Genomic DNA, 67,851 nt, shown 5'->3' with positions numbered 1-67,851 from the left:
AACGGTGGAGATCGGATTTGGAGGATCTTAGCATCTGATTTCGAGCCTCGAACAGCAGCTTCGTTTTGTGGATTATACTCTTTCTTCAATTGATTAGTTGTTGCTCTTGTTGCTATTGTTGCTCCGTGTTTGGCCCTTGTTGTGTAGCCAATTTGGAGAACTTTTGTAATCCTCTTATTGTTATAGTGGAGCTTTTTGGATCTTTGTGATCACGTGGTTTTTACCTTCGATTTGAAGGGTTTTCCACGTTAAAATTTGGTGTTCTTTATCTTCTTTATTTTCGGGTTTGCCTCTTCCTCGACATATCAGTGGTATCAGAGCCTTGGTTATTTATCCAGGTAATTACGGAATGGAGGCGAATATGAGCAAGATGGTATGTTTAAATGGGAGAAATTATAATGTTTGGAGAAGCAAGATGAAATACTTGTTGTTCGTGAAGAAGATGCATCTACCCGTTTTTTCAGCTCATAAACCCGAGTCTATATCCGATGAAGATTGGGATTTCGAGCACCAACAAGTATGTGGATATATACGGCAATGGGTTGAAGATAATGTTCGCAACCATATTGTGAACGAGATACATGCGAGATCATTGTGGTAAAAGCTAGAGACTCTCTATGCTTCAAAAACCGGGAACAACAAATTGTTTCTGCTAAAGCAATTGATGACCTTTAAATACAAGGAAGGCAACCCTATCCTTGATCACATAAATGATTTTTAGGGCGTCCTTGATCAGCTATCTGGAATGGGGGTTAATTTTGATGATGAGATACAAGGACTTTGGCTTCTTAATACTCTTCCAGACTCTTGGGAAACTCTTCGTGTTTCTTTGACAAATTCAGCTCCTGGAGGTAAGGTGAACATGGAATATGCCAAGAGTGGTGTGTTGAACGAGGAAGTAAGGAGAAAATCGCAGGGTTCATCCTCACAAGCAGATATCTTGGTTACAGAAGACCGGGGGAGAGATAGAACAAGAGGCTCAAGGAATAGAGGTAAAAGTAGAAGTAAGTCAAGGTCCAAATACTATAATGTTACATGCAACCACTGTGGCAAGAAAGGACACATCAAAAGGTTTTGCCGCAAGTTGAATCAAGACACTAGAGAAGGAAAGAAAGTTGAAAATAACGAGAACAATGTTGCTGCTATTGTTCAAGATGACCTTCTTTTTGCTTATGATGAAAACGTCATCAATTTGGTATCCCATGAGACGAGCTGGATAGTAGATTCTGGAGCTACCTCACATGTCACACCAAGAAAAGATTTTTTCTCATCTTATACTCATGTTGATTCTGGAGTGTTAAAGATGGGCAATGCCAGTGAAGTTAAGGTGTTTGGTGTTGGCACAGTTTGTTTGAAAACTAATAATGGTTCAACGTTAGTTCTTCAAGATGTGAAGCATGCTCCAGACTTTCCTTTCAATTTGATCTCCGCAGGAAGATTAGACGATGAAGGTTACCATAATGCTCTCTTTAACGGCCAATGGAAGCTCACCAAGGGCTCGTTAGTAGTGGCTCGAGGAGTCAAGTCTGGTCAATTATATGTGACACAAGGCTCTATTCTTAATGACTCAATAAATCTGGTGGAAAGTGATAGTTTGTCAGAATTGTGGCATCGAAGATTGAGTCATATGAGTGAGAGAGGGATTACGTGTTTGGCTAAGAAAAGTTTGCTTTCTGGAGTAAAACAAGCAAAGCTGCAAAGGTGCATACATTGTTTAGCTGGCAAACAGAAAAGGGTTTCCTTTCATAGCCATCCTCCCTCAAGAAAGCCCGATTTATTAGAGCTAGTACACTCTGATTTGTGTGGTCCTTTTAAAGTAAAGTCAAAAGGTGGTGCACTTTACTTTGTGACCTTCATTGATGATCATTCTCGTAAGCTCTGGGTGTATCCTTTGAAATCTAAAGATCAAGCACTTGGCGTGTTTAAGGAATTTCAGGCCTTAGCTGAGAGACAGACGGGGAAGAAATTAAAATGTATTCGCACTGACAATGGTGGTGAATATTGTGGTCCCTTTGATAACTATTGCAAGGAACAAGGAATTCGTCATCAGAAAACTCCGCCCAAGACGCCTCAATTGAACGGTTTGGCAGAGAGGATGAATAGAACTCTAGTTGAGAGAGTTAGATGCTTACTTTCAGAGGCTAAACTTCCAAATACATTTTGGGCGGAAGCACTTAACACTGTTGCCTATGTTATCAATTTGTCTCCTGCTGTTGCTTTGGATGGTGATGTCCCAGACAGAGTTTGGTTTGCCAAAGATGTTTCTTATGATCACCTGAGAGTTTTTGGGTGTAAAGCTTGTGTGCATATTCCTAAAGATGAGAGATCGAAACTGGATGTCAAAACTAAGCAGTGCATCTTTATCGGTTATGGTCAAGATGAGTTTGGGTATCGTTTTTATGATCCAATTGATAATAAACTTATTAGAAGTCGTGATGCAATATTCTTTGAAGACCAAACTATTGAAGATATTGACAAAGCTGAGAAGATAGATTCTCAGAGTAATGAGAGCTTAGTTGATATTGATCCAGTTTCAATTGCTAAGGCACCTATTGCACATGAAGGAACCCAAGACAATGATGGAGATAGTGATCAAGATCAAAATGATCATCATGGTGTAGATGTTATGGATGCTCCAGTTGATGAAGTTGTGGTTGATCAGCAACCAATTCCTGCACAGGTAACTACTACGAATGCTCCTGAAACCTCTCTTAGAAGATCTACAAGGGAGAAGCAAAAATCCATGCGCTATCCTCCTGATGAGTATGTACTTTTGACTGACATGGGAGAACCTGAGAATTATGATGAAGCCATGCAAGATAATCACAAAGATCATTGGATCGAAGCGATGGAAGATGAGATGAAGTCACTCCATGAGAATGGCACATATGAGTTAGTGAAATTGCCGAAAGGTAAGAGAGCTTTATCTAACAAATGGATATTCAGAATAAAGCAAGATAACCATACCTCTGCGCCTAGATACAAGGCGAGGTTAGTTGTTAAAGGTTTTGGCCAGAAGAAGGGAGTTGACTTTGATGAAATTTTCTCCCCTGTTGTGAAGATGTCTTCTATTCGTGTGGTTCTAGGCTTAGCCGCAAGTCTAGATTTAGAGGTTGAGCAGATGGATGTCAAGACTGCTTTTCTTCATGGTGATTTAGATGAGGAGATTTATATGGAGCAACCTGAGGGTTTTGTAACTAAGGGAAAAGAAAATTATGTCTGCAAATTGAAAAAGAGCCTGTATGGATTGAAACAAGCTCCAAGGCAATGGTATTTGAAGTTTGAATCTGTCATTGAAGAACAAGGGTACAAGAAAACTTCTTCAGACCACTGTGTATTTTTCCAGAAGTTCTCTGATGATGATTTTATTATTTTATTGCTTTATGTGGATGACATGCTTATTGTTGGAAAGAATAAATCCAGAATTGCAGTCCTTAAGAAGCAGTTGAGCAAATCGTTTGCGATGAAGGACTTGGGGCCAGCAAAGAAAATCTTGGGCATTCAAATCCACCGACACAGAGATAGAAATGAGTTATTTCTGTCCCAAAAGCAATACATTGAGAAGGTACTCAAGAGGTTCAATATGACAGATGCAAAAGTGGTTAGTACTCCTCTTGCTAAACACTTCAAATTGAGTATTAGTCAGAGTCCATCTACTGATGAAGAGAAAAAGGAGATGTCTCGTATTCCTTACTCTTCTGCCGTTGGTAGCTTGATGTATGCTATGGTTTGCACTAGACCAGATATTGCACATGCCGTTGGCACTGTTAGCAGATTCATTTCCAATCCTGGAAAAGAACATTGGGATGCAGTAAAATGGATATTAAGGTATTTAAAAGGTACTGCAGATTTGAAGCTGTGCTTTGGCAATGGCAAGCCTGAACTTGTTTGTTACACAGACTCTGATTTAGGAGGCAATCTTGATAATTTAAGATCCACTTCCGGTTATTTGATCACTTTTGCAAGGGGAGCTGTTTCTTGGCAATCTAGACTACAGAAGTGCATAGCTCTATCCACCACAGAAGCCGAATATATTGCTGTCACAGAAGGTGCCAAAGAACTATTATGGATGAAGGAGTTTATTAATGATCTTGGCTTTGAGCAGCCACGGTACATCTTATTTTGTGATAATCAGAGTGTTATCTGTCTCACCAAGCACTCCACTTTTCATTCTAAGACCAAACATATAAATAGAAAGTATCGTTGGATAAGAATGGCCGTGGAAGAGAAATTATTTGAGGTTGAGAAGATACACACTGATGAAAATCCTTCGGATATGCTGACAAAGGCGGTGGTTGCAGATAAACATGAATTTTGTAGAAAATTGGCAGGCATGAAGCCTGTCAATAGTTCCTCTACTTGAAGATACATTTGGCCCCTTGGCTGGAGGGGGAGTTTGTTGGGCACATGCCCATGTTGTCCAGCCAAAGGCCCAATGGCCTAATCCTATTCTCTTTTGGTTTCCAATCCTATTTGGAATTGGATTCAGTTTATTCCTATTTTGAGTGGGTTTTGGCTTTAAGAGAAAGCACCACTCATGATCTATAAATAGGACAACCTTGGAGAATTATTCTATGCTCATTGATACAAGTCTTTGAAAGACTTAAGCACATAAGAGTGGGTTTTGAGAGAGCTTTCATCAAGAGAGAAGAGAGAAAAAAAGTATTTGTTTTGATGCAGATTTTTATTCCGACCAGCCAACTTCAAATCACGTTTTCTGATTCGTTAACCGTTGGATCGGGCTGAAATTTTGACTGAGTGTTCGTAATATCTTGGTCTTGAATTTGAACGGTGGAGATCGGATTTGAAGGCTCTTAGCATCTGATTTCGAGCCTCGAACAGCAGCTTCGTTTTGTGGATTATACTCTTTCTTCAATTGATTAGTTGTTGCTCTTGTTGCTATTGTTGCTCCGTGTTTGGCCCTTGTTGTGTAGCCAATTTGGAGAACTTTTATAACCCTCTTATTGTTATAGTGGAGATTTTTGGATCTTTGTGATCCCGTAGTTTTTACCTTCGATTTGAAGGGTTTTCCACGTTAAAATTTGGTGTTCTTTATCTTCTTTATTTTCGGGTTTGCCTCTTCCTCGACATATCATTTTTTCCCATGTCTTTTACATCTTTTTGCACGTGCACGCATTTTTCCTGACATCACATGAATAAAATATTGAAGGTGCAGTGAATTACGTTAACTACCCAAATGTTATTTAAACCAAGGTCAGAGTATTGCTGCTACAAGGATGCGAAAACAATGAATATGTGAACAAGGATGGTGAGCTTTTATTACTTTTGTCCAACTTCATTGGAGATAATTATGTGAAAAAAAATTGTTTATATTGGCTTAATATTTTTCTGTTTAAAAATCTTACCCATCTTTTTTGCTCTTGTACTTCCATTATTTTTCTTTATGTATATTGAAGTGTCTTCAACTAAAATAATTGCTCTGCAATTGCTTTAGGACTTTCATACCAAATCCATGCTTTACTCTTTCAACCCTGTTAGCAATCACAAGAATCAGTGAAACAACACATTAGGTTATTAGAAAATATAATTAAAACTATACAATTTTCTCAAAGATAATATGCAAACAGAATATGCAAAAGGTTACCATGCTGAAAATTTGTGAGAGATTTAGGAGGTATTTTTTCCTAAATAAATTTTAACTGAATTATATAGCACCTAAGAATTTCTCATGCATTTGTAGAAAAAGAGATGATATTGAGGCATAATTGTACTCTTCCCAATAAAGTGGTTGAGACGCTTTGGATACACATGCTTTCTTTTGGCTAATTTGAGCAAGTTCATCCCTTCAATTCGGATCTATATATGTTTGTTTGTTCGTTAGGCCTATGAGAAACTCTAATAAGAAAAACTTATTTATGTTCTCTATTGAGAGGGTAAATTGAGAAAGTTCCTTCAAGGTATGCAGATAATAATTAAGTGGATTTGATATTTATTATAGCATTACCAACTGTTTCTCCCTGTCAGTTCTATTATGCTTCACTGCAGCATTGGCGCTAGGATGACAAGTATAAATGGTTAAGTGTGATACCTAAAAATATCAGTGTTCAAATTTATTTTAAATGTAGGGCTAAATTTTCCAATTCCAGAGATAAACATTGGTTATGATGTAAATATATGATGTGTCTCGATTATACCTCTCTCTATCTTTAATCATTAATTGTTTGGTATGTCTTGGAAAGTTATACTTCAAAAAAAAAAATTGTTTGGTATGTCCATGAAAGTGTTAAATACTAAATTATTTCTAAAATGTGTTATGCGTTCTATATGTCTTTATGTTATGTTCTCATTCGATCAGCTTAAAAATCGAACAAATCTCTCTAAGAAAAAAAATGCTTCAAATGAGATTCAGTCTTTTATTTTTCCTCAAGTTTAAACGATTGGGATGCTCCACTTTTCATGTCATACTTATCATCACTAGATTAAAAGAAGTATTGCTATCATTTAAAGCGAGAGAAGTATTTGTTCTCTTTGAATTTCTGAAGTATATCGTGCTACTCTCTAGGTGACATGCACCCTAAAGTGTTTTTGCCCTTGCCTAGGTGCTGCTATCATTCACAGCGAGAGAAAGATGTATCTGTTCTCTTTGAACTTGTGAAGAAAATCTTGCTACTCTCTAGATGACATGCACCCTAAAGTATTTTTGCCCTTGCCTTTGATTTAATTGATAGCTGTTGTAGAGCATGTGCTTTTAATGAGTTGATATTGTTTTTCATTCTCCATGGTTCCAATTCACAATTTACTATGAATATAATCAACATCCATGTTTTTGACAAAGAATCAACTGAGGACAAGTGTGACAGAGTTGATTAATTTAGTACATTTCTTAACGTCTCAGAGTGAATATGAGTGTATTCCCCTTGGATCGCTACACTAACTGACAAAATTTTGAGATGCTATGTTAATCAATGTGCATGATGGTTGGTAAAGTTGGTTGTCTACTAAGAAGTGTCTTTTACTGTTCCTGTAACCTACTTTATCTTAACCTTAAGGTGCTTGCAAGTCCGTGTTTTGATAAATCGAGATCGAGGGAGAGAGATATAAACCTGCCTTTTACTTAACTTGCCTTCTTATACATAGACATCCACTATATATGAATGTGGAATCCATTCCAAGTAGAGATGGAATATATAGTTTAACTATATGTTATTTTAGGCAGAGTGAAGAGTGTACTGTTATGTTTATTTATGATAATTCATGGTTGAATTTAGTACGTATTTTATGCTTAAAATAGCGCACTCATAAATTTTTTCACAGATACCAAATGCAGGTTCTTCAAGAAAATCGTTCTTCTAAGTAACGATCGAGCAACCAAAACTCGATGGAGTGCATTTGGTGATGAAGTGGTTTGCTTAATTAAGAAAGTTGAGATCATTTTTATTGTACTTTCAGGGATGATTTACTTTCTTGTAAATGAAAATGGGATGAGCACCAATAGAGTTAAAAATGTTTGCTGCATTTTTTGTCAAGCTTTGCTCCTTGTAAAAAAAAAATTCATATGCATTTTTTAGAAGACAATTGACTTCGCTGATTTGTGTTTTTTCAAGCAATAGAAAAGATCATGGTTACAAGAACAAATATTCTTAAGAGTTGTGTGGGCCTCTACTAAATACTTGGTCATCCAACTGAGCTGCAATATATTAATCAGGTGTAATAAATAAGTAAACATTTAGTAAAAATTCACAAACATGAGAGATGTTCTTATGATTTGAGGTAATGCTCATAGCTATTGATGCATATAGAAATAAGCACGGCCCCAGTATGCTCTCAGCCCAAGCACGAGCCCCAGTATGCTCTCGGGCCTGTGCAGAGCACGGGAGCCTACATCTAGTTTAATATGCATAATGGTATTCCCGCTGATCAAATTGTTGATTCTGATTGGGATGAGATCAAAGAGCTTACTAAATTTTTAGAAAAATTTTATTATGCTACAAAACAATTTTCTGGTATATATTATTCTACTGTTGCACAAATATTATGGTATATTTGTGGAATTTCTGTTGTATTTGGTAAGTATAAAACAAATCCGACTTATACACCGACCATTAATGAAATAATTTTAAAATTTAAAAAGTATTTTTTCCCTATTCCTGAAGTTTATTTAATTTCTACTCTACTTAACCCATCGTTAAAATTGAGAGGTGCAAAGGGACTTGTTCGTAAAATTTATGAGAATTTAGAAATTCAAGAAAATGAACAACCATCTCTCGAAGACTGCCAAGCTAGCATATATTCTTATGCTAGATCAATGTTTGATAAATATAAATCTATGGATACAACAAGTTGTGAAACTGCTCCTTCTACTTCTAAATCTAGAGCAGAAGTTTTATGGGAAGATATGGATGATATAACAGGTTTTGATTCCTCTATTGATGATGAACTTGATTCTTATCTTAATCAAGGATTGAAAAGTATTAAAGACGAAGAAAGCAAGGAACAACTTTTGTTATGGTGGAGGGAGCGTGGCAAAGCTTTTCCAACACTTTCAATAATGGCCCGAGATATCCTGGCTATTCAAGAATCAAGCATCATCATCAGTAGTATCAGAGAGTGCTTTTAGCGCGACAAGATTTTAAATTGGAGATCATAGACATGCATTAGCGGAGGACACTCTAGAGATTTCCGTATTATTCAGAGATTGGATTAATTCAGAAAGAAGAAATCTTGGTTTTGAAAAATTAACCACTAGGGAAGAAGAAGAATACAATGAGATACTTACCACTGGGAGCGATGACGGCATGGAGCTCATGGAACATCAATCAACATTGCCAATTCCATTAGAATGTCCGAGAGATATTATTGATAAGTTACAAAGAAGCTATATAGGAGCTTACAAATATTAGTATGATAATTTGTAATTGGCTACTAAGAGGCCTAGTGCAAACAGAACCCTTCCTAGAAGGTGGCTGCGTAGATTAGGTGCTCTTCAAAAGAATTATATTTGTATTTGAGATTTGAAAGTTCTATTAATAAAATAAAAGGCTCTAAGCGTTGACTTTTTTTTTTTTATGAATTGTCTTAGTTACTTAATACTTTGAAATTATATTAAACAAATTATAACTCTATTATAAATTTATAATTTCTATAATATTTTATTACAAGTCTTTTATTTTAATATTTTATAATTCTTTACTTAGTTTTCTAATTTTTGTTTTAACATTTAATTTTATTAAATAAGTCAAAGATCTAGCCGCTGCAAACTTTAAAAACATAGTAATTTTCAAAAAACTAGACGTTTTTCTTTTAAAATTAAAAAAATACACTTAAGGCCCACGAACCCGTCCCGTCCCGTTCCGTCCCGTCCCATCCCGTTTGTTAGCGGGACGGGATGGGCCGACCGTTTCGTCCCGTTTGTCCCGTCCCGTCCTGCCACCGTCCCGCTTAAATGTCGTCCCATCCCATCCCGTCCCGTCCCGTCCCGTTAATTTTGTCCTCTCCCGTCCCATTGGACAACCCTAATTACGATAAGTAGCAACAGGATATTCAAGTCCAAAGAAAATAACACTTTGATGCAGAGATGCTAAAGAAGAATGTCACGTAGTCAAGTTATCGGATGGCAAAGGCCTTCAATCGGGTAGGAATGACACCAGGTAGCCACTCTAAAGGGTTTCTATTTAGAAATTAGTTAGTGTGTCCTGAATTTTAATTTATCAATCCAATTTTTCAGGACAAAAATATCCTGAATTGCCCTAAAGTTAAAAATTTTAGTTTATAATTTCAGGACAAAATAAATACTATATTGACTAATCTCTAAATAGCATCCCTGAGAATAGCTATCTGCGCACTTGCCCCTTTAATCTTTGATTGTGTACCTCGCCGGCCCATGTCTAAACTAAAATGATGGGTAGACTCTCATCCGATAAAGTGGGCTAACATATTGGGCCACAGTATGCAGATCTGAGCATTATCGAAATAGAAACATGAAGAATATCCAGCCACCCACTTTCGTGAAGAATTAAGACATGGCCATCCATTAAAACATGGGCCAATTATGGGGCGGATCATTTGCACAAAATTTTAAGCCCAACTGCCGCTGCCTCCTCCCTCCCAGCTCCTTATTTTTCAAATAAAAACATCAGTTCTAATTTTGCATTAACAAAATGCTCCATCTAGTTCTAGTTCTACAACGAAATCTATAGGTTAAGGGGTAATATTACGCAATAAAAGAATTAGGACTGAAAGATAGTCGGTAGATAAGTTAGGGGTGGAAAAGAAAGAGACTTTTTATGACAAGTTATTATTCTATTTTCTAGGTTATTTATGGCAGGTTATTAGTCTATTTTTTCATATTACCATATAAGACTTGGTATAAAAGTAATTTGTAACTCAACTTATTCTGATGGTGCAAAGTATAATGTTATTGTTGGTGCACAAAACTTAAACACATTATACATTTGTTTATACTAGTCTTAGGGTACGCGCGATGTGCGTGAATCCTGTCTTAATGAGTATAAAAAATTTTAAAAATAATTTTGAGTTATAAAATAAAAGTGTAAGTTCCTAAAGATGATCATGAATATTGGTTGTGTATAACTAACTCATTAATTAAAGAAACTATCTCATAAGTCCTCAATCATCAATAATGTAACTTAAGATTTGTTCCAAGTTTGTAATTTCATAATTCCAATTTCCAATTTCACAGCCAAGAACCTTGGAAATGTAAATAATTTTGAAGGATACAACTTATAACATATAAGTAGAGAACTAATAATTTACGAACTTTAGATAACACAAAATCAAAGTGCAATAATAAACAAAAAAAAGATATTTAAAAAAAATAAATAAAGCAAGCTAGTAAGAGAATCTATAATTGAAAGCTAGCTGATAAACCGGCTCATATTTAGCTAAATATATCATGGATTAATAATTAAGGAATCTTATAAATTATCTTGTTAATTTGTGCATTTAAAACTTTTGAAAGTTAAAGTATAATATTGAATAAAATTATCGGTGCATTAGTCCTGTATATTTTTATAAAGTGAAACTATTTACGTTATTGTCCAAGAACCTGTACTTCTTCTTTCTTAAATCTTTTTATTCTTCTTTTATCTATTTTTAAAAATTATTTATATCTAATTTACGTGCAAGACCTATACGAAGTGATATTTTAATAATCTCTATATATTATAATTTATAACTTTCTATATGGTTCGAATAAGAAAATAAATTGATACGCAAAATTTTAATTAATTTTAAGCTCTTAAATATTAAAATAATAATTAAATAACTATTAAATCAACAAAAGTAAATTGTAGAAATTTTCAACAAACGTAACCCACGAGCACGTTTTCTTATTTAATAAACATATTATGGTGAAAGCTAAAAATTAAGACTTTCTTACTTAGTTCAATAAGAAAATATTTAATAACCAAAATTTTAGGTGATTTAAATGTCCTAAACTTAAATTACAATTGTGTCCAATGTGAAATTTATTTTTAAAGAGTAAAAAGGCGAACGATATTTCGCTAAGGGGATTCGTGCTTTTAATATAGTATAGATATAGATAATATAAATCATGTATTAGTCCATGCAAAGAGTTAATCAAAAAGCCCTAAAAAGAACACCAAAACAAGTTCAACAACAATGGTTGGTGCCCATGAAGAGGTCCCCCATGTAGGGGAGCAATCAGGACAGCAATTTTACATCAGTTTTCTTCCCTTAGCTAGCCATCCTTTTTGACAAAGATATTCAAACCCCGTTTGACCATATATTTTGGCACAGTTTTTTTAAATCTTTTTTGAAAACATTGTTTGTTCATAGATTAATGATTTATTTTTGAAAAATTTTTGAAATTATTTTTCAAGTTCCCAAAATCTAGTTTAGGGTAGATTTTGGGTGAAACTTGTTCTCCCACTCACAAAACTTCAAATTTTTTTCAAATAAAATGCATGTCCAAACATAATTTGAACTTTCAAAAATTATTTTTTAAAACTACTTCAAAAATTATTTTTTTCAAGTTTCAACTAAATCTAAGTCCAAACGTTAGCTTAACACACTATCCTAGCTCAACCCTTTCTGTTGAGAGAGAGAGCGCGCTAGAGTATAACATAACATTTCTTACTTTAGTGCTTTCCACCCCTTTTTTCACATTAGAGTTTAGTGCAAGGTGCAAGTAACCTTGTTAATTTACATATCTAAATATCCCATTTTCATAAACTAAATCACAAAAAAATAAGATATTTTTTATCGTCAAAGAGAAGGAAAAAGGATCACATGGGAGCATGTGTGAATAATGACAAGGTCGTTGGTGAACTTTGTTGTACGGTGGATATAGTACGGTTGTGACCCACAAAGTCACACGTTCAATCTTTTTTTTTTTCTCTTTGTTTTAAACAATACAAATATTTTATAGGTACATGATTAGTAGGCACATCATGAAATTAAAGTCCATTATATGTGCACGGAGTCAATAACGTATCTGAGTTGCCCAATAAAATACTCCAACTTTGAGACTACTTTTCGTACTCAATTGATTTTGTTTTCTTAGGTATAAAACTTTTACTCAATATTGCAGCCATCCACGAACTTCTGTTTATCACATTATGCACGCACTTTCAAGTTACAGCAGTTGACTACAAACAATTTTCAAGGGAAAAGGTTGATAGTATAATTATCCGAAAAGGGTTCAAAATGCCTCAGCCTAAACTATTGGAAAAGGTTTAAAAATGCCCTTTATCCACCTATTGGATTAAAAATATCCCTTCATCCACCTTTTTGGTTTACTTATGCCCTTTGACCATTAGGTCAATGCTGAATTAAAAATAATTATTATTCTTTTTGTAAAACTTAAAAAATATATTTTACTAAATATTTTCGTTTTTCTAAATTAATGCACCAGTAGTCCACTAATTTAGTAATGTTCTTTTTTTCAGTTTTTACAAAAACTAATTCAGTTTTTACAAAAAAATAATTTTTTTCATTTTTTTCAGTTTTTTAAAGCATTTTTTTTTTGTAAAAATAGAAGAAAAAAAAGTTTTTAATAGAATATTTTCGTTTTTTGAAAACTGAAAAAAATATTTTCAACAAAATATTATCGTTTTTGAAGAATATTTTTTTTCATTTTTTTCTATTTTTTAAAAAAAAAACAAAAATATTTTTTTTTAAAAAAAAACTGAAAAACGAAAATAAAACGAAATGCTTTAAAAAAACTGAAAAAAAAGAAGGTCAAAAACGAAAATATTTTGTTGAAAATATTTTTTTCTGTTTTTAAAAAACGAAAATATTTTATTCAAACAAATTTTTTTTTCAGTTTTTACAAAAAAAATGTTTTGGAAAAACTGAAAGAAATATTAAAAAAATAATTTTTTTTGTAAAAACTGAAAAAATAAATTAGAAGGCTTTACTAAATTAGTGGACTATTGGTAGTTTAAAAAAACGGAAATATTTTGCAAAATATTTTTTTTAAGTTTTACAAAAAAGAACAATAATTATTTTTAATTTAGCATTGACCTAACGGTCAATTGGCATAAGTGAACCAAAAAATTGGATGGAGGGGTATTTTTAGACCAATAGGTGGATGAAGGGTATTTTTAAACCTTTTCCAATAGTTTAGGGGCATTTTGAACCTCTTTCCGTATAATTATTCGAAATAGAAAGGTGTCGAAAATTAGGGTGGTAGATTGATAGATAGTTGTCTTGTCTTACCGGTAGTTGTAGTACTAGTCGGGTATTTTTCTATTGCTAGTCCCTTGTTTTTATATGGTGTGACATTATTATCAATAGGATTGGCACTATTCTTGTAGTTTCGTACCCCTGGATCTCTATTATTACTCGTGGTATTATTTCTTTTCATTGTCTTATTACCTTGTTGTTGCTATTGTTTCTCTGTTGCTTCACTTTTACTGTTCTTGAGCCGAGGGTCTTTCGGAAATAGCCTCTCTACCTTCATAAGGTAGGGTAAGTCTGCGTACGCACTACCCTCCCCAGATCACACTTGTGAAATTTCATCGGTTTTATTGTTGTTGCAGTTATATTTGTATTCTTGTCAATTGCAAATCTCTGAATTTAAATTGTCTTCTATGAATGAAGCTTAAGAGCGATATACGTGGACTTACCGTATCCAAATTCTTCAACAAAAAAAAAATTAAAGTTGTCACTTAATGTTTAACTATAATATAAAATTATTCTCAAATTAAAGCTCCCTAAGGAGTCGACCAAAAAAATGAGATTTTTTACCAATGGCAGGGTACTGTTATGTCCAACATATAATAGAGGGCAAAACTGCTAAATTTTGAATTACACATGAACAGTTTTGACCCATTAGCCTATTTTTAAAGTGCCTCCATTCTGGTGCTCACATCTAGGATCATGCTTTGGATATTCAACTATTCGTTATGTAAATTTATTCCGTTTACTAATCTTGTGGAGGTGTGATAACCACATCATTTTATTTAATTCTTATCCCTTAAAAAAATAAAATCTCATCCCTGCTGTTCATTTTGACCTACAAAAGTTTATAAATTCAGTTCCACAATGACCATTATATTAAAAACAAATTTTATAGTCAGCCAATGTTGTTGCTACGAAGGAGGCATTTCCTTTGCTGCATATTCTTTTTAAAAAAAGAAAAAAATATCTAATAAAGTATTTTAACACTATTGGCCCATAGCTAGCTGTTATACCATCATTTTGTGAGAGTCCTACTGTTGACAAAAGAGAGTGAACTCTTCATAACAATAATGACAAAAAATAAATACTTAATTAAACAGTGGGATAGGAGACAGAAACCATCTCGAAGGAGGTGAAGTCAAATGAGGACGTCCTTGTACTAATGAATCAAATCCATATGTTATTTTAAAAGTTCTTTTGGTTACTTCACAAAATCTCCGGACATGAATGCGTCGAGATCTTGGAGGACAAAAAGGATTTGACCCAAAGTCCCAAACAAAGAAAAATGAAAGAAAAAGATATTGGGATAGCTTTAACTAGCACTGCCTTCATTTACCATATACTTGTAAGATGTTCAATTGACAAATGATTTACTTGTATATATTGACGGTGTAAAGAATTTTATGATTTAGGTTTGCAACAAAGACACTATTTTCTTAGAATTTATAGTTACACAATGCGATATAAAAGGACAGTTCGGTGCGCTAAGCTCCCGCTATGTGCGGTTCGGGGAAGGGACGAACCACAAGGATCTACAGTACGCAGCCTTACCCTGCATTTCTGCAAGAGACTGTTTCCACGACTTGAGCCCGTGACCTCCTGGTCACATGGCAACAACTTTACCAGTTACGCCAGGCTCCCCTTCGTTGCACAATGCGATAGTGGTAAAAGAAAACCAGTCTATTTAATTTAACTAGCTGTATCATGTCGTTTTATCTATTTTCAGGTTACCAATTGCCATATCAAGTTTGTTATGAAGATTTACATGATGTGAAGTGTAATCGGTCAAGTTAATATAATCGTGTAAAAAAAAATTATAGATCGTGAGTGCGCAAAAAAATTAATATTTTTTAAACTTTATCAAACATGTTCCAACTTCATTTATCTAACATAAGTTTGTAATTAACATGAGGGAATTATCGGTATTATTTCTTAGGTAGTGGAGATTGAATAACATGATGAATGACCAGAGAATCAAAAAGAAGTTGCCTTGAAGTTTCTACAGAGTTGATGATTTCAAACTTTTCAAGCCTATCCAAATGGAACATGCTTTACGTGTCAAACAATTAGAGCCTGATTTTATTGACTACTCCCCAAGTATATAACTTTCTGACGTTTGATTATTCTTTTCTTCTTTTTGGATCTTGCCTAACATTTTAAATCTTATTTTTGTTTTGTTTTGTTTTCTTTTTCAACTTATGAAAGAGCAGAAGAAAATGAAAAGAAAAATAACAACGGCATTCACATAGAGACAATTAATAAGTTTAACATCCAAATTCAAGTAAAAGAAATAGAAGATGGTATGATTAAGCAACTACGTACATTGCCTTTGTTTTTGTGTGTATACCCAAAGTCCAAAATCAGAATGAAAGAATGAAAATAACTTAATTAAAGTTTCCCTTCCTCCCCCGGATAATAATACAAGCAAAAAGATATGAACATGTAAATTCTTTCCAAGTTTCATCCCCTAACGTCCTAAGAAAGGGATAATAAAATTAAAAAAAAATGGATAAAGAAGACTAATGGTAATTGACAGCAAGTTTACAAAAGAAAATAATATGCGATATTATTTCCTTTATTAGTTCCCTGAGAAACTGCTAGTCTTGTTGCTATTGCTTGTGGGACCGGACGTGGGGTTGTTGCCATTGTTAGGATGAGAGCCACCGATGATGGAGGAGATGGCGGCGGCAAGGGCGGCAGTGAAGTTGGGGTCGGCAGTGATGGCGGCCGTGGCGGCGGAAAGTGTATCAGAAAATGAGGGGTGGTGAATATTGTCTTGAGAGACTTGTAAACCTGAAAATCTTGATTGGTTATACAAAGCCTGGCCCAAAACCTGAGGCATTTGTGGAGCTGACATTGAACCAACAAAATTCGGATGATTAAGGCCAGCTGGTAAAGGAACTTGGAATTGTGGAGCTTGGGTTCTTTGATGATAATTAGACATTGCATTTGGATTTTGAGTAAGGTCCAAAGTTACAGTAGGAAATGGAGCTGATGCTGAAATAGTTGCCATATTTGATGAACATGGAAGAATAGTCCTTGCTAGGAAATTTGTATTCATTAAACCATCAGCACTTGGCATTGAACCAGACAGCAACATGCTTGCTGCTGCTGAAGTGGTGGATGCCATAGCCATGGCTGCTGGTGGTAGTGGGTGGTTATGTGTACCTTCGTATGTTGTTATTAAGATTGTCCTGTCCTCAGCACACCTTTGCACCTGAACATTTATGTCAGTGCTCCACGTTAGACTTACTTCAATTTTATCAAATGACAGATAAAGGTGATCTTATAGCGTAAAAATTCATAAAACAGATAGTATATATTACTTAAACTCGTAAATTAAACATAGATGAATGTACCTGTTTGCGCACTGGACAACCCACAGCCATGGTGCAGCGATAATAAGCACGTGGACATGGATTACCTTTTGCCATCTTCTGACCATATTTTCTCCACTGGCAACCATCACTAATCTACAAAATTTTCAGACACATGACTTAGTTTGATACAGAAATAATTAACATGTTACTACATAACAGTACATAAAAGCCTCTGCTTAATTAATTAATAGTAACAAGTTATGTACCATGGGAGCTTCTGATCGGGCACGGACAGAGACACGAGCTTTCCTCATCGTTGCTTCTGCTGTTTGTTCAACAGGTTTTGAGGAATTCATCAATTTAGGAACCTTGTTGGGAACCCAACTCTCAGATTCTGGGCTTTCTTCCCTACCAATTGCCTTATCTCTTGACATTTCCATGTGGTTACGAGGTGATCCAGAAAGTGTTCTCTCTTCTGATGTTGAATGGGATTGAGATGGTTCGTCCATTGGATCAGCTTTGGCACTACTTGGACCTAGCTCCATGAATTGTCTTGGAACTATGTTCCCATCTTTTTCTTGATTCTTCTCTTCAGACTTCACTTCAATAACCTAAAGAAATAATAGATGATTATCTGATTGTGGAAATATCTATTAACGTCGATCAAAATTTAAACTTTAGAATTTACTGTTTTACTAAAGGAAGATTTTTTGGAAAGTACCTCATGGTTATGTGTACTTTCAGTTCTTGAAATCAGCTGCTGTTGCTGTTGCATGAGGGTAACAAGATGCATCTGAAGTGCAGAATAACTGTTGGTAACTTGAGTAAGCATCCCTTTTAGACGTTGATTTTCAGTATTCATCCTTTCCAGCTCAACTTGCAATTGTGCCAACTGCTATACGTAAATTAAGACAATAGAAGATACATTTGAATTAATTCCCTAATAAGAATACATGTATGTGACATAAAAGACATAGTATCAAAGTTTCATTAATGGAAACTTGAAGTTGACAACTATAGTTTTTTTTCCTTTTGCGTTAAACTAATAAGTTATCATCAAATTACCTCATTTTTAGTTCTTTTTTCTTCAACTTCTGATGAAATCCCATCATCTACTGTTGATTGATCACTAATTCCAGTATTTGCAGTCACAAGTTGCAAACCAGTCTACATAAAATTAAATAACAAACAATTATTATATGATCACTTGAAATTATTCAAGAAATGATGGATCTAGAATTTAAAGATGGTAGATTATGAGCTTAGAGGGTGACCTCTAATATTTATATATGAATCAATCTATATACTTGTTTTTCATACATATATGTAAAGTCTAACCCAAAATGAATAAGATGAAAAAAAAAATCCAATAAAGGAATCACTTACATTTACAAACAAATCAGTCCTCATAGTATTATTACCCTCAGAATTCTCCTTCTTTACAACGACATCATGAATAGATTTCTTTTCAGAGAAGAAGTCAACTTCATTAACCATGCCCCGCCGTTTCTCGTCAGCCGGAAATTCAGCTCCGGAAAACATTTCACCACCCTTGATATTATTCAATCTTGGGCTTAAATTAAAACCAAAAAAAGGCTTGTTCTTGAAAAAACCAACTTTATCAGAAGAATTTTCAAGGGTAAGACCCCATCCTTTGTCCATAAAATCAGTACTATATCAAAGAATAAATATGCTGGAGAATTAATATAGAGCAGTAGAAGATCAAAAGCCAAAGAAGAAGCAAACTAGAGAAATGAAAAAAGTAGGAAAATGTGGAGATAGAAAGATGATAATGAAGAGTCTAAGAAGTTTTTAGCAGATGCAATGGACGCAGCTATAAAAAGACTTGAGGTGGTGACTTCTGCGAAGGTTACGTAGACCAAGAAAACTACGTTTATTAAGTACACAAAAATAAAAATAAAATAAAATAAAATAAATACTTTACCTTCCAAAAAATGTCACTGTTACTGTTTGGACACTCAAACAATTTTTTACTTAACTGTGCAACTTTTTTCAAGCAACTCCAAATACGTCTACCATAAAGTTATTACTACTATAAGTTATACAAATAAAGTTTTACGAAAATTTATACTAATTTGCTTATTTAAAAGATTTAGAATTTAATATCTGAATTTATCCAAAATATAAATGAGTTAATCCTTTGTAACAAGTAGAAACCATTTTTTCATCTGCTTGAAATTTTGAAGAAGAGTTTTCAGAAAAACTATTTTCAGCAATAAAAAACAAAAAAAAAAGTTTTTCCAAAAAATTGAATAATCATTTTAAGTAACTTTAGTTTTTAAGGAAATTAAATAAAATTCTTTCTTGGTTTTGATAGAAAATTTATTTTTGCAAAAAGTTGAATTCTTACTCTTCTAGTACTATATAATTTTTTAAGCAAACACATAAAGTTATTTGATCTTGTGGAGGGAAAATATGGATGTGGTCAAAAGTGAGAAATGAGAAAAAGAAAAGGGTGTTATGGTGAAAATAACGCAACGTAAGATGGTGCGTCATTTTATCTTGACAGGTGGCAGAAGGTGGGACCCAAAAGGTGAGGAAAAAGCGGAGAGGGGTTTCCGTCTCAAATGGTCAAGACTGAGTTTGACTCGTTCCATTAAAGTAAAGAGAAGAGAAGAAGAAATCCACCCGCCCGAGCGGTGCGGCGCGTCCCACGTGATTAGAAAAGAAAAACTATGAGAATAAAGTCAACGCATTTGATGGACATACTTTTCGGGTCACATTGACGACTGGTAGGGGTGTTCATGATTCGGTCTGGATCGATTTTTCCCTAAAAAACAATCAAACCAAGTAAGTTGGTTTTTCAAATATTAGAACCAAACCAAACCAATTAAGTCGGTTTTTCTCGATTCGGTTTATGTCGGTTTTTCGGTTTTTTCGGTTATTTGTCGGGTTTTTTTTAAATATAAGACATACACTACCAAACACATATTTCGGCGACCATATTTTCAATGTAACACTATCAAATCAATTGCACTTTGAGAAATCTATTATTTACCAAGATATATTGATGATAATTGAATCAAATAGTGATGAATAATTTAAGGACTCAATTAAAAATATGTTATTTTTAACACGAAATGGATTCTTACACTAAACTAAAGAAAACTACCAATCAAACTAGAATGTAAAGGTAAAGAACTATATTAAAAGTGCAAACTATTAACATTTACCATAATTTTTTTGAAACTTTGTATAACAATATACATATTTATAGGTGTAATATTAAATTTGAAATAGCTACTCCTATAGTCGGTTTGGTTCGGTTTTTTTCTGATTAATACCAAAACCAAACCAAATTTGTTCGGTTTTTAAAATTCAAAACCAAAACCAAACCAAACCAAAAAGTATCGGTTTTTTTGGTCGGTTTGATTTGGTTTTCGGTTTGGTTCGGTTTTGCGGGTTTTTATGAACACCCCTAACGACTGGGTATTCTGCTAATTTTCGAAAAACATTTGCTTACTTCAAAACATATTAAAGTTATCAACTTATTACGATTAAATAATTTTATGAGGTAAAATACAAATTAGGAGTACTTAATTATGATAAGTGAAAATGATATATGCAGACATATATCATGCATATATTAATTCGATATAAAAATTTTGCCAGTAAATTTCATATTATTTTATTATTTATTGAATTAAATTTTATCCACGTGGTAAGACAAAATATATAGTAACTACTCAAGTAATATTTCCTTATCAAACCTAGATGTATATAACTTAGAGGATGTGAAGTAATACTTCATGTCTTTGTCTACGGCCAACACACATATAAAAACACATATGTATATATGTATGTAGTAAATGGATTGTGACAAATTAAGAGCCAGTTTGGAAAGCCATATAGGAATTGAATTTGGGTGTAATTAGTATAATTACACAGTTTGGCATGTTTGTTTGGCCAAGTAATTATTTGGTCACCATGGAATTGGGTGTAATTACACTCTCCAATTCTCAAGGGGAGGTGAGAATTGGTGGTAATTACTCCGTGTAATAACAATATTGCTTTTTAGTTTCTTTCCTTTTTGTTGTTATTTTAATTTATTTTCTTTATAACTTTTTATTTCTATTTTTTAAATTTTATTTTTACCTTTTAATTTCTTTTGAAATTTAAAGATATATTTTTCTTTGTACATTATTTATCTTTTATTTCTCTACATTTACTTCTTGTGATTCCAAGTAATTGCTTATATTTTAATTTTTATTTATTTTATTATTCTATTTTTTGAATCTACACCTCCTAATATTAGAAATAATGAGTCATTAACAAACTTAGCATATAATGACTGATGCAATTAAAGTAGAATTTCGTTGTTGAATGTGGTTATAAACTAATTATGTTTCCTAATCTTAAGTTGTAGTGGAGTTTACTATTATTATGTTGGAATTTGACATATGTTAAACTTTTTTTTTTTGAATTTTAGAAATTATGTTATATTCATGGTTCCAATTTACTTGTTTTAGTAGTATTGCTCACGTTGCATGTTCTTCATTTTTTTAGTTAGAATTGATAGATTGATTTTGTCAAACATTTGAATAATGTTATGACGTTATATTTATAAATATTAATTTATTTTATCAAACATGAATTCCATGATGTTCTTACAAAACGTATGTTTTTAGTTTTTGTAAGTATCTAAATTAAATATTATTAATCATGAATATATATATATATATTATTTTTACAAAATTAGTTATAAATATATAATTACTAATTAATGTATATGTACGAAAAAATATACATCTTAAATACCAAATATAATATTATTTATACTTGAAAATTTTTATAGGCATATATTGATTATAAATTTTAAGTTTTGATAATTACTTCATTTAAAATTTAATTTAATTGTGTAATTACACTTGTGCAATCAAACAGTAAACTTGTAATTACGCTATAACAAACAAACAGGTCGTCGTAATTACACAACTGTGTAAGTACTAGGTTGTGTAATTGCTACTCTAGTAATTACACATATTCCAATTACATGGTGACTTTCCAAAAAGACCCTAAAAAAGATTAAAAGAAAAAGAACATAGAAGCGTGAAAACTGCAAAGCGCGGGCCAATGTCCTAAAGTCCATATTAAAAGCCAATCTCTTAAATTGAATAGTACTAATCGATTTGGATTCCCACATTTCCATACCACTTTGTCCCCAGTAATTCTCAGCTAGAACCACATGATGGAAAAAGCTTCTTCCTTTCGCCCTTTTGACTCACGAAAATAAATGTCCTTTCCCTCTTACCAAACACGTATTTAATTTCAAATACTATTCACATTTAAAACTTTTTTCTAATTTTCTAATAAGGAAAAGCAATTTTAAAAATTCACATTTCAAACTTTAAAATGGTATCAACTACAACTTTAAAATGATTTTTCTCTGTCAAGCTATTTTTTTTTTTGTATTTTAATATTTTCTTTCGCAGTTACTAGTAAAATATACGTAAGTGAAATTATGATTTGTCATCATTGGAAATATTGGTAAAATAGTGAAGTTTTATTTGAAGAGTACTTCAAGTGAATAATGATTTTTACACACAAATAAGATTTTTTTTCAAGTAAAATTTATTTACTAGCTTCTAAATATTCCTTTTCAACTTCAACGTGATCATTCTGGTCCAATTTTGATGAGTAAAATCACTCAATAACATATATGCTTTAAACACTTATGACTTAAAATATACGAATAATAAATTATTTTATTTTGCATAAGTTGATTCAGTCCAATCCCTTAAGAAGTAATTTCATTGTCCCAATTCATTTGAAGGTCAAAGGAAATATTCATCTACGACGGTCAAAGCATTATATGTTCACATAGTTAATATAATTTTAAAAAATTAAAAAGAGTATTAAAAATGTAATAAAATTACTAACTTGACTTTCTAGATGGAGTAATGCTTTCACATAAAATAAAATGAGATGAAATGAGTAATATTAAAAAAATAGAGTGTAACATGTAAGTAATGTGCCGCGAAGCAGGGGAAAAAAATGCTAAATCAATGAAAAATATCTGCGTATAGGTCATAGCCACCCAATATATACTCATTCTCTGTTCTCCCTTCAAAACCCTCTAGCTCCTCGTTCTTCTCCCATCTCCATTTCCTCTTTCGACTTCCAAGGCGAGTGGAACGCAGGTAACTTTAACTTTCTCTCTCTTAAGCATCTCACTCTCTGTCTACAACATGTATTTGGATGGTCTAAAAATCGGAGATTCTCACCGTAAATTTCACTTTTTTTTTTGCTTAGTCCTAAATTCGTTTCACTTTGTTCTTCTTAGATCTGTGAAATTGTAGAGATTTTTCACTTGTTTGACTTCTTGCACTGTCATTTCATTTTGATTTATCTATTTTGTGTAGATTTTGAGTTTTTAATGTATGTGTGTGTTTGTTGGAAATGGATCGTAGGTTTATGGATCTACGCTTTTATCGATCTGATTTTTGTGTTAAAGTGTTGTTGCCGTGTTTTTAGACGCTCTTATAGATGTGGATTATAGATCTGGTCAACGAGTAATGTGTTTCTGATTGTTTTTTTGTTCTATGTAATTTAACATTATGTTGTGTGGTATGAGAATCTAGAATTCTGTTAGTGAAGCATGTATAATAGCTAGTTGTATCTGTTAAAAGTAAGAGACGGAGCTTTTGGCATTTGTTTGTCCCTGAACAAAGTATGTACATACTCTGCAGATCTGGTCAATGCCTAGTGTGGTTCTGATTTCCGTGTTCTATGTAAGGATTTAAATTATATGCACTGATGGTGTAAAGATTCTTTTATACTATCAATGTTTTTTAACTCGTTATATCAGGTTAGTTATCATTTTTACTGGATTATTATTAATATTAGTTCTTTTCAAGAGATTTGCATGTTATTACCTTATAAGTGACCTAATAGTGTAATTGTTTGCACGGTATGTTGTTAACAATATTTACATTATCAAGTTACTTATTAAGTAATTACAGGTAATTGTTTTGATAAACATTAATTGGCAATCTAGTAAAATGGTAACTAACCTGCTATAACATGTTAACATTCATTGATAGCGTAAAAAAATCTCTACACTGACAATATATATGTTTTAAATCATTTATAATCTTGTTGTCTAGTATAAGAATCTAGAATTTTGTTAGTGAAGTATGTACTATAGGCTATAGCTAGGGGCATTTGGTAAAGTAAGAGAACTAGCTTTGGTGTTTTTGTTTTGAACTGTAGACATATATCATCCGGATGTTTTGCTGTTTTCTAGAGTAAAAAAAAGATTATGTATTGACTAAATAATTTGATTTTGTGTTTCACAAACTGTGTTGTAGACTTGTGATTTGTTTCTTGTATTGTAAGCACAAGTTTAGAAGTATGTAGATTTGATTCTATCATTCTAGTATCATTGTCAGCCTTCCTTACTCTATGTCTGTATCCGTGGATGAGCTTTACTACTGACCTTCGTATAGGTTTGGTCAGTTGCTGTCTAGTGTGAGCTAAAAGAACATATGTCCTTTGCTGTTGTAAATCAACCATTTGTTATTTTGCTATAAAAGAGAAACTATTTTCTCCATCCCATTTTTGTTTGAGGTTATTTGAAAGGATAGAGAGTTTAAGGTGCTATAGTACAAGAAAAAATTAAAATAATATTTGTAAAGCTAGTTTCATAATAGCTTAAGAATTTGAATTCTCGAAAGTTGTATAAAAATGGAATAGTGTCAAGTATTTTCAACATCCCGAAATGGAGAGTGCCATATAAATTGGGATGGACTTTTGGAGGGAGTAATGATTATTCCGAACAATAGTCCAATGATAAGTTACCTTCATGTTGTGTTCAAATTATTTGCATTATGCATTGTGCCAGCCATTGCACAGGTTATCGTTTAGTGTTACATCATTATTTTCCTATGGTTGGAGAATTAAACGTAAGCATCATTGATTTACTTGGCTGATTGCTGTTGAGAATTGAGAAAAATGGTATTCATTGACAATTTCCGTATAAAGGAAAAGTACCATCTTGAACATGCTGAAAGGCATGAATTTTGGTCTGTTGATATAGTGTACTAATTTTCTATGTTGCTACGCAATATATTATTAGTGAATTCTGCTCCGTTGAGCTCCCATTGTGAGTAATGAGAATAAAAATTTGCTGAAATCACCCGGGGGATTGGTTAGTGGCTTGCATTTCTTTAGTAGTTTAGATGGAGGTTAAAGTTCTCTATTATGAATCTTTGTCAAAAGAAAATTTGAGCTTAAGAGAAAGACCTAAGTCTATTGCTTCATCCTTGCAGGAGTTTATTTAGCAATGGCGGATAACCAGCACCCAACTGTTTTTCAGAAGGTAGCTAACCAGATGCATCTGAGCTCCAGTCTTTCCCAGGATGTCCATGCTCGCTACGGTGGCATTCAAAGGCCTGCTCTCTATCAGAGGCGTTTTGCATATGGCAATTACTCTAATGCAGGACTGCAAACCTGCCAAGCCACACAGGATCTCTCATTGATTGCAGCAAACGCTTCACCAGTGTTTGTGCAAGCTCCCCAAGAGAAAGGACTTGCAGCTTTTGCCACTGACTTCCTTATGGGTGGTGTTTCTGCTGCTGTGTCAAAGACTGCTGCTGCCCCTATTGAGCGTGTGAAACTTTTGATCCAAAACCAAGATGAGATGATTAAGGCTGGTAGACTGTCAGAACCATACAAGGGAATTGGAGATTGTTTCGGGAGGACAATTAAAGAGGAAGGATTTGGTTCTTTGTGGAGAGGAAACACTGCTAATGTCATCCGTTACTTCCCTACTCAGGTATGCCATTTACTTGCATTGGATACTGCAATTTATGACATGGGCACTGAATCTGTTGATTTTTGGTAATACGGAATACTGACTGATATTGTGTTCCACAGGCCTTGAACTTTGCATTTAAGGACTACTTCAAGAGGCTCTTCAACTTCAAGAAGGACCGTGATGGCTACTGGAAGTGGTTTGCAGGCAACCTTGCATCTGGTGGTGCTGCTGGTGCTTCCTCTTTGCTCTTTGTTTACTCCCTTGACTATGCTCGTACTCGTCTTGCAAATGATGCCAAGGCTGCAAAGAAGGGAGGTGGGAGACAGTTTAATGGTTTGGTCGATGTCTACAAGAAGACACTTGCATCTGATGGAATTGCTGGATTGTACCGTGGGTTCAACATTTCATGTGTCGGTATCATCGTGTACCGTGGTTTGTACTTCGGAATGTACGACTCCTTGAAGCCAGTGCTGTTGACTGGAAACATGCAGGTTAGTGATCTGCTCCTTGGGTATTTTCTCTGATGATATCATATGTTGACAGTTATGTTCAGATGCTTACATTACTTAAATTTTGTTGCCTGCTACTTTGGTAGTTTGGAGTTTAAGATATTATGGTGTGTTTATGACTTCATTTTGTTAGGAGTTATTATTGACCTTGGTTAATCTCTTGATGCTTACAGGATAGTTTCTTTGCTAGCTTTGCTCTTGGATGGCTTATTACCAATGGTGCTGGTCTTGCATCCTACCCAATTGACACTGTTAGAAGAAGAATGATGATGACATCTGGTGAGGCTGTGAAGTACAAGAGCTCATTCGACGCCTTCTCCCAGATCCTTAAGAATGAGGGTGCCAAATCTCTGTTCAAGGGTGCTGGTGCTAACATCCTCCGAGCCGTTGCTGGTGCTGGTGTGTTGGCAGGTTATGACAAGCTTCAGGTGATCGTTTTTGGAAAGAAATATGGCTCCGGTGGTGCCTAAGTCCGACCTTAACAACTTGTTTTTTTAGAATTAGAATATGGTGATGAAAATCCTTCTGAAGTTAAATTCGAAGAACTGTTTTGGGGCAGATCTTTTTCGTTTTTCCCTGTCCCTTTTGAATAATTCAAAATCTAGAGGGTTAGAACTTGAAACCCACAATTAATTATTCCCTTGTGTAAGGGGTGGTTTTGTTATGCAGACCTTTATCACAGCAGAGTTTACAGATTATCATAATCAATTTTGATTGAATTAAATTCAAATCAGTTTCATCTGATGTTCAAGTATCTTTCTTGAATCCTTGCATTCTTTCATATTCGTCCTTTTTATTAGGCTTTTGGCAAGTATCATTTCAAAGTAAACTTCAATAACGATATTAGTTCTCTGTCTCTTTCAAGTTGCTTACTCCTGTAGTACTTACAGTTAATGTTGTGCAGTATTTTTGAATTCTAGTACTCTTGTCTCTGGAAAGAGCATGATTGCCTCCTATTTGCAGCCAGGAAGTTACAAATTACTATTAAGGGCTAATTTTTTTTTTTTTTTGCTCATACTTGATTATGTTTGTAAGAATGCAAAGTTATTGATTAATATTGTATATATCTACGAATCAAAGGAGAGGAGAATATATATATATATATATATATATATATATATGAACGTGCGTTGCACATTAATGATAATATGTGATGATTTAAATATTTATTTATATGAAGGAACAAAAAATTAATTAATGAGAGATTTTATGTATAATAATACAACAATCATTTAAATGTCGAAAAATATTATTACATTAGCATAATACATGAATTTCAAATAAAAGGACATCATCAAAACTTATATAAATGATCAATTTGTCATGTTAGTTAGATAATTGTGTATTATAGTTTAAAAGTATTTAATGTTATGGTATCTTAACGAACATTTCTTTGTGGACAATATTTTTTGTGTATGTTTCGTCCTAATGTTTTGGTTGCTCTACCTTAACCAAACACTTGTTGTCGATCTTGATATCCCCTTTGAAAGTGCAACATACAGTTGTTCGTGCAACAAAACATATTGCGGTAAATATAGTTCATATTTAGGATGTTTGTCCTTGTGCTTTATATGTTATATCTACAAAACATAAACATACTAAATATTATTTTCACATAAATTTAAAAGGATATTCCTTAGTTTCGGAAGACGAAAGTTCAATTCAGGGATAAGAATATACTTAGAAGTACATTGACCAGTATCATAATTTTTGCATGTATGACGTTATTGTCAAAACTTCTATATACCATTTGTGTGCTACTCCCTCTGTTTCAAATTAGATGACGTACTTTTCTTTTTAGTTTGTTCCAAAATAAATGACACATTTCTAAATTTAAAAATAATTCAACTTTAAACTCTTCGTTTTACCTATTTTACCCTTAATGAGAAGCTTTTATAACCATACAAATGTCATGGCCCCACAAAGTTTTTACCCCTTAAGCTTTTAAGACCACAAGTTTTAAAAGTCTTTTTTTCTTCTTAAACTCCGTGCTGAATCAAACTACCTCATCTAAATTGAAATGGAGGGAGTATTACATAAGCTATTCGGCGTATCTAAGTTTTTGATCAGTAGTATGACAGGCATATATTTTTTTAAAATTAACCTATATACAATGGAAGATCAATTTTAATTTAGTCTATTATATATACGGTGACACTAACATATGTAAGAAATAATAAACTTGACAACAAACATGTATGGTAGAAGGCCATTTGGTATTAAAGTATTTAAGTATTCTTCTTGGTAGTAATTATTGGCACTATTTTCTGCTGATCAAAAACTGAAAAATATTTTATTTTTATTATAAAATTTTGTAACCAGCCTTTTATTTAGTTGATCAATATATTCATTTCTGCTAGCTAAGATATCTTTTTAATTCTATCATGCGATTTGCACAAATTGTGTTTAATCTAATGATAGAAATATTTCTCTTATTAAATGTACTACTATTACTATTGGGATTGATAACCAAGTGTTCATAAATCAAATCATCTTTTATTGGATGGTCTTCTTCGTTTCCGACACGAAGCAAGAAGATACTAAATATTGGATATGTTCTTACTTTATATTTCTTGTCAGTTGAATCTTTTCCATTTGAGGTCAGAAGCATAACTTTGGCATGCTAGCTTTTACGGTCTCTACTTTTGTCGATTTTGGAACTACTGGTAGTACTTGACAGAAATCACCTCCCAAACCAATAATTTTCACCAAATGGTTCAATAATAAAAAATTTGAACAACTATTTCGTTCATTTGACACTTTGCCATAAGTGCTTCATTCCATATTATCAATTTTGCTTTCCTTATAAATTTAGCACCATTGCACTGCTTTGATATATTTGTGATGGTTATTTAAGTTGTTTGAAGAGGTATGTCAAATCTAAAGTGGATGGCATCACAATAAAATCATTGTTGGTACCACTTGCTATTATTGCTAACCGTGTCATGCCTCTTGATATGATAATTGCAAGTAATGCATGACATAGAAATATTATTCCGATTCCGCCGGAGGCATTTACAAAGAATAATTTCATTATACCAGAGTCGACTCTTTATATTATAGTCTTGAAAGCTTGTTTTTTTATTAGGATTTAGCTTTGATTGTGCTTTTTCAGTCACTTGTATAGCATTTTGATTCTTAATAATATACTAACCTTTTTACTTTCTGTTCTAACGCTCTTTTTATGGAAAAAATTTATGCATCCTAAGATTTTTCTTTTTTAACTTGAATAAGAATTTTACTCAAATAATAAATTTAAAAAATAAATGAAATGGATTCTCTTGCTAAATAATTAATTAAAAGATTTAATTATTTGGTTTTAACATAAAAATAATTTATTGTATGTTGATTCAAATCTTAATATTGGTTCATCTCTTGTTTTGAATATTTAATCTTAATTATAATTTTATCCACCATAAATTTTATTTTCAAAGAGTAAAAGATTGATATGACATTTCACTTTTGGATCTTTATGTTTGTAAAGACATTAGTGGTATTAACTCCTACCAATTATTATTTTTCTCTTTCTCACACATGTATATTCTTAAATATTTTCTTAGTTGTTGTTTAATAATTGGGTATTTTCAATATTACACAAAAAATTGATAAAAAAATATTATTTCAGTAGGAAAATAGTTCAAATATAATATAAAAATATATTATTTTGGGGTTTTTTCTCAATTTCAACTCTTTATGTAGTCCATTTAATATATTTTTATTTTTTATTTGGTATTGGAAATTATGGAGTGGTAATGTATTGTCAATACGGAGGATTCTTATGAAATTGAGTTTATTAAACCTTCCTACATATTTTTAATAAGAATTTAATAGATAAAATTTTATTAAATTTAAAATCTTAAATATTAAAAATTAGCAAAGATTGTAGTCCAAAAAATAAGTTATTGCAGTTATGTTCTTTCCTTATGAGTTCTTCCGCTTAATATTTTAGAGCTATTTTGGTATATTAATATTGTATTTATGCTTTTATAATAAAATTATCTCTCCCTTTTCTAAATAGATTTGGACAATATAATACATTCTTAAATTAAATTAGTAATAGGACGTTATAATACGTTTTCGAATTAAATTAGTAATAGAGATTTTTAAGAAGATGTCCTAAAAGTAATAGGATTACATAACTAAAGATATTTACTTGTTCAATTTTACATGAATTAGACCGCTCGAAAATAATTATACTAATAGCAATACGAAATGACCGGAAGCTTTGAAATTTTGGAAAATGATATTCACTATCTCACTTTGACTGTTGTAATCTTTATTCTAAGTGTAGATTGTAGTAAAAGTTTTTTGATTGTTTTGAAGTTCTTTTATCAAATTATCTTGTTTGAGAATATGCTTAATATTATATCCCTTTATGCTTAGTGTGACAGCAGCTATTTGGAACTTCTATGCGAATTTGAGATGCACTGTGGCTCTAAAAAATGATGATATATAATTGTGAACTCCCTTTTGTGCGACAGAAACACCATGCTGTTGTAGAGTTAACTGCTACACAGTATCAAACTTTTTATTGCAAATATCTTCCCTGTGTGCATTTTGTGTTGACAGATAGTGTTGTGAGTGAGATTTTAAACGCTTTCTTAGTTAAGTATGGAAAGCAATGAGATGGGAGAGAATCTCCACTACTAGAAATACAGACTTTTCCCACGGAAGAATCGGTGAGAAATCGCTGGGAAATTTCAATATTCCCACGATATTCCCAGGGAAGACGCTCGGTGGGAAAATGGCTGGTGGGAAAATAGTTTCCCACGACATTCGTGGGTAATTCCCAGAGAGTTTCCCACTGAGGGTTTGGTGGGTTCACCTAGTGTAATTTCCCACTAACGTCGTGGGAAAAGTAATAAAATAAAATAATTTAATTTTCTTATGTTTCCCACCGAATCCGTGGGAAGTATTAAAAATAATCTAAATATTCTTTTTATTTTACCCATGGAAGCAGTGGGAAATATTCTTAATTTGAAAATAAACATATGAACATTCCCATGAAAATCAGTGGGAAATATTGAAATACTGGGAAAAAAATGCATAAAATTCCCCCATAGTCTGTGGGAAATCTGAAATATATTTTCATGGACAAATCTGTTTTTAGAACTACACCACCTGCCAAACAGAAAGTACAACCAACAATACAATACTAAATACAATTAAGCATTCAAATACCAAATTTAACATGCAATCCAATTCATTTCACAAACAACAACTAATCAATCCATTTCATAGTTAATTCAACTAATCCAAAAGTAGAACAAAAACTCAAAAAATCCAACATTCAATATTCAACATCTAAGTACCATCCAAGACAAGCTAATAAAAGAAACTACCTTAGTTATCATCAGATGCTAGAGAACCGGGCACAGGAAATGCACCAGATGCTAAGAGGGAGTTTATAGTGACAAGTCTCAATGCATCGTCCTTTTGCCTCATTTCTTCCTCCCTTCGCCTTTCCTCTTCCTCTCTTCGCCTATCTTCTTCCTCCCTTCGCTTTGCCTCTTCTTTCCTCGCAACCCTTTCTTGAAGATACAACTCAGTGATCTTCGCTACCTTCCTATTCAATTCCTCAAACTCATCCGGATCAACCGAGCAATGTGAGGAAGAATAAGAACCAGACAATCCAGAAGTACGATGACCGAGACTAAACTCTGATCCAAGGCCGTAGACTCTCCTCCTATGCACGCCACCAGCTGCCTTAATCAACATGTCCATGATTTCCTCTTGGGATGGTTGGATTAGCCTACCTTGATCATCAATCGGCTAACTTTGGATGAACTCCTCCAAGCTTCGTTTGAAAGCATCCTATAAAAAAAAATTACAATTATTATAAACAGAATGAATATGTATTGCGTATTCAAATTTGTTGGAATGAGAGGAGAAAAGAAATAGAAACCAATTCTTTTAGATACCTTATCCAACAAACTTTACCAATCAAGAACATAGATGGAATATATCTCGCCAAACTAGATAAAACTATTATTGTAATCTAGACTTCAAAAGAACATGCATGTTGATTCATACTAATTAATTTCTCCGAGAAAAGCAATGGAAATAATTGACGGAGAACACTCTGGTGCTAATCAAGCAGAAGAAAGAAAAATTACAGCATGCACATGAAGCAGCCTTTACATTTAAAAAGAATTAACAACTTTCAGGATAACTTGATACATAAAAAACAAAAAACAAACAAATAGTACTCGGTAATAAAGAATGGCAGCTTTGAGGAGTGTGGTTCATGAATAACTTCTGAGATTATGAGGAATTGCAGCTTGATCAGTTAATTATAATGAAGTCCCAACAATATAAGCCATTTCAAATACAAAAGTACCTGTTGTTCTTTCCCCTCCCTTAAACCACAAACAAGAAACATTTACTAACTCCATTTGATTGGCTGCTACCACTGTGGTTCATGTTCATGGAAATAGATTAAATAAATAACAAGAGTACATCAATATAATCTCATTGGTATTGAAGGAAATGTATTCTTCTCATTGAACAAGTTACTAAGATTAAAATTTCTCAAAGAAAAAGTGCAATGATTCAATTCCTCCGTGAAATCAAAACACGCTCCAGAAAGAAGGAACAATTCAAATCCAACCAATAAAGAAAGAAAAATGGTGATTTCCAATTTAAAATTTTAAAATGAGTTAATTCAACAAAAAAGTATGTTTCGGTTGCATACAAAAAAGTAAAGAAAACAGAAGTTAGACAAAAATGGGTATCTGCATATCCACTGCATCTTTTGAGTTTCATGCATATCCAAAATGTGCTTACTCTTACTAACACTAAGTTAAAAATAGTTTGATGCAGCTGAAGCAAAAAAAATAAGGAATTGCGGTGGAAGAGTGCTAACACTAGAAAAAGAAGCGCCTAAACAAAAAGAAGAGCGTATTAACAAAAAAGTATATACCTTGTAGTCCACACACGAGGCGATGATAGTTGCCCTCAGAGGAAAGGTCGTATGCTCTAGATAAGTCTTAATCATCCCCTTATTTTGGCTAAATAACTTAGCATGATTAATAAACTACCCTTGTATATCTCTTAAACCCCGCCGATTAGGAAGATTCCTATCGTCTATCCACATAGGATGTTCCATCTACATATACAAACAATAAATTTATTATTCTTACTCATTTAATATTATAACAATTACAACAGAAAACAAAATTTGAATGTATTCTACCCTATTTCAATCATGAACACAAACTCCTATATGAGACAAACCAATATCACATGATATGTATCATACACAGCATACTAAAATGGCACCAGCATCATAATCCTAAGTCCAAACAAGCAATAATATCACAAACAAATCTCAAGAGTAAGGTCCATAGAGTGTAATTAGTGAATCAAAAGGTGGTATACTGCTATATTTCCAGTCTTTGTAAACTCATTTCTAATTGTACAGTGTGATACTTCGAGGCATATACTGTATTTTTTATGCAATATCAGCACCCCATACAATGCCTTCATGAGTACTTTAAAATGAAGCCTACTATGCACTTTGTAATTTGTATACTTGTCTTATTAAGAAATATTTCCACTTAGCAGGTGATTGATGCTAAGAATTTACCAACTATTGTGTATGTGCTAGATTACAATTTACCAACTATCTTCTCAACATTAACAACGCGGATGAATCTATAGGGGAATCATCACAATTGCATAAAAGATGCGCTCATTTGATTTTGCCATTCTAATTTACTCTAAGGATAGGTATCTATACGTTATACCACTTTTTCATAGTTTTATTCATGAAACAGAGTATATACAATTCCACAATGGTTAAGGTCAATGCATTTTAACTAATTGAGTATTCATAATCGTACCTATTCTTGGACACCTTCTGTTTCGATGGCTGGTTGGAAGGAGGAAGAGAGAGATGATCTGCACTCCACGAAAGAAAACTGGAAAATTAGAAAGAAAAAAAAATTAAAAACGAGAGAACACAAATGTGCACTCCACGAATCTAACCAAGATTTCTAATGTTCTCCACGAATCTTTTCCCCTTACTAGTACTACTACTTCAATTCAAAGCAAGATTTCTAACCAACACTTGAGCTCTCAGTATTTTAAATTCCTCTAAATAATTCAGAAAATAATAGAGAAAAAGGCAAATAACATGCAACCATTGAAAGAAGCAGCAACAACCTAAACAAAATTGGGACGAAAATCTAAAAGAAGCAGCAACAATCGAAACGAAATTGGGAGATAAAAGAAAAATTACCTGTCCCTCGGGCTGGTCGTCACTGGGGAGCGGAGGAAGAGAGAGACGATGGCTGGTCGGAAGGAGGAAGAGAGACGATGGCTGAGGGTTGGTCGCCGTTAGAGGGAGGAAAAGAGAAAGAAGAGTGAGAAAAAGAAAAAAATGACTAAAGCTAGGGTTTCTTCTACCCGACATTACATAAAGGTATCGAGTGGTACAAGCTAATATATCAATGACATAAGTATTATTATTATAAAGTATTAAATGGCGGGGAGTAGGGTTCTTTTGGGATATTTTCGGAGGGAAGTTTTGCAAAATATATTTTTCTTTCTTTTTGAAATTTGAAAGTAGTAATTTTCTTTTTACCAAGAAAAAAAAGTATTAATTTGTTTACATTTATTATAAATAGCACTAACTAAATATCATTTTATTACTGATTATGTGTGTGACGACCCGACCTGTCGTCACATGAGTTACCACTCCGTTTTCCCCATTTTATGCTTCTTCATGTTTCATTATCAGTATTTGGTGTGTTATAGTTGATTCGGATTGGTTTTGGTAGAAATGAGGCACTTAGTCTCTTTTAAGAAGGCTTAAGTTGGAAAAGTCAACCGGACGTTGACTTATGAGTTAGAAGGCTCGGATGTGATTTCCGGTGATTCGGTTAGCTTTCGGGGATGATTTGTGACTTAGGAGTGCGATCGGAATTGATTTTGGAGGTCCGGTGTACAATTAGGCTTGAATTGGCGAAGTTAGTATTTTGGCGAATTCCGGTTGGTAGGTGAGATTTTGATCCGGGAGTCGGAATGGGATTCTGAGAATTTTGGTAGCTTCGTTAGGTGATTTTGGATGTGTGTGCAAAATTTCAGATCATTCGGAGGTGTTTTGGTCGGGTTTTTGATCAAATGCGTGTTTCGGAAGTTATGAAGAAACTTAGGCTTGAATCCGATGTGATTTAATGGTTTTAGCATTGTTTGATGTGTTTTGATGATTGGAGCAAGTTTGAATAATGTTTTAGGATGGGTTGGTGCTTTTGGTTGAGGTCCCGGGGGCCTCGGGGTGGTTTCGGAGGGTCAATCGGACCATTTTTGGACTTAAGATTGCAGGTTTCAGCTGTTGGTGTTGCAGAAAAATATTGTTCATCGTGTTCGCATGGGTGTGTCGCGAACGCGTAGAGGAAACTTGAGGGCAAGGAATTTTGGCCTACGCATTCGCGTCAGGGGGGCCTTCGCGATCGCGTAGTGGAAGTTGGTCAGCCATCGCGTTCGCGTGAGGGAGGTTCGCGTTCGCGTAAGATGAAGGACCCAGGCCTTCGCGTTCCCGTGGATGCAACCGCGTTCGCGAAGGGCATTCTTGGCAGAATTAAAATTTGGTCATCGCGAACGCGGGAGGACCCTCGCGTTCGCATAGAGTAAAATACCTGGGCAGAAAGGTTTTTATTGAATATTTCATCCGCGAGTTTTAGTCATTTTTCCTCCATTGTTGATATTTTTGAGAGCTTTTTGAAAGAAATTGAAGAGGGATTCAAGGAGAATGATTTGGAGGTAAGATTTTTGAACTCCATACTCATTTTTATTGTGAAATCCACCTAGAAATCCATGGAATTAAGCCTAAAATTGATGAACTGGGGCTTGGAATTTTGAGATTTAAATTTGGGATTTGAGGGAGCATTTGAGCTCGAATTTTGGTAAATTTGATATGTATAGACTCGCGGCGAGATAAGGAATCCATTGATGTGAATTTTCTGATTTTTCGAGAAGTGGGCCCGGGGCTCGGGTTTTGCTAGTTTCGAGATTTTTGCTATTTTTTGATTGTTTTCGATTGGGTATTGTTCCCTTAGTATATTGTGATGTATTCGCTCTGATTTTGGATGTTCGACGCGCGTGGAGTCCGATTTGAGGGGCAAAGGCGGCGCGAGCTAGAGATTTCATCGGTTCGAGGTGAGTAATGATTGTAAATGATAGTCTGAGGGTTTGAAACCCCGGATTTGCACATCATAGTGCTGTATTGAGGTGACTTGCACGCCGGATAGCGAGCGTGGGGTAGAGCACCGTTGGGGATTGTGACTTGGTCCGTCCCGATTGATGAAATTACTACGTATTTGACTGAAACTACTTGTTATCATCTTAATTTGGGCTGATTGTCATGTTTGGGCTTCGTGCCAACTATGTGAATCCTTCAGGGATCGATATCACTGTTTTAGCATTACTTTGCATATTATTTGATCTCGGTCCAGGGTTTTAATACTGTTTTGCAAACTCAGTCATTTTTCTAAGATTTGAAAATTTAAACAATATTTTATTGACATTTTGAGCCGAGAACCATTATTTTGATATTGCCCAAGTGGCTTATGTGCATTTTTGGAGTGAGCATGGATCGGGCTGCGCGCCGCAGCAGTGTTATAGTGATTTCTGGACTATGGATGGCTCGGGCTGCACGCCGCAGCGTTATTGTATTGATATTGAGGCCGAGGGCCTGGTTGGTGCCACGAGATGGCTTGATTATTTACGCTTGGGCTGTAGGAGCCCCTTCGGAGTCTGTACACACCCCCAGTGAGCGCCGTCGACGTTAAATATATGGATGGCTCGGGCTACACGCCGCAGTGGGTACCAGTGTGTACCGTCATATCAATTGCATTGCACTCATGCATTTGTTCCTATTTGTATTATTGTCATGACATTCCAGCACTCGCATTTCATTGGCTTCTATGCTACTTCTTGCACTGCTTACCTATACCCTGGTGTTATTTGTTAATGGAGTGCTGTGCCCGAGGGTCTGACTTTTGTGCTGACTTGCACTATCTGTTTCGCATTCATTTGCTTAACTGTTGGAAAGAGATATTTTCAAAAGAGGTTTTAAACTGAGTCCAGATATTTCTAAAAAATTTCACGGTTTCACTGTTTTTCTCAAAGGGTTACACTGTTCTATATAGCATTATGGCTTGCTTTACGTGGTTTCTTGCTGCTCAGTTATTATTTACCTTTATTACTCACTGAGTTGGAGTACTCACTTTACTCCCTGCACCTCGCGTGCAGATGCAGGTACTTGTTTACCCTGTAGCGGGTTTGAGCTGGTTGAGGATTTTGCTATCGTAGCTGAGCAAGGTGACCGCCAGCGTTCGCGGCACTGGATTTCTTCCTTTTTGATTCTAAATTTTTATCCATGTATCACAGTCCTTGTAGTTGTATTAAAAGTCCTTCTAGATGCTCGTGACTTGTGACACCCCGGTCGGGCTGTGTTGGGTTGGTTCCTTATTTTTATCACTTTTCTTCCGCACTTATGGAAATTTTATTAATGGTTTAGACTTATTCATGCTAAGTAATTATTAAAGAGTTATTGGTGTTCTGTTGGCTGGCCTTGTCTCCACGAGAGGCGCCATCACGACCGGGTTTGGAAATTGGGTCATGACAATGTGACATTTAAATCAAATGTCACAATATTGTTGTCATTTTTAATTAAATATCAGTATTTTGTGACATTTTCTAACAAATGTCAATAAATTATCTTTTTTCTAACATTTATTATAAAGGTCACTAATTAAATGTCGTCGTGGCTCATATTTATTGTACTGGATAAAACACAAAATAGACTGATAAAAAATTAAAAGGTTATGTGAATAATAATAAAATTTTCCCACTTCTTTCGTGGGAAATCTTCGCCAAAAACATTTTCATAACGCACAAAAATTCAAAATTCAAAATTTTTTGTTCATACGGAATCTGTGGGAATATTTTAAAAAAATTATTTTTTATTTTCCCTCTACTTTCCCTGGGAATTTTTTTAGTTTTATATAATTAATTTTTTAATGACTTTTCCCACTGAATCTGAGGGAAGTAAGAAATTTCACTTTTCCCATTGAATTTCGGTGGAATTCCACTAACAATTTTTCAGTGGGAAATTTCCGTGGGAAACTGTTGTGTTTCCTAAAATAGTCGAAAAAACTCCTACAACAGCCGTTGTTGTCAAAGATTATGGACTCCCATTATCAACGGATGAATTTCTTTCACAATTTTAGCCTGATAGGATTTCTAAAGATAATTATGTAGGATTTCTAACGTGTAGTATTATGTCCTAAAATTAATAGGATTATAAGGCTAATATCTAGAATTCCGGTTATACCCTTTTATTATGAGTTATTATGCTTAATATTATAAGATTATTTTTTGTAAATCGACATTATATTCATGCTTTTATAATAATATAGAAGATATAGATATATAAAAGAGAGATTTCAACTTTATCTTTTCTCTCAATTTGTCACCCTTCCTCTATTATTTTACCTTTTTCCTATTTGTTAAAAATATTTTTTATCCTTTCGTTTACTAAAAAGTTGTGTCCTTTCATTAACCCTTTCCATTAAATCTCACTCAATTAATCATCTTAATTATGTATCTTCCGTTACTTTTTTCACAACCCAAACGTCTATACAAACAAACAACGCCGGTTGAAAAACACAATTGTTTCTTTTGTCAGCAACTTTTTGGCCTTTCATGATTAATTTTCACTCTCAGGTTCTACCCACCGAATCTACGAAACAGGGTAGGATGCACAATATAACGAGCCCTGTATATGGAAAATTTTTTGGTAGGGAGCGTTTCCCCCCGAATGTGGTCTTATGCGGCGCGAATCCGAATATAGTCAGGCTTCAATGCGGGTACCGGACATCGCATAGGAAACCAAAAAAAAAAAACAATATAACTCGAAATGGTATTCATGATTAATTTTCACTCTCGCTCTCTCTGTTGTTGTTTCCATCTAATTTGTCTTTCACTTTTCACCGCTATATATATATTGAGAATGAGAACTAGGGGTGTACAAAGAAAATTGATAAACCGCATAATCCGAGTCAAATCGGAAAAGAAAAATCCGATTGTGGTTTGGTATTGGAAAAAAACCCGACTATAATTGGTTTGGTTTGGTTTTAATTGAAAAGAGTCAAAGCGAAACCAAACCAACCCGATAATACATTCATACAATTTTTAAAAAAATATTTTATACATATAAATATTTACTGTAATGTAATTTATAAATATTTTCTAAACTTTTTTTCATAATTTTTTCTTTTAACGTATTATTTCAAGTTTGGACTTAACATTCTTAAATGGTAAATAAATATTATAGCCCATAAATGGAGTAACTCAAACAAAGTTCAAATCAATACTAATGCTAACAAAAGAAACTCAATTCAACACTAGGAATGACAATAGTATTGGATATCTATTTATAGTTTTACATTGGTTAAAAAAAAGTTTTACATTGGTTTATAGTAAAAATGCGTAACTTAGTTTATCTTCTTCTTTAGTGCTTAGTTATGTAATTAATAGTACTTATTAGCTATGCTTATTTTAGAATGACCTATATAGTATTTCTAGATGACATTAATTTTCACTATGGCTTATTAATTAGCAATATTTGCTTTAAGAAATTTTATTATCTTTGTTATTGAATATTTTAGTATAATGCTATGACTTATCTCATATTATCGTGTTATTTTCTTGAAAAATAAATTGTATAATTTTATCTTATTAGGACTAAAGAAATATATGGAGCACAAGTTACATACTTTGTGCTATGAAGACTTTATTGGAAAAAACCCGAAAATTTGAAAAAACCGAAAAATCCGAGAAAAATCAAGATTGAAAAATCCGACTTTGTTGGTTTGGTTTGGTTTATAGATTTAAAAACCCGACATCGTTGGTTGATTTGATAATTGAAAAATCTAAATCAACCCAACCTATGTACACCCCTAATGAGAACATTAGAGCCCCTAAGTGACAGTGCTATGCCACGTAATTAATATGGTAGAAATAAACTTGTAACGATCCGACCGGTCGTTTTGAGCCTAGCGCGTCGTTCAGCAGTCTGAGGCCATGAGCAGCTTCATTTCAGGTATTGTGACTTGTTCGCATGGTCGGAATTTAAATTCAGGAAGATCAAAGTTAAATTTAAATGAAAAATTCTCATTTGAGAAGCTTAAAGTTGAAAGAATGAACTAGGATTGAAATTTTGGGTAACTCGGGCGTATGCCCGGATTGGGTTTTGGATAACCCGGGAGCGTTTTGGCGCCTATTATGGAAGTTAGCATTTTGGAAGAAATTTCTTAAGTTTGGCTTGGAGTGCATTTCAGCGTTATCAATGTCCGTTTGGGATTCCGAGTCAGGGAATAGCTCCGTATGGTGATTCTGGAGTTGGGAGCGCGATCGGAAGTGAATTCGGAGGTCCGTAGGTCATTTTGAAGCCATTTGGCTAAAGATGGAAATTTGAAGGTTTTTGAGAAGTTTGACCGGGAGTGGACTTTTTTATATCGGGGTGGGAATCCGATTCCGGAAGTTGGAGTAGGTCCGTAATGTCAAATATAGCTTGTGCGCAAAATTTGAGGTCAATCGGGCATGATTTGATAGGTTTAAACATCGGAAGTGGAAGTTGGAAAGTTCAAAGTTCATAAAGCTTGGATTGGGGGTCGATTGATGATTTTAGCGTTGTTTGATGTGATTTGAGACCCCGAGAAGGTCCGTAATGTGTTTTGGGATTGGTTGGGGTCCCGGGGGCCTCGGGTTGATTCCTGGTGGCTAACGGATCAAATTTGGAAGTTGAAGAATAGCTGAAGGGATCTGGTATATGGTATTTCCGCTTCTGCGGAAATGGGACCGCAGAAGCGGCCCCGCAGAAGCGAAGAAGAAGCCGCAGAAGCGGACGAGGGCGAGGGCAGCCAGGACCGCAGAAGCGGCCCTTGATCCGCTGATGCGGAACCGCAGAAGCGGAAGGCCTGGAGTGGATGGGAGCCGCAGAAGCGGCAAGCGGTCCGCAGAAGCGGGACCGCGGAAGCGAATAGGGTTCCGCTGAAGCGAAAATGCTGGCCAGTAGGCATGTCTTAAAATCGTGACTGGGAGTTCATTTCTCTCATTTTTCATGGCTTGGGGCGATTTTGGAGAGCTTCAAGGAGGGGATTTTCGTCGTCAATGTCAAGGTAAGTTATCCCCATCACTTTTGTGTTAAATATATCAATTATGCATGGTTTTAAGTATGAAGATTAGTGTAAATTTGGGGTTTTGGTTGAAAACCTAGGAAATTAGAAATCTTCGATTTTGATTACGATTTTGAGTATGGAATTAAGAGAAAATCATATATTTGAGTTTGTGAGTTCATGGGTAAACTTTATCTTCGAGAAATTTCGGATTTCGGGCACGTGGGCCCGAGGGCATTTTTGTCAACTTTTCGTTCGGGGTTAGGAATTGTTATAAATTGGGTTGTAAAGTATAATTGAGCATGTATTAATGGATTTATACGATCGTTGGCTAGTTTTGGAGCATTGTGCGTTGGTGCAAGTCTTCGGAAGAATGTAGAATGTCGGTTGTGGATCTTTGGAGCGAGGTGAGTCTCCTTTCTAATCTTGTGAGGGGGAATTTACCCCATAGGTGAGTTAAATTGGTTATGTGCTCCTATTTGTGGGAGCTACGTACGCACGAGGTGACGAGAGTCCGTGCGTAGCTACTATTATGCTATTGTCCGGGTAGTCTAGGACGCAAAAGCATGTTATACTTGGATTAACTGTGAACCCATTGATAGTTTGAATTGCTTAAATCACCTTGAATTGGTAAAGGAATTTTAAAAAAAAAAGAGATTTAATGTTAATTTTCCCTGAAATGTTAAAAAGAGAAATTTGTCTATTTGGATGATTATCCTCGATAAACTCTTAGTTTCCTACTTGAGCAAGTACTTTATGTGTGCCTGCGTCGCATGGACGATTCGCGAGCAGGATATGTGTTTATTTATGGAAGAGGCCGAACGCCTCGGTGAGAATAGATGCATCTATGGTTCGTGCCGCTCGACCCTCGGCAGTGCACAGTTTACATTCCTGCTGGAGCGGGCCGTCGCCTTGGTGTGATTTGCGCATGTTTATCTGTTGTTTGAAAATTGTAAATGTGCAATTGGCCCTACGTGGCTTGATATAAACTGATAAGATAATGAAGAATAAACCTTGGAGGCCCTTGAATTGTTGTTGAAGGTGTTTATCTGTTTTATGGCTTCACAATTAGAACTTCTATATAAATCCATGATTATCCTCGCACTTATAGAATATTGTTAATTGACCTCTAGTGAGTGTCGAAGTTGGCCATCTCGTCTCTACCATTTCGGGATTAGGCGGTACACTCACTGAGTACACGTTGATTACGTACTCATACTACACTTCTTTGCATTTTTGTTGCACAGGTATATTTTACATTAGATGGCAGCACAGATGATTTGGGGACTAGGTGAGTTGCATTGTTCGAGACGACCCGCAGCTAGTGTAGTTCCCTTCCAGTACTTTATTTATTCTTGTCTGTTGTATTTCGGATAGACATTGTATTTTGTTTTCCTTATCAGTAGATGCTCATGCACTTGTGACACCGGGTTCTGGGATGGTTTTGAAATGTTTTATATTGATTGCCATTATTTAATTCAAGATGAAGCAGCTACTTTTGTACTTATGAAATTTAAAGGAAAATCTTGGACTTTTCAAAAATTGTTAAAATTGGAGCTTAATTAAGTATTTAGTTGGCTTGCCTGACAACGGTGTCCGGCGCCATCACGACCCGTAGTGGATTTTGGGTCGTGACAACATGGTATCAGAGCACTAGGTTTCCGTCGGTCTCACGAGTCATGAGCAAGTCTAGTAGAGTCTCGCGGATCGGTACGGAGACGTCTGTACTTATCCTCGGGAGGTTGCAGGACTGTTAGGAGTACTTCCCTTCTTGATTTCCTTATCGTGCGGTTCGATTCTTTTGAGGCTTATGCCTTTGATTCCTTTCCACTGAATCTTACGCGACGCGAGCGCTTGTTATAAATCGATAATTGAAGGATTCTAATGGCACTACAAATGTGGTGCGGGATGATTTTTCCCGGTATAGTTGATTGGACTATTATAGTCGCATTATGGAGGAATATTTCATTGTTTCAGCTCAATAACAGAACTTCTAAGAGCCTTGAGGCTAGGCACAGGTTGCCATAATGCTTATGAGTTTTATTCCGCGGTATTATTGTGATGATGGGACGTTTGCCCACGTGTCGGGCAGTGAATGAATTGAAGGGAGGTTTACTCAGTGTGTAATCAAGGGATTCAGTATTTTATTCCCGGCAGGGGAAAGTCAAACGAACGAAGGGTGGTCAGAAGTGGACTGGTGGAAGTAATAAAACGTGGTAATTGCAAGCGTGGTGGAGCTCTCCTCTACATTGGGGTGCTGTTGTCCTAATTGGACGTTCTAAGTTTGTCGGTGTTATAATCTGCTACAATCCGCCTTTATGGCAGGATATTGTGAAATAATATTGGAGTTACAACTGTCAGATATCGCATGATGCGGTGGTTTAAGATCGAATAAAAATTTCTAATGTTGCCGGCTCGATTAAGATGACCTTTGGGAAGGTTTAAAGTTAGTAGCAATGGTGGGTTCAAGTGCCACGAAGATAGATTTTATTTAGGGCAACAATTGAGCAGCAAGGTATGAGGTAGGACATATGGGAAGTGCCAGGCGGTGTTTAAAATTTCTAGAAGGCCAAGTATGAGGAGCAAGGTCGAGTGACCGATTTAGGAGATGAGTTCCGCCAAAGTGGGAGAGTGGCGAGGGTTGCATATGGGCTTTGTAGTAGGATGACTACGCGCCTTAAAGAGAGTTTGGATCGAATTGGGGATTTTAATGATTGGTGATTGAAGCCTGCGGGTATGATGTGAAGTATGGGCTATTATGCGGCAGAAGATTTGGTATGATGGAAAGGAGCTTCTTGAAATGAAGAAGGATGCAGCATAACTCGGAATTTGAAAGGGTGTTGCCGCACATTTAATTGATGTCCACAAGGAATAAATGGACCGGCGCAGCTAGAAAGTGAGCTTGGACTCAGGATTTGGTTATTGATATCATGGTGATTGTACCCCGTGCAGCAGCATTGGAAGGTGTCGGGAGGTAATTTTTACAGGCGGGTTATTCCCCGCGAGCAGGTTAGCGGTCGCGTGGTTGGCGAAGCTTCTGCAAAGAATTATATTGGTTGTTCAACAAAGGGATCGGTCGTGCGAATGTGGTTGATGATTCAGAATATGAAAGATGGGGATTTACAGGAAGATTCCGAGAAATTTTGATAACTTATGACGGGAGGTTATGTCAATAAAGGGTAAAAAGGTCGGGCGAACTCAAGAATGGTGAAATGATGGCTTCAAGCTAAGTGGGAGAGTCCCACCGCTTATGATTGGGCTGTATGATTAACTACTTGCGTGATTTCTAGTTATTAGCATAGTGATGGATTAATTCAGCTACGAGAAAAGACCATAAGTAGTAAATTGAGCGGAGGAATTATTAAGGATGTGCTATGGTTAGCCTTCTTGGCTCATGTTCGAACTTGGGAAAAGATTCAAGATTTATGCCTTGTATAGAAGCGGGTTAAAAGGGGAGTGACTCTGTCAGGTGCTTCATTGAGAGGGTATTAATGTGCTAGAAGATTTAGGGAGCTGATTATATTCGGGATCACGTCAGAGCGGGTGGCTCTCAGTAACGGTCCTAGTGGAACTCAAAAGATAAAGTGTGGTACCTGATGATTTCAAGCCTATAAGTACAACTAAGAGTCAAGCTTTGCAGCAGCTTATGAGAAGGTGCCCAGAATGTTCTATGATGTGTTACCTTGTGGTGTAGCATTTGAGAAATGTGAAATAATACGTGAGATTTGAGACAGCATGGTCTCGCAATTCAAGGCCACTCGGGGGAGTGTAGAGGGAGTATGTTATGTGTTGAAGAGAATTAGTATTATTTCCAAAGCGATCAAGGATAAATTGAAAGGAAGGGGATTGATTAGCCATAGTTGAATTTGGCATGTTGGGGGCTGTGATCAGTTCATTCAGCGTGATCGAGTTATGTGTATGATTTGTGGCGGTATGTGTGAGTCCTGTCGGCTGCTGTGATTGATGATTTATCAGGGGCATTCTTCTGTTATGGCTTGTTAAGTGGAAGCGGATTCCGGAAGGGCTATGGTGGCTTGGACCACTACTTGCAGGTTTGCATATTCTACGGTTATGGGAAATTACCTGTGTATTGCTATGATTCTCCTGAAGTGAGTTAAGTGCAAGGTTCTTATATGATGAAATGTGAAAACATTAATGAATTCGGATTTATGATGAAAATCGTGTCCTATCGTATATTGGCACGTTGGGTGCGTTGAGAGGTACCGAAATACGAAGTGAGGATCAAGGTTGCAGTTCAGCGTTGACAAGGATGTCACGGGCTCGGATGAGCAAGGAAAGGGTTGAATGATTAGAGTAAATTGGTATTGTCCTCAGCGTCACCTGAGACCGATGTATTGTGGAAGAGGTTTTGCATCCTGGTTAAGGATTCTGGATCGCTTTTTAGCGTTAGTGCGTCCGATGGTTTAGATGTGCGAACCCGTTATTTATTTCGGAAGATTGTGGGAGCGTGTCCCACGGAAAGATTGTATAAGTGTGGCATGTTGTCACTTGATTGGTTAAGATTTAAACCAAGTATGAGGGTTGTGGTAATATCATTAATTTGAGAACTTATGCCTGGAGGGAACTTTGTATATTGGGTTATGAACTGAGGAGGTTGCTCCGGTTACGATGGTTGTTCTTACGTGTTATGAGGCAAAGGGGAGTTACTATGGACCTTTGAAAGGTTATTAGCCAAGCTGGTGCAATCAAAAATCGGCTTGGGATCAGTGGATTGATTTATATGTGAATATGGGCTTTATGTCAGGCCAGTTGTGTTCATTTCAGTAATGCGCTCCTTATGGAGTAGTCAGGGTGTTATTTCGTGGTCGGATATTTCATGTAGTGATATGTTGCGCCGTGGGAGTTGTGAGACGGCTTGAGAAATTGTTTATGTGTTGAGGATCCGCGTGGAAATGACATATTATGAGCAAAATGTCTCTTGAGGTTCAGATTGTATGTCGCACCTCAGTTGTGCTTGAGTTTTGTAGCTTATAGCGCTATATGTCCCCTCAGGGATGGTATTATGCACTTAGCGTGCTTGTGACCAAATTCGATATCTTGTTGTAATGAGCAATTTAGCTCGATGTATATCTCCTTATGTGAGTTCTACGTGTGGATCGGTTGGCACACCGCCATGGGTAGGTTATTTGGATCGGGTGGCACGCCGCCATGGTTATGTTGTTTGGATCGGGTTGCGCGCCGCAACGGTGTACAGTTCCCCATATCTGTTTATTGCGTTCGGTTTCCTATCTTCTGGAGGTAGCTCATATTAGTTGTGCGCCCGCGTCGCATGTATGATTCGCGAGCGGGGTAGTTAAAGTTCTTTTCAGAGTTCATTTTCCTTTTTGTATCGCATTCTAATTGGTAGCCTATTGGCACATTGTGGCATCATATGAGACTTTTGGTCATGTCGGGGTGGCTTATTGCCTGAGCAGTTCGTACTGGGTGAGACGAGATTGTTGGATTTAGGATCAGTGCAACCTGATTATGTGAAATATATTAAGGAGCAAATATCATTATTTGGTATGGAATGAGGTAATGTTTCTTGTCAGAAGTATAGACTCAATGATTGGTTGACTCGGCAGTTGATTATGATTTTTCTGCACATCTCTTCCGTTGTGGCGGCATTGTAAGAGTTAGAGTAAGACATGTGTATGTTATGGGGTGCAATAGGAGCATCAGATTCGTGGAATTTTGACTAAGTTGATCAAAAAATGTTATTGTGGTCCGGTGAGTAAAGTGATGCTAGGTGTGAATTCAGCAGAGTTATGTAGCCATGTTTGGGTACAGCGTGTAGTGATTGATATGATAATCTTATGTTGGAAACGGGTCGGGCATAGAATTCCGGATGTTGGAATTGGGATCTAAGGCTTATTTACTCGAATAAAAGAGAATATCTTCAGAATTGATCGAGCTGATGTACCCAACTGAGTTGTGGTAGCACGGGAAGGTGCATGAGAAGTTAAACAGTGATTTCAGACTACTCCAGCATAGTTCTCAGCACGTTCGAGGACGAACATTTGTTTAAGTGGGAGAGAATGTAACGACCCAACCGGTCGTTTTGAGCCCTAGCGCGTCGTTTAGCAGTCTGAGGCCATGAACAGCTTCATTTCAGGTATTGTGACTTGTTCGCATGGTCGAAATTTAAATTCAGGAAGATCGAAGTTAAATTTAAATGAAAAATTCTCATTTGAGAAGCTTAAAGTTGAAAGAATGGACTAGGATTGGAATTTTGGGTAAACGACCTCGGAATCAGGATCTGAAGGTTCCTGCAGGTTCGTATGATGATTTCGGACTCGGGCGTATGCCCGGATTGGGTTTTGGATAACCCGGGAGCGTTTTGGCGCCTATTATGGAAGTTAGCATTTTGGAAGAAATTTCTTAAGTTTGGCTTGGAGTGCATTTTAGCGTTATCAATGTCCGTTTGGGATTCCGAGTTTGGGAATAGCTCCGTGTGGTGATTCTGGAGTTGGGAGCGCGATCGGAAGTGAATTCGGATGTCCGTAGGTCATTTTGAAGCCATTTGGCTAAAGATGGAAATTTGAAGGTTTTTGAGAAGTTTGACCGGGAGTGGACTTTTTTATATCGGGTTGGGAATCCGATTCCGGAAGTTGGAGTAGGTCCGTAATGTCAAATATGGCTTGTGCGCAAAATTTGAGGTCAATCGGGCATGATTTGATAGGTTTAAACATCGGAAGTGGAAGTTGGAAAGTTCAAAGTTCATAAAGCTTGGATTGGGGGTCGATTGATGATTTTAGCGTTGTTTGATGTGATTTGAGACCCCGAGCAAGTCCGTAATGTGTTTTGGGATTGGTTGGTATGATTGATTGGGGTCCCGGGGGCCTCGGGTGGATTTCGGGTGGCTAACGGATCAAATTTGGAAGTTGAAGAATAGGTGAAGGGATCTGGTATCTGGTATTTCCGCTTCTGCGGAAATGGGACCGCAGAAGCGGCCCCGCAGAAGCGAAGAAGAAGCCGCAGAAGCGGACGAGGGCGAGGGCAGCCAGGACCGCAGAAGCGGCCCTTGATCCGCTGATGCGGAACCGCAGAAGCGGTAGGCTGACCGCAGAAGCGGAAGGCCTGGAGTGGATGGGAGCCGCAGAAGCGGCAAGCGGTCCGCAGAAGCGGGACCGCGGAAGCGAATAGGGTTCCGCTGAAGCGAAAATGCTGGGCAGTAGGCATGTCATAAAATCGTGATTGGGAGTTCATTTCTCTGATTTTTCATGGCTTGGGGCGATTTTGGAGAGCTTCAAGGAGGGGATTTTCGTCGTCAATGTCAAGGTAAGTTATCCCCATCACTTTTGTGTTAAATATATCAATTATGTATGGATTTAAGTATGAAGATTAGTGTAAATTTGGGGTTTGGGTTGAAAACCTAGGAAATTAGAAATCTTCGATTTTGATTACGATTTTGAGTATGGAATTAAGAGAAAATTATATATTTGAGTTTGTGAGTTCATGGGTAAACTTTATCTTCGAGAAATTTCGGATTTCGGGCACGTGGGCCCGAGGGCATTTTTGTCAACTTTTCGTTCGGGGTTAGGAATTGTTATAAATTGGGTTGTAAAGTATAATTGAGCATGTATTAATGGATTTATACGATCGTTGGCTAGTTTTGGAGCATTGTTCGTTGGTGCAAGTCTTCGGAAGAATGTAGAATGTCGGTTGTGGATCTTCGGAGCGAGGTGAGTCTGCTTTCTAATCTTGTGAGGGGGAATTTACCCCATAGGTGAGTTGAATTGGTTATGTGCTCCTATTTGTGGGGGCTACGTACGCACGAGGTGACGAGAGTCCGTGCGTAGCTACTATTATGCTATTGTCCGGGTAGTCTAGGACCCAAAAATATGTTATACTTGGATTAACTGTGAACCCATTGATAGTTTGAATTGTTTAAATCACCTTGAATTGGTAAAGGAGTTTTTAAAAAAAAAGAGATTTAATGCTAATTTTCCCTGAAATGTTAAAAAGAGAAATTTGTCTATTTGGATGATTATCCTCGATAAACTCTTAGTTTCCTACTTGAGCAAGTACTTTATGTGTGCCTGCGTCGCATGGACGATTCGCGAGAAGGATATGTGTTTATTTATGGAACGAGCCGAACGCCTCAGTGAGAATAGATGCATCTATGGTTCGTGCCGCTCGACCCTCGGCAGTGCACAGTTTACATTCCTGTTGGAGCGGGCCGTCGCCTCGGTGTGATTTGCGCATGTTTATCTGTTGTTTGAAAATTGTAAATGTGCAATTGGCCCTACGTGGTTTGATATAAACTGATAAGATAATAAAGAATAAACCTTGGAGGCCCTTGAATTGTTGTTGAAGGTGTTTACCTGTTTTATGGCTTCACAATTGGAACTTCTATATAAATCCATGATTATCCTCGCACTTATAGAATATTGTTAATTGACCTCTAGTGAGTGTCGAAGTTGGCCATCTCGTCTCTACCCCTTCGGGATTAGGCGGGACACTCACTGAGTACACGTTGATTACGTACTCATACTACACTTTTGTGCATTTTTGTTGCACGGGTATATTTTACATTAGATGGCAGCACGGATGATTTGGGGACTATGTGAGCTGCATTGTTCGAGACGACCCGCAGCTAGTGTAGTTCCCTTCCAGTACTTTATTTATTCCCTGTCCACTGTATTTCGGACAGACATTGTATTTTATTTTCCTTATCAGTAGTTGGTCATGCACTTGTGACACCGGGTTCTGGGATGGTTTTGAAATGTTTTGTATTGATTGCCATTATTTAATTCAAGATGAAGCAGCTACTTTTGTACTTATGAAATTTAAAGGAAAATCTTGGACTTTTCAAAAATTGTTAAAATTGGAGCTTAATTAAGTATTTAGTTGGCTTGCCTGGCAACGGTGTCCAGTGCCATCACGACCCCTAGTGGATTTTGGATCGTGACAAAACTACTGTCAGAAATAGGCTTTTCATAAGCTAATAGTTTTACAGAGATGAATCATGTATAAAATACATTTAAAAGATGAAGGAGGTCATAAAATGGGGGATTTGCATTTATATCCGGTTTTTGGGTCACCTTATAATTTATACCCCCTTTGCAAAAAAAATTGTAAGTTTACCCACTTTTCGGGTAACTTCAGACATACGGGCCTGAAGTAGCAAAGGCAATCACACAAACTTCAGTTCATAGTGCAATCGCAAACTTCAACTCAATTAAACTACATCTTGTTTTGGCTGAAGTTTTTGTTTTGTAATTGTTGAACTTCAGCATTCTAGGAGCTGAAAGTTTGTTCAGTATTTGCTGAACTTCAGCATTCTAGGAGCTGAAGTTTGTTTTGTATTTGCTGAACTTCAGAATCTAGGAGCTGAAGTTTTGTTTATATTTGCTGAACTTCAGCTCGATTATTTTGTAACTGAAAACAAAAACATGTATACTGTGATATAAATTTACGAGTATCTTGTGCTAATTCATTGCGTAGCAAAAAATGCATCCACCTAACTAGAATAAATGAGACAAAGTGCAAAGACATGCATCAGCAGTTTAACATCCACCTACACCACAAAACAATCAAATAATCTCCCTCTTTCTTGCTCTGTTCACACAATACCTCTTCTATTGAAAGCTTGGAGGTGAGCGGCAGTTGAGTGAAAAATCTTGAGAAGAAGAAAACGAAGGAGGAGAAAGAGTCTTGAAGTTGTTTAAAATGTGGGTACAAGTTAAATTTTTTTTAAAAAGTGGGTATAGATTAAATGGGGGCGACCAAATAGGGCGCCCCGTACAATTTTTACTCATAAAACTTGCTTGGACAGGGCCAGCCCAGGACAAGGGCCTATAACATCCACTCAAGCCTCGTGGGCTTTTAAATTTGGTGGGCTAGGACGGGCTAGCCTGCCATATGAATGGACATTAAAATAGCCAGCCCAATCCAGCCCTAAGAGAGCCGCGAGCTAGGGCGGGCTTGCCTTTTAATTTTTTTTTTAAGAAAAAAGATTTCTTTAAATCCTTAAGTATTTTTTTGGTGACGTAGTGGATTAATCATATAAACAACTAGTCAACTTGTCTGCGCTTCGCGCGGTCATTAAAAAAATAACGAACTTACGTTTTGATCATGTTATAATCGAGATATAAGAAATAAAATTTTCATGCATATACATAAAAATATAAATATTTTCTCCAATTAACTCCAAAACTCCATATAACCATTAACCTTCAAATGAATTTCGTTTAGATAATTAACGTAGGAAATGATTATGACTCCTATTTGATAGTTTATCATGCACTTCTCACTAATTCCCAAACCCGATATGTGAAGTTATAGTAAGATTATGGGTTAATAGACATTAAATAATTAGGCTTAAAACAGTTGTGATTAAAATTTAGACATTATCCAGAATGAAATAGGGTCAAATTGATGTTATTCTTGTTTCAACGTTTCAAAAGGAATTACTGAATATGAAATTAATCACATAATAGCTGTCTTTATAACGTATGCAAAAACAAATATCAAAATTTACGAACTCAGAGTATATATGTTGCAGTAATGGGAGTGTGAAGAAAAAAAGAGCAACGTTTAGAGTATCCAATACTTTTGCCTACCTAAGGACAAATGAAGCTGATAAACAAAAAAACTGGGCGAAAGAACCAAAACTAATTTCGTTAAAATATTAAAAATACAATAATGATTATCATCTAATCTACACCTTGTCCAAAAAGGTAAAAGAAAAAGATAAGAGAAGTTTTATGCTAAAAAGGCGTATAGTGGTAATATATTCCTCCTCGCACATATTATATTGCTTTCAAGTTCCATAACATCCTCCCTCCCAACTGTTCAAGAAAATACTATTAACTCTCAATAAACTTTCTTTTTCTTTTCTTTTGTAAATCATTGTTATTTCTTATTACAAGTAAGCTTCACGTGAACTCAAACCATATAATAATTCAACAGATATAAGTTTGTTATACAGTTGACTGTGTCATCTTCGTCCATCATTTCTTTGCGGTGTACTATGCAAAGAGCAAAGCGAAATGTCTGGATTTTAAGAAACGCAAAAGAAATGGAAATATAAGAAGAATGGAGCATGAACTGTTTTTGTCAAATAAGGTCCCGTCTTTCAATATATTTTGGTCGAATGTCTCCTTATTTAATTCAGTAACGTCCAAGGATAAAAGAAATTTAGTAACGTAAGCGACTTGTGAGTTATTTGGATGAAGCAACTTTTAAGAAGTGACTTTTGGTGTTTTAAGATAGCACATAAATGGGAAAAATTTGGAGAAATGTCAAAAATTTGAGAAAAAAGATAAATATGATTCTTGAACAAAGAGATATGCCACATCACTCTTTCTTTTCCTTCCTTTAAATAAATTAATAATAAATTTAATTTATTAATATTTCATATAAATAATTGACAACGTGCAACGCACGTGTGTGTATATATATATATATATGTATTATCATTGCATCAATATAGTACTTGAATTCAAAATGATTAGATATCGCCAGAATATACTATTAGGAGAGTCAAAATTTACCTGAGTATGGGCAGTGGTTGTTTCCGTATTCAAGCGAGTGTTTCTTATCACTCATTAAAATTTCATATGAATGTGTATCAAGTTAACGATAGAAAAGAAAAAGAAAGCCAGTTTGAAGTTGGTGATTGATTCATTAAACTAATATCGCTTAATCCCATTGAAAAACCCACCTTACAACTATGAACACTATAATAATAATAATAATAACGATACCGATGATGAAACTCGGTAACTTCCTGCAAAAAAGGAAAACGCACACTCTCTCTATATACACACACGCAAAGAAGTATTAGATATGATATGATCACAATACACATTTTTATATTATGAATACTATTTTACCTCCTTTTTATTCTAACACTTTGGCTTAACTCTAGATGAAGATTGAGAGAACAGTTGAAAGCGTAAATTCTTTAGTGTTTAGAAAAGCTTGTAAAAACCCAACACATATATTTCTTTAGAAGTTTCCAACAAATGCGGGGGCAAAGTCGGCAAATTTCTTTTTCTTTAAAACGCATCATAAGTATATTTGTACTTTATGGTTCCGGTTAAAAGAAGCCACTAATCTACGGATAATTTAAATTCTTTAAATATTTTCGTAAGATCATTGTTAAAAGATCTCCACCGGATATTTCTTTTCATATTTTGTCAAAGTTTGCTATTGATATGTATAAAAAGGAACGTTCTAGGCTTATTGGAGCCAAAATATAACTACCTTATGTTTCAAATTAACCAATGTTATTCTTTGATTGAATCCCGTTCCATCTCTAAAGAACTCTTTTGTATGTAAAAAAAAGTAATATGATTGCCAAACTTTTCCCCAAGATTTCTAATGTAGATAAAAAAGAATTCCTAAAACTATCTTGGTCAAATCTTGTTCCTTCTCCCTAAAATAGGAATAGATTTTTTATTAGCGTACGATCGGAATCACAATTTCCTAATGATTCCAAATTTCAATAGCAAAAACTTCTAGTAATTACCAAAGAAAATTAAAAAAGAAATAAATATTTGAATTTCATAACTTAAATAAGCTATATATTCTCGAACATATGTATACACAGCCACATAATAAACACATTAACATTATAAAATCAATAATCAAGAAAATAATATGCATAACATGAGAAAAATAACATATAACTTCAAATCTCAGACCAATCCAAAGCTTTAATCATACTTCGTTGTCTCTACATAATATTAGAAGACAAATAAAGATTAGTGCAAATACAATTCTTCTACAATTGCACCAAGTTATTGGATTCTGTAGTGTAAAAATCGATGTCATGTGATTTATTAATTTGTTATTCATCTAATATTTTATAAATAATGAGATTGTATAACTCCCCCAACAACGTACTAATGCCATAAAAAATTTAAATCTAGAGGCTGAGCCTCATCATCAAGTACAAACAAATGGCCCTAGATAATCCATATCAAATCTTCTATTGATCGTACTTTCTATCCAAGTATCATTCATCTTAATCTTTCACATTCACGTACATAGTTGAGGTAGCAATAATGATTTAATAGTTAATATATCTGGGGCTAAAAGATTTTCGTCAATAAGAAGCCTCAACATTCATCATAGGAAGTGACATTTTTAGTCACCCGAGTGATTGAAAACTTAGAGAGAGAACCATCAACATGGAGATCAAAATGGCAAAAAAGAATGGAAGTGATTGCAAATAAGCTGCTGGTTCTATTTCACATGACAAACTTGTAAAGAAAAAAGAACATGCTAGTAATTATCTACTCACAATCCCACAAAATTTTTGGCTCTAATAACTTCAACTGGGAAGAGAAACAACATCTTTTGAATGTGATCCCACAAACGATTGCATATACTTAATGTGAAAATTTTTTACCTTGCTAGATGTATTGGAAGATGGAGTCTCACACTTTTTCAGTTCTAACCAAATATGCCAAAGCCGATTTCTTTTCTACTTATCGTCCATGAGTTGAATGTGATCACCGGAATTGTCGATCACGGCGGATTGCTTGTATTACGTTGAAGTTTTTGATGTTACAATTTTAGTTTAGATTGGAAAAGAATTTCAGACTAATTTACAATTACATCCTTAAATTTTATAAATATTTAAGGGTATAAAAGCCTATCAATATTCAAGGATATTTTAGTCGTTCAACATTTAACATAAATTATTCGTGCTTTTATAATAATAATATAGATATAGATATATAGGCTCTCCTTTTTCTAAACGGATTTGGACAATATAATACATTCTCAAATTAAATTAGTAATAGGACAATACAATATTTTCAAATTAAATTAGTAATAGGAATTTTTAAGAAGCATATCCTAAAAGTAATAGGATTACACGGCTAAAAATATGTCTCAATCGCGAAAGTAATTATACTAATAGGAATGTAACGTGTTCCTAAAGATATTGGGTTTACATGCTAACATATAGTATTATATGTCTTGTTCGAAAGTAATTATATGCTTTCTGCATCTGGGTATTTCGAAGAGTTTATGGGAATAGTGTTTTATAAAATATAGAAAAAGAATAAAAAATAATGATATGAACTCCTATTCAAATTGAGACATTAGAGAACGATTTCCTGTGCAAACGATAGTTCTCAACCACACTTTATTTTAGACTTGATATCTCAGTTAATTTTAAATTTTAAAATTTTAACTTTTTGACATTTTATCCAACGTAGAGTTAATTAGCGAAAGATATCTTAAGGATATTTTGGTTCACCAATGTTATATTCGTAAATATTGTATTGGAACCTTGTCATGTAGGATTCTTAAAGTGTAGTATTATGTCCTAAAACTAATAGGATTATAAGGCTAATATCTGGAATTCCGGTTATGTCCTTTTATTATGACTTATTATACTTAATATTATAAGGTTATTTTTTTAATCCGACATTGTATTCATGCTTTTATAATAATATAGATAGATAGATAGATATAAAATATAAGATTTCTGTTTGCTTAGCGTACGAAAGCTTAATATTTGACGAGGAATCTCGTAATTGAAATGCAAATTCTTTATATCTCCAGCTCTTCTTTTTTAAAGTTACATGAAAATTTTCTCAATACTTTTCTTTCATTTTCCTCAGATTCAGAGATTGCTTCAATAAGTTTATATGCTGAGATTTTTTAATTTAGGATTAACATCATTTGCTGATTTCATCATTATAGTCCATAAATTTTTTAGAACTCCTGAATTTTGCTAGTAGTCAATATTTATTGTGTGTGTATTTAAATTTGATCTTTTTCTATACTGAAGAGCACTTTAAATATTAATAATATATTAAAGTAATCTAAACCGATCATTGGCCACTTAAAGTAATATTTTCTTTTGAAAAAATATTATTATTGGCCACCTAAAAATTTTTGAGTTCGTTATTAATTAAGCAAAAGAAAAACTAATTTTGTCATATTACATGCATAGCAAAAATCTAACTTATCAACACCCTTAGGGGTCGTTTGGTTTGAATATGGCTTATACCGAGAAAAGTTAATTATGCTGGGATTAGTTATGCTCAGATTAGTTATCCTGGTATTGTTATTTATCAACTGTTTGGTATGTTGTATTAAAAATGACAATCGCATAATTTCTAAGAAGAAGGTATAAGTTATCCCGGCACTAATTACCCCACCCTCTACAAGGTATTAGTTATCTCGGTGTTAATTTTAATCCTAAGATAACTTATACCAGGTTTTCTAAGTATTAAGGCGTTATTATATTTTTATACCAGCATTATGCCTTCTTATACCTCATACCAAACGACCCCTTAATAGGAAGGGTCTACGGTCGAAAAATATAACTAAACCTCAACTAGTCTATATCTATATCTATATCTATCTATCTATCTATCTATCTATCTATCTATCTATCTATATTATTATAAAAGCACGAATGTTTCATGCTAAATGTTGGTAGACCAAAATATCCTTGAAATATTGATCGACTTTTATATCCTTAATTATTTATATTAATTTTCACAAAAAATCATAAGAAAAGGATACAATTGGAAATACTGTCCATTACGATTAACAATTGTAATAGGGTGGAGATTTAATCATGAAGAAATAGAGCAATAAATAAAATAAGAATCCATTTCGGAGAAGATAGTATTTATCACGTAAGAAAAGTGATATGCTATAAGGAATCAAATTGGTAATGTTTCTCAATTTTTGTTATATCTTTTTTCGTTAAGTTTTTTGTTTTAAAATTTGGTGGCATGTTTCCCTGGAAGCCATGCTTTATTTACAACAATTATTTTTATTTTTATATAATTTGTTTTAATAGATATAATTATTATATCTTTTAGGACATCAAACTCTTGTAAGATTTATCAAAGATAGAGAAAATTGAGGGATTATAACATGATATTGGACCAAATTTTTGTGTCAAATGGAATTACAAGTTGTTATTTATGTAATCATCTAATCGGTAAACTTAAGATTTTTCCTTTTAGTTAAATATTTTTGCGATTTAACTTTATTGTTTTTTTTAGAGGTATTCCTATTATGTTACAAAAATATGCATAATTTAACTCTTAGGACCATAAGTGCTCCATGTATCTACTTATCTACTTATCTACTTATCTAATTATCTTTGGGTTTGTTTAAATATACGTTTGTTTTTATTTTAATTTTTAAAACTAGAATGAAAAGATGTTTCAGAGCACAATTAGTTGACATAAAATACAAAAAAATGTATCATCAATATAAGCTAAAGTAAAAAATAAAAATAAATATTTATATTTATATATATACTCCAACGGTTGATTTTATTCAAGTAAGTGAGGTTTAAGGGGCACTAAAATATACATGATTCACCTAGAATAATTGGGAGTAAATTTTAATTTTGTGAAAAGAAAAAAAAAAACGTGAGAGAGGGAAATATTAGACTATAGAGAATTGCAAGAACTTATTATAAAATTAATTTTAACATGTTTGATGCTGATCATCTTTTTTTAATTTTAATCAATTAACTTAAACAGACTCTTATTCTTTTACAATCATTCTATATGTAGACCTGGATTAGTAACTTAATTATTTCGTATATTGCTTGTCGTAATATATTTTCTCAAAAAATCTAATATTGGATTGTATTTGTTGCACTCTATTTTCTTAAAATATTTTAATATTGGACTGTATTTGTCGCAAAGATTTCTAGACATTAAAAATTAGACGAATAGAACATACACCAAAAATATCGTGTACAAGGTTGTCAAAAACATTAAATAAAATACTATCATATTGCATAGTTTCACATTATAGATACAATTGTATCGAACTAACTTAACTAAATAGATTACTTTTGCAGGTTTAGACTATATCTAACCATTTTGAATTCATAATAGCACATTTCAACATTCCAAAGATTTTGCAATTTTTCCACGTCAATTGCTTTAATATGATTCTTTCTTATGTATAATTTTTTTTACAAATTTAATTTATTGTTTGTTCATAAGTAATTTATTGAAGATATACGTGCAAAGCACGTATATAGAAACTAGTACTATATTAAAAGTACGAAGACCCTTAGCGAAATGTCGTTCGCCTTTTTTACCCTTAAAATTTGATTTTATATTGGACAAGATTGTCATTTAAATTATCTCCTAACATTTAGAAGTTTTAAATCAAGTAAAATTTTACTTATTAAAGTTTTCCTTATTTAAGTTACATATAAGTCTAAAATTTAGGACATTAAGTCAATTAAATTTGACCTTGTATAGATCGAACAATTCATTTATAGTAATTTGTTCCTACTTTTTTAAACCTACAAACTAGGAACGTGTATTTATAAATTTGATTAAGCATGTTAAGATTCCATCAATGTACAATTTTCTTCCAAATTAAATATTTAAACTTTTTGTTATATATCAAATTTATAAAATTATTTTCTTAAAAAGATACTTTACATTAAAGTTTATTTCATATTTTGACTATCTATAACTTTAATCCATTATATAAATTTGGGTGAGAAGTAAATGAATAAAAAAAGTAAATTAAGGACTAATGTCTCCTTTATTGACATGTTTTGAGCGGCAAACAAGTTAAGAATTAAATCAATTAGAAAACAACATTTCCTCTTAGAGGAATAATTCACAATTTACATATTATATTTTATCATCGTGTGCTTCTAATAAGCTACTAATAATTTGACAAACAATTTAATACGCTAATTCATTACTAAAAAACATTAATGAATATTCATAAATTTTTACTCACTAATACTAACTAATAAATAATTACTTTCATAAGCCACAAATAAAATAATTTATTGTCAAATGAAATAACATAAATAATAAAATTTGAATAAAGATATAAATAATCAAGAACCGACAAAAATAAGAACTTTGGATGAAAGGTTTTATCAAATTCACTTTTGTGACGCGATATTATATTCTCAAATCTTGAAATGCGATTAATAAAGAAAGTTTTTGACTGCTCAAAGGATTGTTAATGAATTTTTGATGATCTACATACAAATCTAATTACAAACGATTGCAAAAGAGCTTTTGGACGAGCTTATGCACAAGGCGTTGGGTGCATACCAGGCGTACGTCTGGGGCATTGAGGTGAAAAGATCAAGATTTATTATTTTTAGAAATTTATATTTATATTTTTATTCTTTCATACAAATATAATATTTAATAATATTTATACGTCTGTTTAAAAAGTTCTATACTCATTGACATGGGTACACGCGCAAAGCGCGTATCATAAGACTAGTTATTAAAATCTGGTTATAGTTTAAACCGCATCTGAAATGACATAGATTTTGACTTTTTTTTTCCAAAAAAATTTAAAAACATTTTTATTCATAGAATTTGATCAGTTTTTTTTATAAAAAATATTAAAGTTATTTTTCAAGTTCCCAAAAACTAGTTTAGTATAGTATTTGGATGAATTTTTTTTCTTCCACTCATAATTCATCATTTTTTTCCGAATAAAATGTATGTCCAAATGTAATTTTAACAACTATTTTTTGACACAATTTCAAAAGTTCTTTTTTCATATATTAACTAAATCTATATCCAAACCTAGCTAAATCAGCTCATTTTCTTAGTATGCACCTGATGTAGTACGATAAGAAATTATTTAGGCACGTGCAGAAAACCGATTCTTATATAAGCTTTCAAGTTCCAATAAAATACAATCGAATCACTCTTCATAGACGATTACCATTTTCCTCTATGTAGCATCAGCATCTTCTGTCTTACGCAAAAATCTAGGGTCAGGGTTTTATAGAAGTTCAGTTTCCATGGCGGACGACGATCAAAAGAACGTAAATAAACCCTTGCTGGAGGATAACGTTAACGAACAACCCCTAATTGATAAGAAATCATTGAAAAAATGCGATACCGTTACGGATTTCAATGCCGTTAACAGTGCGGTTACAGACGAAAATGATGAAAAAGCTGTTGTGTTGGGTTCGGTGGTGACGGAGGTGGTTATGTCGTTTGTGGAATCGAAGGTGGAGGCGGAAGAAGAAAATGTTACCGCCGGGGCAGAGTCTGTAGTTTTGAGTAAAACTGAGGGCAATGATGAAGCCGTGGCAGAGGAAAATGTTTCAGTTGATAGTTAAAGAAAGAAGAGTTGATGGAGGTGATGAAGCACGAAGTAGGGAGTTGTGAGCGTAGTTGTGCTGATGATGTGGCAATTTTTGCGCCTGCAAAATGTAGAAAATGGTGGAGCAGTGACAGAGGGAGATGTTTCAATTGCTGAGGTGGCAAAAGATGATTCACAGGTTCTTCATGAAGCAATGGGTGCTGAGGTGGAGAATAAAACTGATGCTGATACTGAGTTGAAGCACGAAGTAGACAATTCTCAGAGCGTTGGCGCTGATGCTGTGGCAAGAGTTGCAACCAGAAATGAAGAGAATGGTGAAGCAGTGAGACAGGGAGTTTTTTCAACTGTGGAAGCTACAATAGAGGGGGCACTAGATGGGGCAAATTTAAAGAAGCAAGAAGAAGTACAATGTAGGTTTGAAGGAGTGGATGTTGAGGGGGAGACTTCTACTATTGATAATGATGCTGAGAAATTGATTTTGAATAAAGTTGAGGAGAATGATGAGATGGTTGTAGAGACAGATGTATCAACAATTGAAGCTAAAGCTGTGGAAATGGATGTAACAAAACATGAAGAAGTGGAACATGTTTCGACGTTAGATGATTCACAGGGTGCCCTTGTAGACAAGGAAGATGAAGCAATAGGTGTTGAGGAAGAGACTACTAATGTGGATACTGAAGTGGAGACTGAAACTGATACAGTCGAGTCAGGGGAATCCTTGGGAGGAAAGAGGAAGAGGAGGGAGTCTAAGAGTCCTGGAAATTCAAAGGCTGCAGCTAGAGCTTCAAGTAGGAAGATTACAGAAGAGGACGTTTGCTTCGTTTGCTTTGACGGCGGGGATTTGGTGCTATGTGACCATAGGTGAGTTTGATTACATATGAAATTTTATCCATTTTAAGTAGTACTTTCTGTGTTTCAAGTTATGTGACATAGTTTGGTTCGGCATGGAGTTTAGCAAAGAAAGGAAGACCTTTGAAATTTGCAATCTTAAAAATGCCATAACGTTTTGCGTCTTTCTTTTTCAGCAATAGTGTAATATAAGTTGGACCAAAGGGATTCATAATTTTGCTTTGCATTCTCTGTTTTGTGGATTTTCTCATGTGTTGCTTTTTTATGTGGTCTTTAATTTCTAGGGGTTGTCCTAAAGCATATCATCCCTCTTGCGTTAACCGGGATGAAGAATTTTTCCGTGCCAAAGGTCGATGGAATTGTGGTAAGTGCATATATGTACGTCTTTTTCCTCATAAGACTTCATTTAGTGGATAAAATTTATGTATCACCGATTTACTCATGTTGGTTCTTTTTCTTTCCAACTTTTTAAAGTTGGAATACACATTGATATCTTCCACCTTTTGAATTCCTTCAAGAGTCTCCTTAGACTTAAAGCTGTAGAGTAGTGAAATTCATCATCTGAAACAACTACTACATATTTGTGGGATCATGAGGAAAAGGATTTCATTTATGCCGAGCTAGAACAATATGTCAATTCTCTAGTAAATCAAAGTCATCATTTAATAGCAGTTTGCTTCAATTTCTTCTTTACAAATAACAAATTGAAGATTTAGTACCAATAATTAGAGAAGGTAAAGTAGAAAGGGTGTGTGTGTGTTTCTGGGGGGGGGGGGGGGGGGTAGGGGGGATTTTCAGTTATCCCAAAGAAAAAAGCAAAATAAAGGTGGGGAGGGGGCAGAGGCGGAACCAGGATTTAAGAATAAGGGGGGCACCATTAAAAAAATTGAAGCAGACAGGTTTCAAACCCGTGTCGTGCGACAAGGAGCAAGGCTTATGCTTGGAAGCGTATCACTGCTCCAGGCGTAATTTTGTTAATATGGGGGCCAAGAAAAATATTTAAGGGGTCCAACGTATATACAACTATGTATATAAAGAGTTTTTGCCAAAGTTAACGGGTTCATGTGACCCCTCAAGGACTGCTGTAGGTCCGCCTCTGAGGGGGGGAGGGGGGGGGGAGTAAGGGTAGTCATATTGTATTGATGTCTGTAGTAAACCAAAGTCATGTTATTTTTGATAAGTTTAACCAAAGTATTGTTTGATACTATTTTGCTTTAATATCTTCTTTACAAATAATTACTTGAAAATTTAACGAAAAATAAAAGAAGGTAAAGTAGAAAAGGAGTGCTAATTGCCCTCGGAGATTTCTCTACTAACAACCCCTCCCCCCCCCACCAAAACAAAAAGGGGTGGGGTCCGTAAGGGTAGGGGTAATTATGTTATTCTGATACAAAGTGATAGAGAAAGGGAAGTGGAGAGGGACACAATTCCCTGTGTTGATCTTCAACCCCTTTTGAAATAGGAAGCAGGAACTAAATATGTTTCAATCCATTTGCCTCGATTCACATGGCTCTTTCTCGAAGAAGATAACACCGAGTAATAAATATAGTTGGTGAAACAGTATAACTATAATTAAGGAACATCAGTGGATAGGATTGTAGGATTTTGAAATTAAAATTCTAGTATATGAAAACTACTCGCTAATTTGGAGAACCATGAGGTCTCCTGTTCAAATTCCAACGGAGGCAAAAAACACTAGGTAATTTCTTCCCATCTGCCTAAATTTGAGTTGGCAGAGTTACCCAACACCTGTGCTGGCGGGAGGTAGAAGGTATCTAATGAGCTAGTTCGGACATCACCATCATGAAAAAAATCATATGTCTGCGTATGAATTTAGTTTTAAAATGGTTGAACTTGATTAACATGATTTTTACTTCATATTTCACTTAACTGCAGTTTGTTTAATTTTTTCTCCAAGATTTAAAATGGTTGAAATTGATTGACTTGAAATTTTACTTCATATTCACTTAATTGCAATCTGGTTAATTTTTTTATCCATACAAACTATTGTTTATGCTTATAGTTTGGGCGCGCACGCGCGCGCATACACACATATCTATATATATATATATATATATATATATATATATATATATATATATATATATATATGTTCTTTTTTCCATCTATTCCTCTCTAGTTCCGCTTTGAGCTTAAAGCCTTAGCTGACTCTTGACACACTTACACTTTTGTTTTGACAAACACTATTCCCACCTAGAAGTAGGAACTGACAGATCATTAATGAAGCAGGTAATGTCATTAGGATTGAAGGGCTGCACCATTGGCATTAATGGGAAGCCACATTATGCTTATACTGATGGTTACCACTGCGCAAAGGCTCTTGTACGATGACCACAGATTGTGATAAGTTGTGTATGAGGGATTCTGTGGCCGAAATTGGAAAAAATGAGAGGGTGGAAACTAGCAAGAAGCATGGAAAAACTTGGTAAGGATGAAGAAAATGAGAGAGGCATGAACAGAATGCAAACAAAAGAAGGGAGGCAGGTAAACAAGGTGGACGGAAAAAAAAGGATTCACACAGGAGAATTAGGAGGAAGATGAGGGTAAGGGAAGGATTTTGGTTACAAGGATTTGAAAGAAAGACATATACACACATCCGCCAGCATGGGTTATGCAGTAAAGGGGTGAAGTACCAGTTTAGTGTGTGGAATGTATTTTGTTTTCTTGTGGGAAAAGTGCTATACTTGTCTGTACTAGGTAACGTGTAGGTTTCTGTAATTCGGTGATTTTGTACTTGTATAGCATTAGCTTGTCACGTTTTGGGAATTAAATATCTTCTTTACTTATTCAAAAAATAAGGAAAGAAAAAAGGATAACAAATACAGTTTAATATATCGAGCACAAAGACTTGAGTACCAAAAGGATAGCAGTAAATATGATACAATCTAGCTATAATCAGTTTAAAGGGCACAAGTTCAAGAGTGCAGGATCTTTGTGCTAGTGCCATAGAGGGAGAAGTGGACCACTTGAACTGATTAATCAGTTGACTGAGTCGCACCGGTTTATGGTCCGCGTCAATGGATGGATTTTATAGATCCCAAAGGTAGAAACTGCTAGAGCAGATTTGGAATGGCAAGGATAGGTGGACTTTTGGTGTTGACTAATATTAGAGGGGGAGAGAGAAGAAAGAAGACCAGCTGGGAGGAGAGGAACTGGCTGGGAAAGAAACAAAAGTAGGTGGGTATAGTCATTTGAGAAATGGTTTTTCAGATTTTTTATATGGTATTGTTAAGAAATGTACCTTGGGTCTAACTCAACCTTAAAAGTTAGCTAAAGAGATGATGATTGCCCATAAGCATATGAGAGACAATAACCCATTAGTCAAAACCAATGTGGGGCATTCTAACAACCTTCCGAATAGCCAGGACTGGATCAGAGTGAGGACGATATAACATGAGCACCGAACATTGGGTAAACCAAGAATAGGAACGAGTGTAACTCTGATAAGTGATACCATTTGAAGAAAATCGACCTTGGACCTAACTCAATCTCAAAAGCTATCTCATGAGGTGGGGATTGCGTAGGTCCATAGAAGGAAACAACAACCTAATCCTTCAACCAATGTGGGACATCTTAACTGATATAAAGTGTATGGATAAACCTAATTTGTTAGAGCCCCTTGGGTGCTACTTAATATCCTATCTCTTATAGGGAGATTATTTCAATAATATTAAGCTGAGCTAGAGTTCTCTTAAATTAACTAAACTAGAGGTATCGATGTATTACTGTTATTGGAGCAGTTTATTTTTGCTTACAGTAGTCAATCAATGATTTAATTTGAGTTCTTGATTAGAAAGATGATAAGTTTTGGGAATATTAAATGCCGCTCTAGATGCATTACTTTCTTCTTCCTTCTGCTTCATGGTTTTTCATTTTTCTTGACTTTATTGAAGTCTCAACTCTCAAGCTTTTGGGTGTAGGGATTAAACACGCTGCCAGAACCCAGAACTGAAAAGCTTTTATCATGTGAAACCATCTTAATATCAATACTTCCTAATTTCAATAGTTCCCCATTTGTATTTTTGTGGATTTTACTGCTTTTATATTCTTGATTTACTGTAGCTTTTGATAATGCTGGATTTACTTGCTTTTCTATTGCTTTATCTTGCTCATTGTTTATTTTCGGTTCAGGTTGGCATCAATGTAGCAATTGTGAGAAAAAGGCTTACTACATGTGCTATACATGTCCATTTTCGTTATGCAAGGGGTGTATAAAAAATGCTGTTATCCTGTGTGTTAAGGGAAACAAAGGCTTTTGTGAGACCTGCATGAGAACTGTCAAGCTAATAGAAAGCAATGGGCTGGGAGACAAGGATGTATGTACTCCTGTACCTAGCTCTCTTCCCGGGATATATGGTTATAATATATTCACCATCTACATTGAGCTGCTCTAAATAGCTAAAAGTAAAATGCAAACTCTACTAAACAGATGAAATCCTTTTGTACAATTTATTTTTACTATTTCTATACTTTCCGGGCTATGTTAAAAATTTTGCTGTTTGCTAGCCCAGGCACCAGTAGATTTTGATGACAAGAATTCCTGGGAGTATCTGTTTAAGGATTACCTTGTTGATCTAAAAATGAGGTTATCTTTATCTTCAGAAGAAATTGCCAATGCGAAAAGTCCTTGGAAGGGCTCTGATGAATCTGCTAATAAACATGATTTGGCTGATCCTCAGTATGACGACAATGATGATGGAGCTTCAGGTTCAGATGATTCTATTGAAACTTTGGAAGCCAGTAAAACTAAAAGAAGAAGCTTAAAAAGACGATCAAAATCACTCAGAATTGAAGAGGATTCAACCAGTGCAGCTGCTGTTAGTGGAAGTGAAGGCTTCTCTACAGCTGGCACCACTGAATGGGTATCAAAAGAGCGGCTTGAATTTGTTAAGCACATGAACAATGGTGACGCTTCTGTTATTTCTCAATTTGACGTGCAAGCTCTGTTGCTTGAATACATCAAAACAAAAAAACTTCGTGATCCTCGTCGGAAAAGTCAAATTATATGTGATTCAAGACTTGAAAGACTATTTGGAAAACTGCGGGTTGGGCATTTTGAAATGTTAAAACTGCTCGAGTCTCATTTTCTTGTGAAAGAGGAATCTCAGATAGATGATGTTCAAGGCAGTATAGTTGATACGGATGTCAATCACTTTGAAACTGATAGAAATGCTGACACTCTTAGTAGTGGAGTCAAAGATAGGAAACGTAAACGTAAGAAAGGCGAAAGAAGGGGACCTCAATCAAATTGTGGAGACTGTGCAGCTATTAATGCGCACAACATCAGCTTAATTTACTTACGACGGAAGTTGATAGAGAGACCTACTTGAAGAGATTGACAATTTTCATGAAAAAGTTTTTGGGACGTTTGTAAGAATACGAATTTCTGGTAGTGCACAGAAGCAAGACCTCTATAGGCTGGTGCAAGTCGTTGGTAATTATTTATAGTTCTTCTGATATTGCTAGTTTGGACATTTTGTTTTCTCTGTTGTCACTATGTGTCTGAAATTGTACTTGAACCTCTTCCTATCATAAACAAGAGTCTTCTTGTTCCAGGTACAAGCAAAGCTGCTGAACCCTACAAACTTGGCAAGAGGACAACTGATATTGTTTTGGATATCTTAAATCTGAACAAGACAGAGGTTGTATCAATTGATACTGTCTCAAATCAAGATTTTACTGAGGTGATTGAATTGCAATTCATGAGCTACTTAATTAAATAGAATTTACTGAAACAATTCTTGTGGTAACGGAAAAGACAAGAAAAGTGCATGGGATTTTATTGCAGCCAGCAAGCTTTTGCCAACTGCATTTAGGTGTTGGTTGGCTTTTGAGTATGAGTATCAGATCCAAGGGTTTATATAGTCCATATTTGGCGTGCTCATGTTACCCGATGGGATTTTATCCTACAATGAGTGCCATTGCATCATCAATAATGCTCATCTGAAACATCATTAATATGTTCACTTATCTCGCTTGATGAAAAGGCTAAATTGATGTCTTCTGATCTAGCTGTTCACATGCATCCACTTTCAATTGTCAGGAAGAATGCAGGCGTTTACGCCAGAGTATAAGGTGTGGACTGATCAATAGACTAACGGTGGTAAGACTGGAATTGATTGTGACAATATATGGTTACTATAACTTTGTCCTTATTCTCGTATTGCTGATAAATCGTCACATTTACAGGGTGATGTTCTTGACAAAGCCGTGGAAATACAGGCTGCTAGAGTTGATGATGTAAGCTGACCTGCTTTCTTTTTATTACTTTTCCCAGTATGCATTTATTTTTAGATTTAAGGTGGTACCAGTATCATAAATGGGTTATATTGTAACTAAATGGGCTGAAGCCTGAAGGTAAGTTATTGCAGAGTTATAAGCAGTCCCCTTTGGCACATGATAGTGGACATTTTCACTTCTCGCGTTTTTTTCTATAGCTTTTATCATACCTTGAACGATGGCTTTCTCTCTCTTTTTCTCGTGGGCTTGCCATCTCTCTC

The 67,851-nt window shown here is 34.8% G+C and overlaps 3 protein-coding genes across 4 annotated transcripts in view; 2 read left to right on the top strand and 1 right to left on the bottom strand.

The window, feature by feature from the left end:
- On the bottom strand, positions 15,875 to 18,800 carry LOC109229495 (probable WRKY transcription factor 31). 2 transcript variants are annotated; one of them, XM_019394959.1, is made up of 6 exons: positions 18,333 to 18,800; positions 18,012 to 18,113; positions 17,668 to 17,841; positions 17,213 to 17,557; positions 16,986 to 17,099; positions 15,875 to 16,843 (listed from the first exon to the last, which is right to left on the bottom strand). In XM_019394959.1, exons 1-6 carry the CDS (start codon positions 18,606 to 18,608, stop codon positions 16,205 to 16,207), a joined length of 1,650 nt encoding a protein of 549 aa, XP_019250504.1. In that variant the 5' UTR covers positions 18,609 to 18,800; the 3' UTR covers positions 15,875 to 16,204. The 2 variants fall into 2 exon arrangements, with proteins under 2 accessions (XP_019250504.1, XP_019250512.1); XM_019394967.1 differs by having other exon boundaries at positions 17,668 to 17,838.
- Positions 22,949 to 26,988, top strand: LOC109229486 (ADP,ATP carrier protein, mitochondrial). Its single transcript, XM_019394947.1, has 4 exons — positions 22,949 to 23,107; positions 25,238 to 25,743; positions 25,845 to 26,216; positions 26,408 to 26,988. Exons 2-4 carry the CDS (start codon positions 25,252 to 25,254, stop codon positions 26,702 to 26,704), a joined length of 1,161 nt encoding a protein of 386 aa, XP_019250492.1. The 5' UTR covers positions 22,949 to 23,107; positions 25,238 to 25,251; the 3' UTR covers positions 26,705 to 26,988.
- Positions 60,564 to 67,851, top strand: part of LOC109237680 (zinc finger CCCH domain-containing protein 19-like) — an 11,311-nt gene continuing 4,023 nt past the window's right edge. Inside the window, 8 exon segments of the mRNA XM_019404012.1 lie at positions 60,564 to 61,342; positions 61,615 to 61,694; positions 65,405 to 65,667; positions 65,863 to 66,669; positions 66,671 to 66,785; positions 66,908 to 67,035; positions 67,395 to 67,454; positions 67,541 to 67,591. Coding sequence (XP_019259557.1) covers positions 60,564 to 61,342; positions 61,615 to 61,694; positions 65,405 to 65,667; positions 65,863 to 66,669; positions 66,671 to 66,785; positions 66,908 to 67,035; positions 67,395 to 67,454; positions 67,541 to 67,591 — 2,283 coding nt within the window.

This window comes from Nicotiana attenuata, chromosome 1 (genome assembly GCF_001879085.1).
Source record: "Nicotiana attenuata strain UT chromosome 1, NIATTr2, whole genome shotgun sequence".
NCBI lineage: Eukaryota > Viridiplantae > Streptophyta > Magnoliopsida > Solanales > Solanaceae > Nicotiana > Nicotiana attenuata.
The sequence above is the reverse complement of the archived record's forward strand: the minus strand, read 5'-3'. Positions and strand labels throughout refer to the sequence as shown.

Excerpts from the sequence above, each read along its gene's own strand:
- LOC109229495 (XM_019394959.1), bottom strand. The coding sequence starts at position 18,608 with ATGGACAAAGGATGGGGTCTTACCCTTGAAAATTCTTCTGATAAAGTT. Across the intron at positions 17,100-17,212 it reads CCCGATCAGAAGCTCCCATG|ATTAGTGATGGTTGCCAGTG; the intron begins GTACATAACTTG and ends AAAATTTTGTAG. Across the intron at positions 16,844-16,985 it reads GTTGTCCAGTGCGCAAACAG|GTGCAAAGGTGTGCTGAGGA; the intron begins GTACATTCATCT and ends ATAAATGTTCAG.
- LOC109229486 (XM_019394947.1), top strand. The coding sequence starts at position 25,252 with ATGGCGGATAACCAGCACCCAACTGTTTTTCAGAAGGTAGCTAACCAG. Across the intron at positions 25,744-25,844 it reads TCCGTTACTTCCCTACTCAG|GCCTTGAACTTTGCATTTAA; the intron begins GTATGCCATTTA and ends TGTGTTCCACAG. Across the intron at positions 26,217-26,407 it reads TGTTGACTGGAAACATGCAG|GATAGTTTCTTTGCTAGCTT; the intron begins GTTAGTGATCTG and ends TGATGCTTACAG.